At 55.3% G+C, this 68911-nt stretch overlaps 2 protein-coding genes across 3 annotated transcripts; one reads left to right on the top strand and one right to left on the bottom strand.

Annotated features, from left to right (window-relative positions):
- The first annotated feature begins 37183 nt into the window (after positions 1–37183).
- On the top strand, positions 37184–56218 carry EGFL7 (EGF like domain multiple 7). Of its 2 annotated transcripts, XR_012625840.1 has the most exons (11): positions 37184–37340; positions 42113–42181; positions 47619–47804; positions 49471–49593; positions 49801–49913; positions 51157–51252; positions 52597–52761; positions 53611–53675; positions 54022–54184; positions 55319–55497; positions 55955–56218. XR_012625840.1 is itself a non-coding variant. In XM_074846079.1 (10 exons), exons 3-10 carry the CDS (start codon positions 47725–47727, stop codon positions 55975–55977), a joined length of 828 nt encoding a protein of 275 aa, XP_074702180.1. In that variant the 5' UTR covers positions 37184–37340; positions 42113–42181; positions 47619–47724; the 3' UTR covers positions 55978–56218. The 2 variants fall into 2 exon arrangements, 1 of the variants encoding a protein (XP_074702180.1); XM_074846079.1 differs by lacking the exon at positions 55319–55497.
- Positions 56219–57129: 911 nt separating this feature from the next.
- Positions 57130–67334, bottom strand: AGPAT2 (1-acylglycerol-3-phosphate O-acyltransferase 2). The gene is made up of 6 exons (XM_074846080.1): positions 67044–67334; positions 62915–63048; positions 62199–62374; positions 61899–61994; positions 60177–60249; positions 57130–59282 (listed from the first exon to the last, which is right to left on the bottom strand). Exons 1-6 carry the CDS (start codon positions 67235–67237, stop codon positions 59131–59133), a joined length of 825 nt encoding a protein of 274 aa, XP_074702181.1. The 5' UTR covers positions 67238–67334; the 3' UTR covers positions 57130–59130.
- Positions 67335–68911: the final 1577 nt, after the last annotated feature.

Here is a 68911-nt window from a genome sequence, read left to right as displayed (position 1 = left end):
GCTTTTCCAGAGACCTGAGCTTGCTTTTAATATTTTTCCCTCTCCCAAGGGAGCAGGAGGGGCAGAGGGCCCTGCTGGGAACCTGTCCGGGAGCTCCTGCCTGTACCAAGTCCCCTGCACAGAGGCAGCATCTCTGGAGCACGCGGTGGCTCGTAGTCTGCAGGAGGGAGCCGGCTTATGCCCAGACATGTCCCACAACCTGCTAGGAGATGAGGGCTGCGCTCCCCACGCTGGTTTCTGTCTTCTTAGCGGTATAAAGGGAGTGCCAGTGGAAGGAGCTGAGTGCGATGTCCTAGAGCATCTCCAGAAGGGTCTGGTCCTCCCCAGTCGGCTGTGAGATGCTGTCCCCCAGGATTGAATCTCTCACCCAGCACTAGAGCTGCTGTAAATGCAGACAGCCAAAGCAAGAGGGGGGAGTGGGGCCACCCTGGGACCCTCTGATCCCCACGACATCATTACCCAGAGTGGAGCGGAAAGGTTATTTCACTGCCTGTTTAAGAAGAAACAAGTTGTCTTTGCTGCTTCTTTAACCAGAGCCCTCTCCCATGGCTGGTCCCCAGAGCCAGCTGCACCATGGCCGAGGAGGTGGCAGCTCCCTGCTCCCTGCAGGCACTCAACTTCGAGGGTTGCTGGACATGGAGATGGCAGCAACTCATGGGTGACTTGTGCTTCTGGTGACTTCCTTTCAGACTCGCTAGTTTTGAGGGTCCATCAAAAAGCTGGTGCTGAGTGGGGAAGGTGCCGGGGCTGGTGGGCCATGCATGGAGCTGTGCATGGCCTCAGCAGGAGCCAGCACCCAGCTGCGGGTGCACGGGTGAGAAGTTGGGGTGCAGCCCAGCCCCTGGCATGCTGCTGAGCACCCGTGGGCAGCACTGTGCTGAACACGTGTGTGCAAGCCCAGGCCTAGAAACCTGCCACGTGGGGGGATGGAGGAACCCAAAAATCCCAACTTCACCATAAAAATATCAATCATCTCTAAACATCCGTGCGATGCTGATCCTTCCCTCCCTGCCTGGTATTTTCTCACGCTCCGAAGCTGGCAGCAGGCGCTGGGAAGCAGTGTTGGAACTTGTCCTGCTGTCCCATCAAGGCCGTTTATCTCCACCATCGAGCCCTAGAGCTGGAAAAGCTGCAAGTAGGGGCAAGGCACGCTCCTGCTTGCCGCTTTCCATTGCGTCACTTCGACACGGGCTGAGCGAACGCCCGAGGGCCAGATCCCACACACACACCTTGCCTGGTCCTGCAAAGCCCAGCAGCGTCCTGGCAGCCCGGTGCTACCCCACTGATTGACAGGATGAAGGGACCCTGATGATACCCCTGAGCATCACTGGGGACCCTCCCTTGCCCTCTCTTCCCCACAGCCTGCAAGGAACCAGTGTGTAACCACTCTGTGTCTCTCCCAAAAGGCAGCATCTCCAGGGGTTGCACACCCAGGGTGACCCCAGATGTGACCCCTGCTGTCTGATGGGGATGGGGAAGCTGGTTGGGAACCACCTTTAGAGCAGAACATGGTCCAGGCCTGGCTGGATGCTCCTGCTGGGATGGTGGGGACAGGAGGGGACAGAGACACTGCCAGGGCATAGCTGCCTGGGTTGGGGATGATAAGGCACCTGCCCTTGGTGTGGACGGCACAGCCCCTAAAGTGGTGTGCTCAGTGTGGGATCCTGCTCGGAGCAAGCCTGGTTAATTAACGCAATTACGAGGCAGGCTGCTCCCTCACCCCTCCCTTGCCGGCTCCTCCATGAACCAATGAGTTTGAAAACCCGGCCAGCCTGCTCTGCACCCTCCTGCCGCCACAGCGTTCCCGGCCCCAGCCACTGAGGGCTTTGAACATGCAAACATCTGAGATTCGCCCTCCGAGCCCTGGTGAGCGCCGGCCTGCAGAGCCACGGCCCTTTGCCTCCCCGGGGCTCCTCGCCTGCCCCAGGGCTTGGCTAGTGTGGCGTGGTGTGGTGTGGCCGGCTGCGTGGCACAGCATGGCATGGCACGGTGTGGCACGGCACCACCCAGCCTCTGGTGTGGGAAGAGACCAGGCAGCCCTGGGGAGGGGGACGCCTTGGGCTGCCTCCCCCATCCCAGGCCAGACTGAGGCAGCGGGTGCCCAGAGCTGGTTCCCTGCCTGGGCCATGTTGCCACCAGAAGTTTGTGGAGATCACAGCGTGATGGTTGGCGCCACCAGCACCACAAGCCCCATGAATCTGGTCCTTGCCACCTCTAGCTATGCCCAAATCAAAGAAATGTGCCATCCCCCAGTCCTCAGGGAAGCTTGTGCCTCCATCCTGGGGGCTAGAGCCTGGTAGCTTCATGGCAGGAGGTGCCTGCCAGATGGATCCCCCTTTTCACGGAGAACCTGGCCCTGAGCACTGGCCAAGAGCACGCTCTTATCACCAGGGAAAGCTCTTATCAATATGTGATACTGCAGTGATTCCAGACGGAGCTGCACAGCCATGGGCCGTGGCGGGGGTGGCTGCCAGTGCCCCCCGGGAGGGCAGAGGTGCCATGAGCCCCATGGGCCTGCTGTGCCATGCTGCACGGGAGCTGGCATGGATGGAGCTGGGGATCCTCTGGGGCTCACGGCACAAAGCAGCACCAGGAGCAGCAGAGCCGAGACAGGAAACCAGCTTGGTTTCCTACGCACTTATCACTCAGAGGGTTTCTTGTGTGTGGGTGCTCTGCTGTCTAATAAGAAGGCTGAGCTCCTCGTGCAGTCTCTTCCTCTGAGGTGACACTAGCAGCGACACCAGAAAGGCCTCTCTGACCTCTTATTCTACCGCCTACGTGCATGAAACTTGCTGGCAGCAAACAGCTTTGAGATTGTCACTCCCAGGACAAGGAGGCTGGATTTAGCCACGTGCGCTCCTGCGCAGATGGAGCTGTGCTGGGCACGAGGCGGGGGCAGCTCGAGGGCTGGTGGCGTGGCCAAGGGGCCGTGCCGGCAAAGTGGGAGGGCAGGAGGAGGCTTGTTTGGCTTGTGCAAAACTCAGAGGGCCAGAGAAAGCTTCTCTTTGCAAAGCCAAACATTAAAACGTGTTCTTTTGGGACCAATAAAACCATTTTTGGTTTGATTTCAAGTTAAAAAACTAGCAAGTCCACATTTAAGGAGCATTGCAAGGTGAGAAGCTCTTGTTAAATGAAAAGCCACAGATGGCTTGTGTCGAAACTGTTAAAAGCAAACACTCAGAATATTTGTCTTTGGCCAGCTGAGTGCTTGTTTTTCTAACCGAAAAATAGTTTTATTTCAAAATCACCAGAATCCTCTTGCTCCCCTGGGCTTGGATGTCCCGGTGGGTTAGCTCTGGGGCGGGCTTTCCCACCCTTGGAAACCACTGACCCTTTTCAAAAAAAACCTCTAAGCGGTAAAAAAACATAGGCAAAGCTGCAAATGCTTGTTGACTACATTTATTTCCCGTTTTGGTCATTTCCCGGCTCACCCGGGTGGGAGTCTGTGTGAGCAGCATCCCATCTGCGCAGGGCAGATCGCAGGGCTCTGCTGCGGAGCGGTGGCCGGCGGGGCTGGCTCAGGGCTGCCCCGACCCAGCATCCACATGCCACGTTGGCCACCTCACCTTGGGGCTGCAGGATTTGGGGAGCTGGGATTTGATGGGCAGGAAGAAGGAAAAAAAACCACAAACCCAAACTGTGCCGTTTTGATGGCAAGAAACCAAATGTCCCTCTGCACCCTGACCTTCATTGTGTGGGGAAGGAGGGAGCTACTGAGAAAACGTGATAAGGATTGTCGGCAGCACCCGGGGTTGACACCGACACTGGGTTTGAGCCATGCATGCCAGTGTGTGCAGCGAGCTTGCCCGTGCTCAGCGGCAGGGGAGCGTTGAGTGCCAGGAGCCGCGGCAGCGGGCGGCTGGGGACAGCAGCGCCGGAGCCAGCAGGACTGCGGCAGGGAGAGGGGCTGGAGGAGAAAGATTCCCAATGGGCCGGTGCCCCAGAAGCAGACGTGGTGCCCAAAGAAAACAGACCTCGCTGGAGGAGTCAGGACCGGAGAACTGGGGGGGAAGATGCTGCTCTGGGGAGCTGCTCTGGGGGGAGTCGGCTCTTCCCTGTCCCCACACTGGGGGTGCCTGGGCAGGACAGGGTGGGAATCACCCCCCAGGGGCTTCCCTCACGTGGGACCCTGCCCCATCCCTGGTGCACAGGGTGCAGTGCTGGCTTGGGGGGGCAGGACCCACTCACAGGAGCAGGGAGCGGGGGGCTGGGGGTCCTTGTCCTCCTGAGGGCTGGGGGGGGATGACGTGCTGTGCCGCCGCCTGCTCCAGCATGACAAACGGTGCAATTAGGGCCGAGGCTTAACTGAGTGTGCTAATTTGACATCTGGTGATTTGATCGGGCTAAAGAAACTGTTTACATTCACCTTCCACTATGTTTGGTTTGCGATAGGAGCAGAACAGAAGGCGATGCTGCGGGTGTCCTGTTCTCAGCGGTTTTATGGGGGTTTCCTATGAGAAAAGCAGTGATAGGGCTGAGCCCTGGCAGCCGCCCATCCAGATCTTCTCTCCCTGATTTTTTCCCCCTATATTTAGCCTTTACCTCATCTCAAATAAAAAGAGTGATTTAAAACTCTTCGCAATAAAACAATTCAAACAGAAGTCAGTCCACAGCACTGTATAATGGGGGAGAGGGCTCGTGTTATTTGCTTAATTGCAGGCTTTTGTTTGTTGAGTACTTGTGGGTGAATTGTTTGCAAATAACAGGTGAGTTTATTCATGCTCAGAGCCCTGAGCCCTGAGATTAGAGCTGGGCTGGGAGATAGGAGGCTGGAGGGTGCTCAGGGCTGTGGGTGGCCTCTGGAAAGTCCCTGCTGTCTGGTGCTGGAGGGCTCAAGGGACCTGGGATTGGGGTGCTGGTCCCTCCTGGGGAGCTGACCACAGAGGGCTGCAGGGATGTGATGTTGTTTTGTTGGAGGTGGGTGCTTTGCGCAGTATGGTCTTAATCACGTGGAGTTTATCCTTTTATAAATTGCAGATAAGGATTAACTACTTTATGGAGTCACTGTGTAAAATGCAGTCCATTAATGGGAGTGAACAGAGGCTTTGGGAAAGCTGGATTCAGCACATCAACCTGGGCCACTGACTCCTGTATGTCCGCAGGAGATAACACCTCTCCTTAGGACTTCTTACCCCCTTTATGATACAGATAAGGGCATTTTGGGGTGTTGGGGGGAGAAATGGCTGGCAGGTGCTCTGCTGATGCAATGATGAGAGTAGGTGGATTCAAGCTTAGAGGTGTCAGATGTTCAGAGCTGGGATGGACGTGGGATCTGTGTGACCACAGCCATTTTTGAGCCATGATGCTGCTAGTGATGTTCCCGCACTGGGGCCTGGCTATCTCCCTGGCGTGTCCAGACTGATGGAAACGACAGCTGCCTTGTGTGCGTGGAGCAGGGAAGTGACACCAGGCAGGGGGATGTAGCCCCAGCCAGAAAAAACAATGTGCAGGAGGCAAACACGTCTGTGCAGCCACCCACCTCCTTCTCCAAGAGCTGCAGAGGGCAGAAGTCCAGGTGTTCAGATGGAAAAGTGTTCCCAAAGTTTCTCCAACAGGCAAAGAGATCCCAATGTTTGCAGTCTCCACACCAGAAAAGGGCGCAGCTAAAATTGTGACCGTGCTTCCAGTGCTGTGTCAGGACTCTGGAATGGAGATTGAGGCTGAAGTGATGAGGAGTACGTGAAAGGGCAGCAGTCACATCTCCACCTCCCGCCCTGTTCATTCAGTATCTGCCCAGACCCTGCCTGGTCAAGCCCACGTGAGCCCTGCAGCAGCGTCCGATGTGGGGCGAAGGGGTAAGAGGCAGCCGCCCGCCTGCCTTGTGCTGGGCGCAGGTGTTGAACCGGGATCAGAGGGGAGGCTGAGCCGGTGTGGCTGTGACTCAGGGCCAAGTCACGCAGCACCCACTTCACCCCGCCGGCTCTCTTCAATTGCCTCTTCGCCTAAGTCTGCGCTTGCACATTGTGCTGGGGGTGATACGGAGCCGGCACGGAGCCACGGGTGATCCCTAGCCATGATCTGGAGTGTGGGAAAAGCACAATCGCTGCAAACAATCAGAGGCAAAGCCGGCAGCAGCACGCAGCGAGGAATTCGGAGGCACATTCCAGCAGGGATGACAGAGGAGGGGCCGGGAGCTCGGCCGGGAGTGCAAAAAAAACATGCTCCGATTTGTTTTGGTTTTTCTCCCTCTCTGCAGAGCTGTCACGCCCTGCTTGGCTTTCGAGTAAAGCCACTGGGTGCTGCAGGAGGGTGGCATGGCAGGGAGCTGGGATGCAGCGAGCCCCGGCTGGGCACAGCGCTGCCCTGATGCCGGCGGGGACCTGCTGGCACCAGGGTCAAGGGCAACTTTGCATCCCACACCTCAGCCACACTCCCCGGGACCGGGATCTCGGCCACGGGGACTTGGCTTCACCGACCGTGTGTGGCCGTACTCTTCTGGCACAAATGCCGCCCGGACGGCGCCAAGAGCCACGGCCAGGAGCCACCCATGTGGCTCAGCACCCATCCACCAGCAGGTACGGCAGCGCTGGCGTGTTCTCCTCCTACCAAGGCTGCTGACTTTGGGCAAGCCCACCCTGTGCCTCAGTTTCTCCTTCAGTGCAATGAAAAAAAACATCTCTGCACCTTGGAGACCGATGAGGCTTTGCCTTGGAAGGGGTCAGCTCTGGGCACGGGGACGTGTCCGTGTGTACATCCCGTGTTCACTGCAGGCAGCGCAGGCAGGAGTGCTGGCACGCAGGGGACATGGTGGCTGCCAGCCCCGTGCCACCGCAGGCTTGGGGGAGCACAACCCCTGCAGGCACTGCTGAGGGGCTGCAGCACAGCCTGAGGCCTTGCAGCTCCCTCCCTCCCCTCCCCTCCCAGCAACTCCTCCCGGCTCTTCCTGACCCACTTTCTACATCACACAATTAAAGCAAAGCAAAATGGAGCAGGAGGAGGGGACGCTGGCACGGCCGCCGGCGGCTGCTGCACTGCACGACGTGGGGCAGGGGAGCGGGTGGTGCTGGGTGCTGCTCAGGCTCAGAGACTTGAGCTTGTAGGGTTTTCTCTTGCCCACAGCCCTTTGTGGGACACGTTCGGAGCTGTGGCTGCCCCAGCGAGCCCTGCACGCCAGTGGTCACTGACAGCCCCACTCATGTTGCCGGTGTCCACTCACCATTCTGGGGAGGGAAGGTGTGGGGCAGAGCTGGAGGGCGGAGAGGGGACAGGACTTTGGAGGGAGCTCTCGATCCCTCCAACTCACAAATTCACAGCCACTTCTGCTTCCTTAGTGCCTGTCTTCATCCCACCCCGCCAGCGTCTTCCTCCCTTGCACAGGTGCCGGTATGCAGAGGCTCCTTCAGAGACACAAGCCAAGGATAATTGCTAGAGTGTGCGGGGTGCCCTGTGCCACATTTCACTCATTGCTTCAGGCAGAGCAGCCATCCGGGAGCTAAAAGCATTCAATTGTTCACTGATGCTTTTCTTTGAAGCCCTCATTCATCCTCCAAGGTCTGTATTGATTGGGGACTCCAGGAAAGCATCTGCCCTTCTCTGCCTTCATCAATGACTTTCCCACATTAATCCACCTCTTCCCTTGATAACCACACTAATTACTCTCAGCTAAGTTGACTCTGGCAGGTCACTGGAGGCTGGGAAGAGCAACCTGCTCTGCGGCCTGGCTGTGCCTTAAAGCTGCAGATCTGTCCAGTAATGGACACCAGTGCTGGAGGGAACTGGTCATACTGGGAACATGAACACCACAGCATGGGCCTGACTATGGGGCAGCACAGGAATTCGGCGGGGTCCATACTGGGGAGCTCTGCTGCTGAGAGAGGTGTCTGCTTTCCATTTTTGAGGCTTGTCTACCTCCCAGGGAATCACTGATGGTTTTGCATGGATGGGGACCCTGGACCCTGCCCCGGTGGGGTGCACATCCACATTCCCCATCTGCATCCACCCAGGCTTGGGGGTTCAGCACTGTGAAGGGCTTTCCTCTGACGTGCTGCAGGGTGTTTTAGACCACCGTGGGAGGTTCACACCCTTCAACCTGTGGTGGTCGAGCCATGAAATGAGATCTTTTCAATTTCTTCACCTGGGTTTCCTTCAGGGGGAATGAGAGGGACGCAGTTCTCTGACCTCCTCTCTGCTCTCAGCCGTGGTCGGGCTGTGCTGTGGCTCAGGAGCAGCCCTGCACGAAGGAACCATACAGAGGGAAGCCTGGATGGGCTTTGAGGGGCTGATGGCCATGGGGCATGTGCCGAATGTCCTGCTGGAGGGCTTCCACGCTCACACCACTCCCAGGGGGGTGGGAGCTGTCTCGCTGTCGCTGCTGCATTGCAGTAGGCAGCTCCTGAAGGCTTCCAGAAGACATGGGAGGTGCAGAGGGAAATGCCTGGAGGAGATGATCCTGGTTAAGTGATGCGGAGCCTGCTTTCATCGGGAATTAATGCAGGAGGGAATGTCTTGACCTGTGAACCCAGAGCAGCAGAGGTCAGAAACGTGCTAAAGTGACCTGTTTAAGGTGGTGTGAAAGCCTAAGGACAGGAATTGGCTCAACAGCTGGTAAAATGGGAAGGAGACCTCAAGGGAGAGACAGGTTTAGCCCTGACTCAACTGGGATCAGCTTGGGAGCTGTGGGACAACCCCATACCACTCTTCAGGGTTATGTCACATACCCCACTGGCTTTCTGAGGCAGATTGACTTCACTTTCCACAACATTTTGCTTGTTTAAAATGTAGTGAATTAAAAAGTACATTAGTCTGGCAAGGGGAGGGAGGTGTTTTGTCCTGCCACGTGAGTCTGATCATGACCCAGAAGATACTGGCGTTCTGCTTTAGGGCTCCCCCAGGAAAATCCATCTTGTATCTTCCAACTCAAAGCCTGTCTTCCTGTCTCTCTCCAACTGAGTGTATTTTGCTTACAACTTTAATGTATATCACAGGCAACTCAGCGGCAGATGAGCATGGCTTGTGCTGGTTAGACAAATACCCTGGGATTTGGCTAATGAATTCATGCTTCTTCTTACATGGGAGCAAAAGTAGTCTTTCAGGCTGCAATAGACTCAGATTCGAGGGTAGAAAAGAGAGATGCAAAGTAAAGCTCACAGGAGAGAAGATGACTGTGTGCACACACGAGGAGTGTGCTGGATGCATCCTGAGGACAACATGGCTACTGCGGTCTTGACCACAAGGAATGGGCCCATCAGGTGAGGCTGCAGTGATCAGAAAAAGAAAAGCCTCCAAATTGACTAGGTGAGGTATATCACATCTTTATTTACTCATGGGTGACTGCAACATGGGCCCTCATTCCCCGTCCCTGCGTGCCATCTGCTGTCCTGGGTGATGGCGGTAACACCCCATACCTGGGTAAATACCCACGGGTGGGGTCTCACACTGGTGGATGAACGACTAATTAAGCAAATAACTCGACCACCAGGTCCCACGAACACCCCATTGACCCACTTCATCCCCTGCGTGGCTGCGGGGACCAGGGGACCCATGTCAGCTCAGCCTGCCCTGGCCCTTCCCAGTGAGGACAATGGCGGCTGATGAAGCCCCAGCCCAGCCACAATCGCCTCATTGTCTCCCTGGCAAGACTGTTGGCAAGAGCCCCTCATTCCTGGCTTTGTCCGGGCGGCTGCAGGGCTCGGGGGCGGCGGTAGGGTGAGCGCTCTCCTCCATGCCACCACCTGCCATGGTGCTGCCGCCCGTGTGCCTCCCGCCACGACCTCGCATGAAGGCCTCCTTCTCTGGCGCCGCTTGTGCACCCAAGTTGGGCTTGAGAATCAGGGGCCAGGCGGGCAGGATGGCCCCTCATCTCCTCCTCCTCCTCCTCCTCCTCCTCCTCCTCCTCCTCCTCGGGGTGGCTGCTGCAGAAGCAGTGTCCCGGCCTCATGCCGGCTGTTTTACCACAGGCTTCTTCCCCCATGGCGGGAGAGTGAGCTGGCTCTGCACGGCCTCCATGGCGGCCTCCACTGGCGTCTGTGGGGACACGGGGTGCCAGGGGGGCACAGGGGCTGCACTGGGCCCCTCCAGCAGCCCTGTGGGGCCGGGGGTCCCCCAGACCACCCTTTGAGGACAGGGGACCCCCAAGCTGGCCCCCGCCAGGCCCCGGCAGCCATTTCTGAGGTGGCGCCGCCATCTAGTGACATGTAGCCAGGCTGCCCCCGCTCCCCCGGCGGGTCCCCAGGGCGGGTGGAGGCTCCGTCCCTGCCCTTGTCCCTGTCCCCACCATCCCCAGCTCCTCAGGGGGCAGAGCCAGAGCCGTGTGCGGGAGCAGGAGTGGGGTCCCCTCCATGCCAAGTGCCTTGTGGGGTCAGGCAGTGCAGAAACACTGAAGTGCAAAATAGTGTTGGTTTATTTATCTTATTTTTTTAAAAGCTCATTTCCTCACAGGACTTGTGAGGGAAACCCGCCCCTCTCTGAGGGCCCGGCTGCAGAAACCAGTTGCAGGGCCATTGCTCTCCCCGGGGTCAGCCCAGGTGTCTCCAGACCCCCCAACAGCTCCTGAGGCTGTGTGGGAGCCCCATGCATGGGGACCTGTCTGGGTGCCCTGAATATAGCCCGTGAGTGCAACAGAATAATCCCAGAGGAAAATGCCACCCTACAGACACCCAAAGTGAGGGGCTCGGCCCTGCCCTTGTGCCCAGCCTGCCCAGAGCCACCGGCAGTGACAACCAAACCTCTCCTGGCCCCAGCCTTGGCAGCCTAAAGCCCTCCCACCCCATGCTGCTCCTTCACCACATTCAGGCCCATCATTATATCTTTAACCCCCCCATAACGTCCTCTTTCTGCCTCCAAAAGCTGAACAAAGGCGCTGGCCGTCCCGCTGGCTGCAGGAGGGGGTGCGGGCTGGGCCGTCTCTTGTCCCCCCTCCATTTTCCTCCTGCTGGCTGACGAGAAAAATGATTCAGCCGTGCCCACCGCATGTGAAAAGCCCCCGCCTGCCTTGTGTTTTATGAAGGAAAATCTCCTTGGGAGAGCAGCCAAACGTTCCCAGCCTCCTGCTGGGTGTTTCAGACGGGCGCGCTGGAGGATGCGAGGGCACGGCGGTCCTGTGGGTTTGGGGGGAGAGCGGGGGGACGGGGACGGGAGCTGCTGGGCTCTGCGAAAGCCGCCAGATTGCACTGGAGGATGAGATCAGGAGGTCACCGCCTTGCTTGGGTGACCAGAGCTGGTTCTGTCTCTGCTGCCTCAAGGGAAGGACTTTCACTGTCGGGCTGGGGATGCTGAGCTCTGTGTCCATCCCTCAATAAAGGAAGTGGAAAGACGGGGTCTGGCTGTGTCTGTGGTGATCTGGGCATTGGCTGGGCCACTGTGAGCCAGGCAGGGTCCAACGTAGCCGCCATCAGATGGACTCCACAGTGCTCTGTGCTGGGTGCAGCCCCGAGGAGGCTGGCTCTGCTGGTCCCTCTCCTGTCTGGGTTTTCTCCTTTAATATCCTCATTCTTTTCCTCCCCTTTTCCTTTCTTTTCTCCTGGTCTTCTCCCCCCACACCCACTCCAGCACCTCTCCCGGACCACACAGCCCCATGCATTAGAGACCTTTCAGACCCAGCGATTATTTCAAAGGCAGCCAGGAGGCCCCCAGGGCTCCAGCCCACCAAATCAAACTCAAATTTGCATCTTATATGCAAACATAATGTATCTGGACGTAGGGGCTCTGCTAGCACACAAAGCAAATAAACAGAAACACATGGCTGAGCCTGGAAGAGCAATAACCTCAGCTGCAGCTGAGAGCTGGGGTTTGTGGAAGGCTCTTCACCAGCAGCACCCAAAGTGAATTAATCACACTCAACTGCTGCTCCAACGGGCACTGCCAGGCTGTGAGGTAACATGCTTGTGTCTGCAGCAGAGCTGCACTTGAGGGCTCAAGGGGAGAAATGGGGGGAAAACGGATGTTTCTACTCTGTAGCTAAACTGAAAACCACAAGGACAGTCACACAGGCTCAGATTCAAAGAGAGAGTCTCTGCCATGTTCCCTTTTCTGGTTCATTCTGCAAATGTTGTGTTCCACATGAAATTAAAACCTTCCTTACTTTCTTGGGGGGCATTTAATATATTTTAAAAGCTTTTTTGCTTTCTTCTTAGGCTGGGACCAATTTCTCAGGGAAAATGCCTCTTCCCAAAAGCACGCTTCATATCTGAAAATGATGAAACAAAACATTTAGCAGCTCCAGAATTAAACTTTTTATTGGCAAGCCCTCGTACAAAGTATTTCAGTGTTTTTATTGCATCCATCCTCCTTCCCCTTTCTCTGTGAAGCCGCTGCCTCAAATTGACCCATGCAAGCAGACAGCTTCACTCATTTTCAAACTTTGAATCTCTTAAACTTGTAAAACCAAAGAAACCTCTGCTCTTAAACCGTTCCGCTCCTGCTAGCGTGGCTCTCCCACTCCACCTTCCTGTCGCCTGGAGATGCTGCTCCTCTGCTTTATACATTTTCTCCTCTACAGTTTCCTGAAATGTATTTCTGAGGTTTAAAACAGTGTCGAAAAAAGCCTCTGGACCCTCAGTACTCTCCCTGCTGCCTTTTGCAGCCCAGATGCTATGGTGTGTGACCCCGAGGACGGGACCCAGCCGTGCAGCGGTGGCAGGGACTGAGCAGCCCCGCAGTAGCTCAGGACATTCCCCAGAGAGCCGTCTCCTGCCTGCACTGTCCGGAGCGGCAATGGGGTACACTGATTTTTCTGCACAAAAGCACACCCCGTCTCCAGACTTTTTGCCCCTCTGAAGAGGACAGGGTGAAGGAGGGAAAACCTCCTCCCAGCAGCTATCTCCTTTCCTCCCTGCTGCCTCTCGCTCTGAGAGCAGTGGCGTGTGAAGGGCAGCTGCCAGCCCTATGCTCCCTCACCCCAGGGTTTTCCTGCTGGAAAGTGCTGGTGTCACCTTGGTGGATGGTATCGAGAGCTGAGACGGGTGCTGTTCTGTCAGGGAGATCCTCGATGCAAACCGCCTAACAAGTGCACGAGCAGCCACGGTGGGGTGTGCTTTTCCTTCCTAAGTGCGCTGGGAGAGAGCAGTACGGGCAGACACAGGCAGCATGTACAGGCAGCTCCCACTCCGCCCAAGGAACTGCACGTGTGTCGTTCCTTCCTGACTCTTGGTCTTGCTTCTTCCTCCTCATCGCATCATGGTCTATATTTAGTCCCAGACGCCTCAAACCCTTTTGCATGACTCCCGCAGAGCGCCTGGCAGGTTCAGGGCTGGGATTTCTTATGGTAATTCTTTGGGCTGGGAACACCCCGTCTAGTATTAATAACAAATAATGAGAGCAGTTCCTAGAGCACAAGATAATTATCCCTACCATGCTGGGGGCTTCGTTAAAGGTCTGTCTCCACATGAACAAGCAGGCTTTAGCTGGCGCAGCTGCTGAGAATGATCCAAGGAAAACCTCCCACGGACACCGGAGGAGGGCAGGAGGAGGCAGGGGGATTGGGGCCCCACCAAGGCGCTTGCCGTCTCCTCTGATCAGCCTGTGTGTCCCAGCTTTGTGTCTGAGCTCCTGCGTGGCCCTGGGGACATGGCTGGCCTGGTGTGACAGGCTCTCTGCTGGCATGTAGTGCCTCCCTGTGCATGGCTTATCGAGGGCTTGGGCTGCAATCACTGCCCCGTTGTCCCGTGGCTCTGGGGGTACCCGGCCCCTCTGCCCAGCCCCTCCATTCCAGGGATACCTTTTGGAAATTGTGTTTTCCCACACCACTCATTCACACCAGGGACAGAAAAAAAGGGAGATAAGGGCTTGCATGGGACAGCTCCCTTTCCCCTCCACATCAAAGCCCCGCGTTTATCACCAGGTCCCGGCTGGGTGCGGGGCTGCTCACCGGCTCCTTTTAGACAGGAAGGGGTCAAGGTCTGTCTCTCTTGGTGACTTGGCTGAGGTCTGTGGTTTAACCATGGAGCAGCACTGCCTGCAGCCCCGTCTTAACTGCTCTGCCCCTACGTTTCCTTGAGTGACTGACCCTCACCAGACAGACAGCTGGGGACCTGCTGCTGGGGTCCCATTGCCCTGTCAGAGTGAGGAGGGAACTGTGGGTCCAGGCAAGATTGTGGTTGTAAGCGAAGCTCTTTCATCCTCATTGTAAAATGGGCTTGTGGGAGGACCTGGGAGCCTCCAGCTCCAGTGGCCCCTCCAGCAGCAGGGAGATGGATGTGATCGGTGTAGAGAGGAGGCACCAGGGAAGGGTTCAGAGCATTTAGGAGGAGGATGAAGCACAGCAGGGGGTTAAAAGTCAACCTCTTTCCCCCTCCCAGCTCCTCGGGGGCAGAGGGAGCTTTCCGAGGTTATCAGCTGGGGTCAGCTTCTGGGAGGAAGGCGATGAGAGGCTGGGGGGCCTGGGGCGCCAGGGTGGCTGTGCCCGCCGGGCGCTGGGGCTCGGCCCCACTCCGCGAGAGCCATCCCTCTGACCTGGCTGCTGCTCGCAACGATGCACCTTGGGGTGCAGTTACTGGGATAGACATCCTACGCTGCTCCCTGACAGCTGCCTGGGAAAGGGCACACACAAGTTCGTGGATATAGAAATACTGAGCAGGGAACCAAACCTGCCAGCTGGAAGAAGCAGGACAGCAAAGAAAACGCAGGGTGCTCCGTGCAGTTTGTGTTGTCAGTGGGCTCTGAGCATGGTGGGTGGGGGTCTGGCCCCATTGTCCATGATGTGGTACAAATGCTGTCGAGGCACAGCTCGCCCCTTGAGTTCTTTGCATCCTGCCCAAGTTTTTGCATTATAACCAATCAGCCCAGCTCTGGGGGAAGCTCTTTGGAGCCCTCTTGGCTTGGTGGGTGTGAGATGAGGCCCAGACTCTGCTGAAGTTGCCCTGTTTTGATGTTGTTAATGTGACAAGTTGAATTAATTAAGTGCGTTTGGAGAAGGCTCTGGCGTTCCTCCCTTTTCAAGGCCTTTTACTTCAAAGGAAGGCAAACAACGAGAGCATCTCTCTCCCTGAAGTGCCTCAGCGTATCATGTCAAGGCAGCCATTCTCTGCTGACCTCAGGCCTGGGACATGTCCTACCCTCCCACAGCCAGAGAGAAACAGCCACAGCGGAGCCACAAGCTCTCCCATCAGTGGGGGGGGGCTGGCTCAGGCCCCACACAGCTCACAACACAGGAAAGATGCTCTAGGATTTTCAGGAGCATCAAAACAGTTTCTATGCAGATGACAACCAAATCTGAGGTCTAGCCCACAACAGTCATGTCGGAAACATGCCTGGAGCCTGTCTGCTTCCTGCGTGGGTGCTCCTCATCGCCACCGGACCTGCTGACCCCCAGCTCTGCCCCAGCACAGCCAGCGAAACGCAGCCCCGTGCCAGCGAACAGCTTGACTCACTTTCTCTGAAGAGCTCAACCCCGCTGGCTGTGACACCCAAGTCTGGACGCTTCAGGAGAACAAAGCAGCTTTTTTTAAAGCCCCCAAGAGGCTGAGGAGGTTTTTTCACACTCCTAATGGCTTTGGCCTCATAATGTTTTGGAGGGTTTGGTAGCAAAATGAGGCTGCTACAGGGCTCCCTTTGCATCTGTTTCCTTTGCCTGTATATCTTTCAGAGCCTCTTGCCCCAGTTTGCTGATTTTGTGACGATGTCCTTCAAAGTTCCTCCAGAGAGGATGGCAGCTGCGACAGGAGGACAGGAGCGCTCACCTGCATTGGCAAAGAGCAAAAGCGTTTCAAAGCTGGGGGAAGTGCTACTCTTTACATCAAAATAGCACCTGGGAGCGATGCCCCATGGCCGTGGAGACAGCCCTGCCCCAGGAAGCCTCCAGGCTTCACAGGCAAAGGCAGATCATGGCTCCCCTGGACAGAGCGAGCCATGCAGCAGGGACGAGTGCCCTTGCTGCCCTTCACACAGCCTCTTGCACATCAGGGCTGATGTGTTACCAACTCACTGCACTCCTTGATTTCCCAGGATGGACAAGAATGGGCTTATGCCTGACATTCAACAGCAGCAGCAGTTGATGTGTGTTGGCAGCTCACTTAAAACTGCATAAAGGCAGAGGTAGTTATTGGTGGAGGCTCCCTGGGCTGTGATGCAGAATCCTTTCACCGGGGTCTGCATGCTGGCAGTGTTGCATGGAAGATTTGATATTAAAGGTACAGAAAAGTAAAAAGCAAAAGTAGGAACAGGGAGCACATAGCTCTCCCCTCCCTTCTCCCGGGAGTTCCGCCTTTATCTAGCCCCACTCCCGTTTCCTTCTGGGATAAACCAGGAATGGGTGGATTTGGTTTCCTTCACTTTGCAATTGATGTGGCCCACCCAGACCAGTGCTGCCACTGTGGGCAGATGGGGAAGAGCCTCCAAATCTTCTGTCCAGGGTGTTTTGAAAATCAGCTGCACTCCAGGGCCGCGGCTGCCATGCCGGCACGGGAATGCTGTGGAAAATTCACTTACCAGGGCCTCTTCTTCTAAAGAAAAGTGGAGGCACCAGGGGTCCAATTACAATGTATTTAACATTTCTGAGCTCAGTGGGGCCTCGCTCTCTCACAACTTCATGCAATCAGCCTGAAGCTGCAATGTCAAACTGGCTCAAGGATTAAGTGTGTTGTAACTGGAGCCGTGAGCCTGGCGCGCTGGGAAGGGCTGTGATTGCAAAGTGGGAGCAGGGGTGAGCTCTGCCGACCTGTGCTTTGCAAAGCGCTCAGCCATGTGCGGTCAGGGGATGGCTTCAGAGGACTGGCCAGAGCATTTGTGTGACAGCGTGTCCTCACATCTACTTTGTGGGAGCTGAGCTCTTTTGAGAGCTTTTGATGATGTCTCTGAAGGACAGTCTAGTGCTGCCGGGTGGTCTGGCCAGGCACTGTTGGGTGCAAAGGAGATCTGCGCTTGCACAGCCACCCTTCAGCCCCCAAATAAATGGTTGCCACAGTTCCCCTTTGCAAGAACGGCCACAAGCATTGGGTCTGCTTGATGCTGTCTGAAGACTGGTACCCACTGCCCTGCTCACGTTTTCTTGCTTTCTGGCTTATCCTCATTGCAGTGTGGGGCGTTTCCTGTTGTGAAATTGGCTGGGGGAGACCTGGGTTTGAATTGTCTGTGGAGGGTTTTCTGACTCTTGACACTCCCATAATAGATGGAAAATGAAACAAAACCAGTGCTGAAATGGCATGTCAACCCAAGAAAAAGAGAGTGAAACATCCATCATTTTGGGTTGATCAACGTGTACTTTACACTTTGAAATCTTGAGAAGTTGCAAAAGCATCATTTCCTAGCAGGGACAGGAGGTGGTGCCTCTCTGAAGGAGATGAAAGGCAGTAAGTAACCTGCCCTGGCTGGGATGTTTCCTTAAACACGTGTGTCCTTGAAGGTCTGCACAGCCTGGCAGGAGTTTGGGGAGAGCTGCTTTCTTCTGCTGTCACAGAAATCTCACCTTCCTCTGCTCGACATCTTGGCAAGCCAAGTCTCCTTGCCTGTGCAAGGAATATGTGTTAGAAAGGGAGTTTGGAGCCAGTAGTGGAGAAAACCCTTCCACACATGCAGGGAAAGCAGCAAGGCCCGAGCTTTGGTTGACCTCGCTCCGTCTGCTAGAGCTGAGCAGGAGATCGAGCTGCAACCATGGGGAGGTGCAAGTGAGAAGACAACCCTGTTGTCTTGCTCTGTGAGGGAAAAAAAAAGGGTTTGAATCAAAGGTTCAGCTTTGCTTTCCCGTGCTGGGCTTTGCTTTGTTCTGTGGCTCTGCTTTCCCCCCTTGGCTATCAGATCCTCTCCCCAGAGGAAGCTGGCAGCCGTGCCTGCTCTGGAGGCATCGCGTGGCTATTGTGTCTGCACAGATGGACAAACAAACAGGCTGGGGGCTCAGGGCACGCAGGGCAGCCCGCTAACCCAGCCCTGCGCGCCCTGGGCTGGGGGGGCGGTTTGTCTCATCCTTTATAGCACGGTCCCTGGGGTCAAGGACGGCGGGGAACCGTGATCCGTTGTAGCAGGAAAACAGGAAACGGTGCTGGTGGCAGGAATTTGTTTCATTTAGGGTTTCACGTCCCGGGGAGGTGTGGGGCCAAGGCTTGTTGCATCACACTGCTGGAGGCCGGGTCTCAAGCAGCCACACGCCGGGCAGCTTTTGTCCTCCATCATTAACTCAAGTGTCTTTGCGGGGAGTCCTCGCACCCCAAGTGGAACTGGGTGCCACAGGGTCTGCCATCGCCCCTGACATACTTGTGTCCAACTCCGCTGCGGTCGGGGCACTGTGGATGCCTCTGGGGAATGGGTAAGGATGTGTCGAAGCAGAGAGCAATGCCCGTTGCATATGCTGCTCCTCCAGCTCCAATATAAACCTGTCCTGCTGATGCTGACTCCAGGGTGGGTGTGTGAGGTGGGCCCTTGCCCCATGAGGTGCCCCCCATCCACCTGGGGGGCCCTGGGTGTCCCAGCCCATCCCAGGGATGAAGGGCTGCAAACCAGACCTTTGATGGTCCAGACACCCCGCGCAGTGCAGACCGGCTCCCTGCATTGTGTGCCGAAGGAGAAGGGACCAGGGGATCATTCATGTGGCCATTGGCCACAGTGCCACGATGGGGAGCAGCACGTGGCTGGTTCCAGTGGGATGCCCTGTGTTATCTGTGCTCAAACATCTGTGCCGCACCGTTACACCAGTGTTTACTCTGCAAAGACACGCCGCAGCAGCTGCAGGGTTTGCTCCAGGATGCCTTCCTGCACCGTGGGCACTTGAAATCCCCGCTGCAGCGGTGGGAAGTGCCAGGGCTGGATTTCTGGTTCCTGGCTCTGAATCTGTGGATGCATCAGCCTGTCCTGTGGCTGCTTGGGTCCCGGCAAGCCGCATCTGGGGGAGCAGTGCCCGCCCAGAGAACTGCCTGGGCCTCTGTAGCCCTTCAGACCCAAGCACTGGCCCTGTGGCTCACACAGCGGGGCTGTGGCATCACCAGGGCTGTCGGGCAGCCACCGCCCCAAGGCCCGGAAAGCCCTGCCTTCGCCTGTTGATAATCCGCCAAACTGCCAAGTGGTCCTTGTATAAACCGTATTTGTGTTCCTGGGGAAACAATGCTGCTCGCATTGTTTAGGGCTGAAATAGTGTCCTGGAGAGCCTCAGAGCCCCAGGAAAGCTCTGACTTTCTATAAATATAGAGAGGCAGCTAGGAGAGGGGAATGGCGCTTGTGCCAGTTGGTAGAAGGAAGGTTTCTGCCCATCTCCAGGTTGTGTCACACGTGCTTGTGGTTCTGGGTCATCTTGACCACAGGAAGCCGTGGCCAAGGTGCCGATTTAGCATCCTTTGCCCGCGACCGGACCTGGGCAAACCAAGAAAGGGCTTCGCCTGCCCGGGAAATCTTTGTGGGGCTCCTGGTTGCGACCTGCACCCCTCCCCGTGCGCACACACCCGCGGGCACACGCGCCCCGCTCCTGGCCCCGCTCGCACCGGCTCCCGTTTCCTCCCCAAGGCAGCCGCAGCAGGCGGGATTAGTGATTTATTAATGAAGCGGAGCGACTGTGCCGCTGGGGCGTGCCAGGCGGAAATGTCTGCTCGGAGAGATTGGATAACCCTCTGGCCTGTTTCCCTTCGCAGCCTTCAAACGGCCGCAGCTCCCAGAAGCACCATATCCTTTTCCTCTTGCTGCCGGCTCCCTCCCTCCCTGGGGCAGGCTGGCCGCCACCGAAGGCAGAGGGGGGATGCAGGGACATCCTCACTCAGCCCAAAGGGGCAAAACCCCGTGGTGGGAGCTGCTCACGGAGAGGACAGATCCATGAGCTGAGTCTGGAACTGATGTGCAGGATGCTGTGAGCCCTCTCTCCTGCACCCATGGGGTGTCCCATGTCTGCCCACAGGTCATCTGGACTTGGGTTACTTTAGGGGATGTGGGGAACAGCTTTGGTCTCAGCTGGGCTGGGTGGCAGCTAATTCAGGCTCACAGGTAGGGTTTCAAAAAGAAAGATGCAAACTGCAGCATTTTTGATAGAGTTTCTTGGGGTAATAATTTAATTTAGTGTGTCCTGTGCAGTGTGCTTTGGGCCCATAAGCATTTGCACAAACATCTCAAAGCCAGCCAAAATCAAACCATACAGGCAGCTTTTGAAGCCTTCCAACCTGGGAGACCTGAGATTTGCTTTGCACCCACAAACCTCAAACCTCAGACTCTGCACAAGGTATTCAGAAGACAATTGAATGTTCTTTGAAGCCCTTTTCTGAGTGTATGGCCTCGGCCCATACAGGGGAGGGCCGGACCTGTGCTCTCTTGAGTTTATGTCTGATCAGTGACACCAGTTACAGGATCATCTTTTGTTATTTGGTTGCCACAAGATCCATAACAGGTTTAGTCTAATATTTGGTGATAGTAGAGATTGCCATTCCAGTTGTTCAAGGAATAAAGCTGTGTTTAACTCTGTGTTTAACTCTAAAAGTAAACAACCACAGAAGAACTAGCTCGGTGAGCAATCGCTCTTGGGCTGAAATCTTGCCTGGGAGAACTCCAGCCAGGAGCAAATATTTATGACTGAACTGTAAATGCCTGCGAGGAAGGCTTTTATAATGGGAACTTCTGGCTGTCCATGCCATGCCAGCGCGCACTCTGCTCCGACGCTGGGTGGGCTCTGGGCTATGTACACCAGGACCTGTCTGCAAGGTGTTTGGGCCTCCACTTTATGATAAACATTAAAAAAAGTCTTGTTCCAACAAAGATCCATCACCTGGCGTTTCCAGACTTGGAGAGCCAGTGGCCAGCAGCAATGCAACGTGTCCCCAGCTGTAACCCCGGGCCACAGAGCGTGGAAGGGATGTCTGTGCACCCGCACACACGCACGTGGCCCGTGTGGCCCGTGGCAGCTACACTGCAGCTTGCGGCCGGCTCCTGCCCACCTCTGTCAGCACAAACTGCTTCCAGGAAACGAGCTGGGAGAGGAAACAACCACTAATGAAGAATTCCTTGGTGAAAAATGTGTTTCTACAACAGTTAGATTATTTTGTCCTTGAGAGGCAGGGGAGGGAGATAATAAAACAGCCTCGTTGCATTCCAGACTTGGCTCTGGGGACGCTGATGCTGTGCTATCCAAGGGCCCTGTCTGGGGGTGCCCCATCGCCCCCTTGTTCCTATCAAGCCCCTCCTTTGCCCCACGCTGCTGTGGGAGCAAAAGCGTCTGCTGCGGGGCTGCTCCTCTGCAGCTGTGTGCTGCTCCTGCGTCTGCCCTGCCTGCTCCTGGCTTTGGGGACCGGGGCTCCCCATGATGGAGAACGCCCAGCAAGGTCATCTTGCCCCAGTCCTTGGCTCGTGGCAAATGCAGCACTGGCTCCACGGCCAACAGTGGCCCTGGGGCCTTGGGCAGAGCTGAGTGACCAGCTGGTTGTTATCCTGCATCGAGGAGGCAAGGTCATTGACTTAGGTCTTTACTGAACAGAAACAGAGGTGGTCGTAGGGGAAGCTGCATCCGAAGAGCCAAACCCAGAGTCCTTTTTTGAGAAGGATCCTGGGGAAAAATATAGCCTAACTGAAGGGGTGGAAGTGCTCCCTCCTTTCAGATCAGAAGGGTCCCTCTGGGGTTTATGCAGGGGATGCATGTCCCCTGCCAGGAACGGCAGTGCCTGGGGTTACCCCGGGATGGCTCAGCCCACACCAGGCCAGGGACAGGCAGGTAGCAGGGACTGTCGCAACCATGAAACGCCCTGTGAGCACCCCCGGCCATGGGCTGGGGCGTTTGCTGAGGCTGGCAGGGACCAGTGCTGTCCCAGGAGCTGAAGGACAGTAGCCAGCACTGGGGCTGCTTGCTGGGGCTCTGGGGCTGCCCCGGGTTCCTGAGTGACCTTTTCTTCATGAGCCCCTGACTGCCTTTCATCTCCTGCACTCAGGAGTGGCTCAGGCCAGGAAACTGGGGAACGCGGCAGCCCATTTCCACCATGTCAGGATGCCTCGTGTGTCCTCCTCAGGCTCCCACAGCAGCTCCCAGCCCGGGGCTGCCGGCTGCTCCACACACCAAGGTGCCCGGGGCACCCACGTCCCCGCTGAGCCGGCAGCACGCTGCGGGCAGCACGACCGCTCGGTGCTTCGTGGGCGGACAGCAGCAACGACATTCCTTCGGAGATGGGACGTTTCTGCTCAGGAAGGCCTGAAAAAAGCCAGGGACAAAGGGGGGAAGTGATGGCGGCTGTGTCTGGAGTTATCTTGCCGCTGCACTTGTGGGGGCCGCTGAGTGACAGCGCTTTTCTGTTTCGGTCCTGAGAGTCAGGAAACACTCATCTCCGCTGGCTCCCTTCCTGCCCTGCCTCGCCCCGCGCTGCGGTTCGGTGGGCCCTGGGCAGCGGGACGGGGCCCGGCTGCCTCTCCCGGTGGTGCCTGGTGTCGGTGGGCACTGCTGAAGAAGCCCTGTGGGTCCCTGTGCCAGCACATCCTAAATCTCCTGAGCTAAAGTCCAGAAGCCAGTTGGGCTTCTCATATGCAGAGCAGCTCATCAGCCAGGGTGACAATGGAACATAAACGCCTTTTACCCAAACTGGCTTGCTCCAGTAGGTGAGAAATCAGTCAAACATCTCCAGTTGGCTTGAAAAGCCCCAAACCAGCTGCTTTCTACCATTTCCTCACTCTTGGTTCATTTAAATTAGATCGTTTCTCTGACTTGGCTTCTCAGCAGACCCTGAGTGAGGAAAGCCAGTAGCGGCACCGCTGGCAGCTCGCTGGCTCCCGGCCTCCCACGCCGTGGGGCAGCAGTGAGGATAGGAAAAGTCAGGACATTGTGCGTGGTCCCTCGGCTGCAGGCACATGAGCCTGGGACAGGGGACGAACCAGCATGGCCATGTCGCCAAGCTGCGGGAAGACAGCACATCACAGGGCTGCGGGAGAGAAAGGCAGCCCCGCTCCGGCAGCCGAACTGGCCCTGGAGGGATCCAGGGACGACTGGGCAGGGAGGGGATCCCCCCAGCACAGCCTTAGTACAGGGTCCAGGACCATTGTATCATCCTCCCTGAAATGGGAAGTGAAAGAGTAGCAGTAAAAGGATGTTTAGCTTAACCCTCTCTGCTTTGGAGTATCCTGTGCTGAAATGTTGCTTTACAGCTTCTTTCAGAGCCCTCTCCACTCTGGATGCCAGTGATGCACCTGGGACTTCAACAGAAACACAGGAATCTGTTTTCTCTCCCTTTAGGAGTGGAAGAGTCTCAATAATATTTTCAGTTGGAAAGACTGTTTTTTCCACCATGAAAAAAGTGTTTTATTTTTGCTGATAATACTTAGAAATTTTTGAGCCAAAACCAGCCCCAGAGGTGTTGGCTGGACTGAGCTATGGCTTCTCCTGCTCTCCTGCTGCCTGTTTCAGCAAAGCATGATCTGCCTGGCCTGGTGTGGCAGGGCCATCGGTGCCGGTGGTGGGATGGGAATGAGGATTTTTCCTGTCCATGAACTTATAGCCAGTGCATAAACCCCAGGTCCTGCCGCGGAGACCTGAAGGAAGGAGTTTATACAGTATAGCAAAACGCAATGGGAAACAGGGTTATCACTGGAGTGGGTTTCAACACTTGCCCAGGCTGTCCTGATGTTTAAGGTACATTTCAGTGTCTTTCAAACATGTTTTTTTTATAGCTCATTGTCAGCCAGGTTCTTCGCCAGCGCTGCCCTAGCCCAGAGCTCCCACACAGCCCCGGTGTAGTTTCAGCCCCTCTTTGATTACTTGTACAACCCTGTTTGGTTTTACTTGCTTTGCTGTTGCAAACAGCAGGTTTGACAAGGCACCATTTGCAGCAGCTTCTCCAACACGTGGGATTGATAAGGAGCAGCAGCGATAGCCTGAGCCTTGCGAGAGCTGAGCTGCCAACGCTGAGCGAAGGGGAAGGGCGGCAATTAAGAAGGCAGCGGGAAAGCAAGTGATTTCTGCCACCGCTGCTCCGTGTCTTGGCTCAGCGTGAAATTGCAGCGGCTACAGAGGTTGGGGAGCCCTGGGAAGCTGTGGCAGCATGTCCCCAGGCTGGGGAGGGCAGGGTGTGCTACACTGCCAGGATCTGCTCTTCCTGGAGTGATTTTTAGGGGTCTCTCTGGGGCAAGTTCAACCAGAGGGACTGTAGCCAGGCCCTACTTCCAGGTAGTGAAAATACTATTTCAAGAGAATCCGGTTTCCTTTTCAGACTTTCTTAAATTATTTGAACACAGACGTTTCCACAGTGACTTATAGACTCAGAAATGTGAGCATTGTGTTTTCAGTGCCATTATGAACTTCACAGGGGTGCCACATTTCAGATCTGAAATGGAGACGGAGTGCACAGCCCACCACAAACCCCACCACGTCCGGAGATGGGGTTCAACCTCCTCCACTGCTCCCACGTCCCTGACAGGGCCACCTCGCTCTGAGCCGGCATCAGCTCCCTGTGATGGAAATGTTGCAGAAACTGGCTGCAAACCTGCCACAGTCTCTGGGCTGAGCAGTTCTACACTAATAACAAATTTTTCTAGGGCCAAGTTCCTAAAGTCCCGCAAAAACAGGGCTTTGTCATGGAAATGCTGAGATGACATTAATGGCAGTGTCCTGAACGCAACTCTAATTAAAGAGAGGAAGGAGAACTGAAGCAGGATGTCCTGTTTGGCTGCCCAGGATGGAAAGCTTGTCACAAATAAAGTGCATTCTCGTACTTTGTCTCCGTCCCTCTGCACCAGGCTTTCCCAGATTCTGCAAACATTCATTTTCTTATCTCTTCTGGATTCTTGTTTCTTTTCTTTTGAAATAGCTCCTCACAAGAATGTTTTTTCTCTGCTGTATTCCCCACCGAGCTCTCAAACGCACCAATCAAACACATGTCATCTCCTCGAACACAAAGTGAATGTGCTTTTTATTTCTTGAACAAAATCACTCTGGGCACAATAGCTGGTTGGCTCTGTGCAAAGAAACTTTCCTATTAACATCGCAGAATAAGCTCTGGCAAGCGAGCAGGGACAGGCAAATCAAAGCTGGGAGCAAGATGGCAAATGCTTCCTTTTGAAAACAGACTTTCCACTGAATTAGCCCAGGGTATGTCACAACCAATCTCCGAGCTGCTTCCTATGATAGCAGAAAAATAAATCAAAATCAAAACAAAGCAAAAAAAAAAAAAAGGAATTCAGAATAACAGACAAATAATTTAGTTCACTGTGTGCCACAGGAATCCTGATCCAACTGATTTTTGTGCTAATATAGAACCTACTGAGTGTTGGCAGCTTTCTACCTGGGACCAGTCTCAGTAAAGCTCAGATTTAAGGCTGATACTTGAGCTCAATGCACTGTCCCAGCAGCGCTCTCCTGCAAATCCTGGATGCAAAATCTGGTATGTTCATGGAAAAAGATGCAGGATGCAAACTGAAGTGTTCATTTGTGCAGCGGGAGGAACTGGGCACGTGACAATGTCCTGTTCCAATGACTTGATTTCTCTGCTACCAACTGGCTGATCTAGATGTTACTGCTCCCGCTGTGACATTGGCCGCTGTGCCTTTGCCGACCTGGTCGTTTGCTCGAAGCACAGACCCTCTCTGGGCCGCTGCCAGGGAGGCAGCAGCTTCAGAGCTGCTGTGCAGTGTGGATTTCTATGAATAAAGCAGCTGAAGGCTCCCTGCAGTGCGCTGGGCTGGCAGAGCCTCCGGCAGCCTTGCTGAGTCCCGCGTCCTTTCGTTGCTCGATGAAAGTGCCCTTTCGCTGCTCAATGAAAGTTGGGTCCTTCCCAACATTTCTGCTAGACAAGTTGTCTCCTCTCTGTTGGGGCGCTTGGGTAACATTTGTGTGCCCAGAGTGGGGTAAAAATCCTGACATTTGTGCACAGCCCTGCTTGGGACTGACTTCTGCTGCTTTCTGATGGGCAAAGCAAGGATTGGAGAGGGAATGAGCTTACTCCAACCCCACGGGGGACCTTGAAGACCTACGCGTGATGTGGAGCTCAGGGCTCCTCTCACTGCACCTCCAGCTCTGCCACTATCCCTGGCCTTGCACAAGCACTCACAACCCTGTCATGATCGTCCCCACGGGGTACAGCCTGCCTGGTCTCACCATGGTAGCACTTGTCCTCCCAGACTGGTCTAGAGTCCCAAATCCATGACTCTGCTAAACCCATCTTTCCTGTGAGAGGAACAAAACTCCTCCTGGTACCCAGCCTTACACATCCAACTCCGCCGACACCAGCTCCCTGCTCTTCAAACAACCCGCTGCTGGCTTTTACACTGCAAACCAGCAGTGCCTCTGTGTCATCAGCCTGACGGTTACGCAGCACTTTCTCTTGGGCGATGGGGGTTGCCCCACCGGGGAAAGCCAGTGGGTACAAGCGGGGTGAACTGGGATTTCTGTTGTCCTTTCCGTGACCGTGCCCTGGGGGTGCTCTCTGGGCTCTCCTGGACTTTGCGCCTTTCCCTTGTCCCTCTGCAGCCCTCCTCTCCCTGCTCGGAGGGTGCATTCCTGCGGAGCTGTGTACACATCCCCCGCACTGCTGGCACCGCTCCGGGAGCCTGTCCCCGACATGCCATCGTGATTGTGAGCTGCTGCCGTCACAGCGACTAGGGGAAAGTTTAGGCCTCCTCATTCCTGTAGGTTAATGAATTACCTTTATGCACCAAGGTGCTGGCTGGGAGTACAAGGGGAACAGAAATAAGAATAGAAAACCATGGGGCTGACAAATTCCTATGCCTGTGGTGCACTGTAATCCTCGCCTGCTCCATGCACCACTCACACCACTCTTCTGCTGACATCCCGGGCTGGACACGGGGATGGACTTGCCCAGCTTGGCTCCCTGGATGTCAACAGACCCATAAGTAGGACCTGAAGTTTAACTCAGGCTTCATCTGGGGGAGCTTGGTCCAGAACTTTTGGTGGTAAAAGATAAAAATGCGTGTTGGAACTGGCAGCAGCAGTGAAGGCAAGGGAGCAGACCTGCTGCAGAGAGCTGGAGGGTGACACCATTTCCTCATGCAGTGACTCATTGCAGCCACGGCGCTTCCAGATGCATCTTTGCCTAGCGCCAGGCTCCGCAGATGGATGACCTTAGCTGAGATGATGCCCGACCCACTCAGAAGCGACTGTGTTTGTCCCTCTGGCTCTCTATCGGCTCCGGTTTTGTCCCTCTGAGTGCTGGCGGGGGCATCCCTCCAGCTGCACGCATTGAGGCTGGACAACTTTGGAGAAGAAAAGTGGAAGCCTGCCAAGATGTATTTGGAGAAGCACAGCTTTAGTATTGAGAGGTGATTTCATCCGAGCTCAGCTGCAAGGTGGCCGTGATGTGCTGTCAGGGGGCTCCATGCCTGGGTTGCTTTGCCCCGGGGTAAGTTACCAGAGCCAGGTGAGCCATTGGGCAAGGCAGGCTGGCTCCAGCCAAAATCAGTGAGGCTGCCTGCCTGGATAAAAGCAGGATAGAGGCAACAAGAGAGCACAAAATAATCTATTTAACCATTAGGCCACATTCATCCTTCCTGCAGTGATCGCAGAGGAGCTCCCCCCGGGAGAAATTTGGCCCGTTTTGTCTAATTAGTTTTTCTCTTGCTGACACTTGCTGACATTTGCTGCTGACATTGCCCAGCCGCAGCTTCACGTTCTGAGCAAATATTTTGCTTGGATGGGAGAAAAACATCTCCGAGAAGCTTGTGTGAGTATGTGGGAACCCAAACTGGAGCTGGATCTCCTGTGCTCCCTCAGGACCCTGTTTATTACCTGCAGCCCTGGAGGAAAGCAGGCCTGGGAAAGTGATGCTCTCGCTGCAGCACGCATGACGCAAGCTGTTAGTCTGAGCTCTGGTTTTAGGGCAGAAACCCCTCATGCAGGTTTGTGCTGGGGGTTCGGCACAGGTCTGACTGATGCTGTGAAAAGCGAAGAGGGAGGGAAGGGCGATGAGCCCCTCGGCTGTAGCAGGTTATAAGCTAATGCTCTTTACCCAGAATCGCTCTGGCAAAGAGCTGGGTACCACAGGGAGGTCCCAGACTGCGGCACTCGCCTCAGCTGGCTCGGGGGCTGGTTGCCTCAAATGTCCTAAAGTGCTTGGTGCCCTTGGAGATAGGATGCTTAAGCATCATATCAATGTCTCAACCCATGTATTCTCCAGTTCTGGAGCTTCCTTGGGAATCTGGCTTGAAGGGGGTGAGAAAGAAATACAGAAGAAAATGTGGATATTCAGGGCTCACTAAAATGGAGACTAGTGGCAAGGACTAAAATCATTAAGACTCATAGACGAGACCACACAGTTAATGTTTTGACACACAGTCAGGCCCCTGAGGCCTCAGTTCACATCCTCTTCCCAGCGAAGCTGGGAGAGGGTTTTGTAGTTGACTGAAAAAGGACCAAAAATGGTGGGGCCAGTGTGAGGTCTTGACCACATAACAGGTTGAGTTGATGCCCTGCCTGCTTGTACAAACAACTATAAATGGGACTTTTGGGGAGAAAGGCAAGGGGATCCACTAAATCCCATCCACCATATCTCATCTGACCCACTAGACTGGCAGCACTGGGGAGGGACAAAGAGAAAAATGGTAAATATTTTGCAAAAAAACCCCAGGGACTGTCCCTCCTAGCCAGGAGCTGTTGACAGGTTTCGGTGACGCCCTTCACGTAGGATAACTAAGAGGGGAGCACGCGGTGCAGGGTTGGCAGTCGGGCCCCGCTGCTGAAGGATGGTGCAATGGCTGCGGGAGCCCTTTGTCAGGAAAAAGCCTTTATGACTATATTTGTGCAGGCAGCTCTAAATGCTCAGACCTTTATTCTTTCAGGCTTTTAAACTAAAGGTCATTTTTTTCTTCCCTTCCAGAAAAAAAAAAAGAAAAAAAAAAGTGAATTCCTCTTGACGCAGATCCCCTTCCCCTCTGGATGGGAGTTCAATTGTTCTTGCAAGCAAGCTCCAAATCTGCCCCTCGCATTCACTTCCTTTTTCCTGCCAAAAAGGAAACAGAGATTTCTGACTGTGTGAACTAGTCCTTTATTTAAGGATACAAGAAAATAGCTAAATGCTAATTCAGTGTAGCGCTATGCACTTTAGCATGCTGCACGGCAAAACAAAAGAAGGAGAAACATATCCCCGCCCTTCCAGTTGAATTGTAAACTGCACACTGATTTGAGTATAATGGGTATTTATGAAAGTTATACTAAAACATTTACTGAAGTCCAGTGCAAACCAAAAACCTTCAGTCAGGAAGTTTTTAGCTACCAAAAATAATCACCAGGCCCTGGCTAATATTTTTAACGATCATGCGCTCTTGGGAATTTCCTCTTCCCTGTGTGGAGATAAGTGATTAAACAAAATAAAGGCAGTGGCCGTTTTGATACACTGCGACGTGTCAGAGAAGAGACATATAAACAGTTCTTTTTTTGCATCTTTTTCCTAAATCTTGACTTCTGCATTCACTGTCTGACTTTTAGGCTGCATTCAACTTCTCTATTATGTTGCTGAAATCCAGTGAAGTCAGCAGAAAAGCCATGAAAGTTTCCTGGGTAGGACTTTTAAGCCAAGGTAATAGATCCACTAATGGGGAGACAGTTATCTATTACATGACTTATTAATTTTATAAAAAAGACATTGAGCTCTATTCAGCTGCATGTTACTTGGCTTAATCATTTCTCTAGAATGCCATTAGTGTAACGTCCTGTCCATTCTTCAGGTTTCCTCCATGGAGACCTCCTCTGGACTTGATCCCACACAGTGAGATCAGAACGAACAGGCCCTTTGAGTGCATTTTTGAATACACCAAGTATTCTTGACATAGAAAACTTTTAATCAGTTGCGAGTGTTTTGTTCTGCAACTGGGCAGTTTAAAAATTTTAATTATTATTTTCTGTAATGACCACTAAGAGTTGCTGGGAAAGGGAGTATCAGCTGCAAGCAGGGAGGGGGAGGGCTCTTAGCTCTCAGGACTTTAGTGGAGCATGGAGCAGCCCAGAAGAAGTTGCCTCCCCAGGATCTAACACCATTTTGTGCTGTACAAATAGCTTTGTTGTGGTGAGAAGGAAATGTTTCCCCTTTTGGTGCCTTCACCCAGAAGCCAGCGTTGTGTGAGCAGGCATGAAGGTGCTGCTCAAGACTCTGGCTTTAGGCACCAGAAGGTTCATGCCTCTGCACCACCTGAACCGTATGACTGCTCTGGTGTGGTGCATGGCTCTTTTGTCAGACCCTGCAAAGGGATGGCTTTTATTCCTTATCCTCTACTTTCATGATATGCCTTTTCCTCATGGTGTTGCATAAGAAATAAATGGTCACTGAAGGTCTTCCAAACCAGGTCCTTCTATGGGAGGGCAGAGCACAAAGAGAAGAGCTGCACTCCTGGATGGTGATAAATCATCCCGGAGAAATCCAGCTCATCCTTTTCAAATATGCACGTGTGTCAGGGAATTTAAAGTACGTGGCTTGTTGCAATAAGATACAGTTCTCACTGACTCATTAAAACAAACATTAATCTTGATTATCTCTCAAGATGTTCATGTATAACCAAAGCAATCCATTAAACTTTGAAGCAGGGAGAGGACGTTTTCTTTTTGCATCCTCAGGATGAAGGCAGGTCTGTGGTGGTCCTTACTCACTTGATCATTTGGTGTCACTTTGTGGGGAGAATTCAAAATGCATATTTTAAATCTTTGCTGAAAGAAAAGTTCTGCATTTAGGATTTGAGCTCTGTTGTCAAAGGATAGTAAAAATAAAAGGATGACTGTAAATGTATCCATCTGGAGAGATGCTGCTGGTGCAAGAAAGGGGCAGCTGGTTTAACTGAGTAAAATTTTGGCAGTGGAAAATGTTTTCCGATCTTTCTGTGCTGGTGGGATCAGGGACATGCAGAGACCACATCTCCCTGTAGCTCGGGGAATCGAGGGGGAACATGTAGGTTTCCCAGCCCAGTAAGGAGACGAGGCACTCAGGTCCCTATTTGGTCTGAGATAATTCTTCTCCGTAGGGACCTACAATGAGAGAGGCCCTTGCAGCCCAGTCCTACAAGCTGAGGAAACGTGTTTTGTCCTTGCATGGACAAGGAGACACTGAAACCCCTGCAGTGTAGATCTAATCCACCCTGTGTGTCTTTCCATTGCACATGGGTTTCAAAAAGATACGGTCTTGCTCAAATATTTTCTGAATGCCTGATACCTTTCTGCAGCAAGGGGAGGTATCTGTGAGCGATACAAAGCTGCTCCGGCAGGACAACACTGAAACCTTATCTCACACCAAAGGGCAGATAAAGGAGCCCTTTACCAAGCTGGCTTAGCAAAAGGGAGGCTCTGGGCTTTTTCCCATCTCTGTCCTCGATGTTATCACAACAGCAGCAGCAAGCCATGGCCACATCCCCGACCCTGGGTACACCGGGGTCCCAGCGGTACCCCAGACCGCACTGCTGCAGAGCAGGGGAGTTTGTCCCCCAGCCCAGGGTTTGCTGCCTGTGTGAAAGACACCAACTTGCACGATATTTAGTCTCCCTCACTTTCTTCCCCTCTCTTATCAGGCTTTCCTTGCACTCTTTGTCAAGAGCAAGAGTGAGAGGGGAGGCTGGGCCCACGGGGTCGCTCAGATGAAGCACACCGAGGGCTGGCATGCTGCTCAGCCCACCTGCGCAGGAGCTGCCCACCGCCGGTCTTACAGGAACATATTTTTCATGGAAAATAACACACAAGCTCTCTTGGTAACTAGTACACAGTCCTTGGCAGCTCTGTGTGTGGGAGTGCTTCAGTAGTGTCTCAGGGCGGCTCTGATTCAGGAAAGCACGGATGTACGAGGTGCTTTACGGTAAGGTCTGGCCAATCTTTTGATGCCAGTCTTAATTTTGCTGGAGTTGATTTATGGGCCTGGACAAGCTGACCTTGATGACAGAAGCTCGCTGGCGCTGAGGTTCCCCTGTGCCTCTGACACAGCACAGGAGCATGTGCAGGGCTCTAAGCATGCACTCAGGTGTTGCCCACAATAGAAGCACTTCTCTGGCCAGGGGCTGTGTCCAGAGCCCCAGGCCAGTTGCTCACGCACGTAGCCTTTGCTTCGGCTTATTTCCATGTTAGAAACGTCCTGGAAGAACCCACCAATCTTCCGTAGGAAGCACTACTTGAAGTCACCATTATAGAGGTCAACCTCCAGCTTTCTGTCACCACAACCCCAACTCCTTGTGCAACGTGATGTTGAATATCTAATTAACAAATTGGTAGCAATTAGCCTTTTGTGTTAATGAGCAGCTACTAGTACCAATGGGAGGGAGAAGAGGGTGTCAGGACACCTTGAAAAATGTCTTTATTGCAAAAGTGGAGACATTCACGAGGAAGGAGAGACCTGCCCAAAGAGGAGGTCTTTGCCCGAAGTGGGCCCAAGCTGACTTCTCCTGGGGAAGAGACCCAGCCGCTCTCCGGTGGCATCTGCAGCCTCCGGTCCTGGTGGTGTCAGCGGCAGATCCAGCCATCCCTGGATGACGTTGCATGGTGCTTCCCAAGTGTTGCAAATCAGGAGTCTTTCTGACCTCCCTGTCAGAGATAAAATACGCATTTACTGTGAGATTAAAAAATCTGGAGACACAAAAAGCCTTGGACAAGCTGAAACAACAAGGGAAGATTTTGAAGAGGCAGCTATCCCAAAGCATCTTTTCTGTACCTCTCTTTGTGATCTTTTTTTTTAAATGAAAAGGATAATAATCAAAGAGCTGAGGGAACAAATATTCCCCAAACAGCTCTGTCAGAGGAGCCTTCCCCAGTGCTGTGCAGGGGGGTCCTGCTGGACACAGAGCTGCAGTGACCCAAAAACCCCTCTGCCAGCAGAAGCCTATCGGCCATCTCAGCTTGTCACCCTGAATCATGCCCCCATCCCAAACCAGCCGTCATGTGCCCTGGCTCACAGCCTCCCCAGATGCTTCACTGGTGAGGTTTTGTTTTAACAATAATGCTTTTTTTTTAACCCTTAGGGAAATTTGAGTGAGAAAAATATTATTTCAACTAATCATTCAAAATTTGGGGCTTTAAGGTTCAAAACTCAATTTCTGAACTTGGAGACTTTGATAGTTGCAGAGGAACTTTTTTCCTGAGTTCTAATTTCTTTGAAATCTGCAACATTCTTTGCAAAATGTGGATAAAATTCCTTTTCATAGAAGATTTTCACCAGGAAAAGACAGATCTGTTTCCCAGCCAGGCTGCGGTTGCCTGCCAGACTCCCGAGGTTCTCCCTGCACAGCAAGAAGCACTAACGAAGAATACAATCTCTGAACTTGATTAATTACGTCTGCACTGCGCGGGTATTCCCACGGCACCCTCAAAACTTCTTGGTCCTGCCCCGGCACGCAGGAGGCACACCATAATCTCCGGGCTGGACTCTGCCCAGCACTGTCGCCTGTTGTTTTCACCAGCATCTTCACCTCAAGGATGGGCTGGAGAGCGGCCAAGTAGGGTTTAGAGGTGCCACTTCTCCCCAGGAGCTCATGACGTCTGGGCATGCAAGACCTGGTGCCTCACAAGAAATATCAGCGAGGGGATGAGTTGGCTGGGGTGCAGCTCATCCAGGGGATGGTGGGGTGCACAGGGCATGTAAGAAAGGCTCCCAGTGCTGAAACCTGGCTACTGGGAGTCTTGCCCTGGTACTGGTGGCTCTGAGCACCCTGGCAATGGCATGGGCATGCTGCAGAGCAGCGCCAGGACCTGGCTCCGGGTCCCCACAGGTGCCCTGTACATCCCATGTGCAGCATCTTCAGCGGCTGGAGACATCAAGAGGTTGTTAAAGCATGAGGATGGCAACCTGGGTTCAGCAGAGAATGGGCAGTGAAAGGTTTTGCTTTTCCTCCCCTGCTCCCCGAAGCTGTTCAGGTTTGAAATACCATTTCCTCTTATACTTTGAGGCTCAAGCAAGCATCTGCTGCTTCTGCTGAGAAATTAAACCCCATGAAAAGTTCACAACACCTAAAATTAAGAGTTAAATTTATGTAGGTTTCGTGCAGGAATCTAAAATCAGTTCGTGGATGTTAGTCGAGCAAGCAGCACAACATCCCTGTGATGGGACTGGTGCTTTTATTATCCACTGATGAGAAAGCAGGCAAGGGAGGGTAAAATAGTTTTTCCATGGAGAATACAGGAAGTGGGTGGAAACAAGGACCCGGGTGGCCTGGATCCCATGCCCCCACCCGATGGCCAGAGACCATTCCCAGATGCAGTGTGCTCCCCAAGAAGCAGTCATCACTCAAGGATTTGGAGCGGCTTGAGCCTGGAAGCATTTAGCACAGTGCTCCTAAATCTGACCAAGGCCTGGGCCAGCTCTGTGGGGGTGCAGCAGCGCTTTGCGCTGGCTGAGGCTTCGAGCCGTCCCTCTGCAAACAGCCTGCACACCCCTGCCAGACACTCTGGGCTGAACTCAGCTCACTGCACTGGCAAAACCTGCCCAAACTGAAGGTGGCATTTTTGCTATCTCATTTTGATTGCTGCTTGGTGATTGACTTTATTATTTCAAGTATCAAATGTTGCTACAGGACAGCATTTTTCCTAATACTCGCTTGTATGTTGATTAAACCCTGACTGACCGCAGCATCGCAGTGAACAGCAGCACGCTAGCAGAGAGCAGCTCAAAAAGGCCAATAAAACAAACCAGGCAGAACTTCATTTCTCAGGAACAGCTGAGATAAGAGGGAAAAGACACACATAAGACAAAAGTTCCTTCCACAAAACCATGGAGGAAAACCAATCATAAAACAAACACTGCCTCAAACTTAAAGGGATCAGCGCGGGCAAGTTGTATTCAACAGCAGTCACATCAGCTGACAGGAGAGAGGCATGCAACACTAATTGGCTAGTGCTAATGAGAGCTAAAGCCCCCTTCATCCCCCTACTCAACTCACGCCTGGCAGGCCCTGAATGTGACAGAGCCAGGGCAGAGCGGGCTGCCCGGCCTTTGGAAAAGCATGTGTCCCAGCTAGGGGCTGCCTGACCATCTGGGTGCTCTGCTTTTGGTGGGTCCCACTGCCACCCGCCACTGTGGGCTACTGAAATTGTCACCTTGTGACAGGCTGGGGAGGCTGCCAGCAGGCGTGTGCCGGAGGGCACCTCAGCAGGAGGTTTGGGGTTGATGGGGAGGTGCAGGCAGAGGCAGGGCTGTGGACACGGTCAAGCACAGCCGGGTGTGAGGCATCAACACCCTGTGGCTCCCTCCCTCCTTCCCTCCCTCTCGCACACCGTAACTGAGCCTTGGCTGGCACCCAGGTTTTCCCCAACATCAACTTCCATGGGAGGGTAGCGGCGGCTCTGCAAGATGAAGCGTCATGATTTCAAATTTAAAAATACCCATTCCTATGGCCCCTGCTGACCGCTTCCCGCTCCAGCAGCTTCTACTAAAGATACTGAAGACTGGGTAAACAGGAAGTGTTTTCCACACATCCCATTTCACTGCCAGAGCAGTCCCGCTCCGTGCTCAGCTCCATGTGCTCGTGGAGGTGTGGGTGACAATATCCCAGCCATGCACCACGACCTGTGTCCGTCCCGGGGCAGAGGACATGGGAGAGATGTCATAGGGCCAAGCAGTGTTTGCTGCAACTGGTAAAATTTGGGTCTAGAGTTTTTCTCAAAGTTCATGAGCTTCAGTTTTTGAGGAGGATGCTAGGAGCCTTTGTGACAGCTCTGTATGTTGTAGGATTGAGCCTGTGTGTCTGCGGATGGTGGAGAAAGCTGTCAGCTCTGGACCTGAATTTCCAGTGTCCAATCTCTCTGAAAGGAGCGTTCAGCGCTGCCTCTTGCAGGCAGCATGTGCCATCCACACAAGCCCTGTAACTTTCCATAGGGAGCTGCTGCTTAAACCTCAGCCCCAAGCCCAAAATGGATGGAGATAGACCCTCCCTACAGGTTAATGTAGCACGCACACACAAACACACACAGCGTTTCATGTGCAGCTGAGCACAAACACACGCTCGTGTCTATAAGTGACTCCCCTGGACGGATGCGCTCCCATGGAGTCCCTCAGCTGGCAACGCTCGCAGCAAGCAGCACGCAGTATAAAGTCACCTATTGCTGGAGAGAATGATGGGCGGCAGAAAACAGCCTTTAAAAAAACATCTGCCAAGGAAAACAAGTGGGGTCTTTCTTTAGCCATGCATTTATATAAATAAACACAGGAATATTTTTCAACTCCCAAGCGACTTGCCCAGAGTAATATTTTGCTGAATAAGGGTGGGAGTAAATCCTCTGCTCACCGTAAGCCTGCGCACAAGCGCTTTGTGCTGCTCGGAGCGGGAGGACCCAGGCGTGTGCGGCGCGAGCTGGGGACGTGGCTCTGCTCCAGGGGAGCCCCAGACAACACGTGTCCCCCGACCCGCGCCGAGTGCTCTGCCCGGGACAGGAGGAAAACGCGTGGGCTGCCGTGGGGGTCTTGCTGCCCGCAGCAGCAGGCACAATGAGCTGGCAGCCATGGGGCCGCTCGCTTGGTGGCTTGGTTGCATCCTCTGAGAGAATCAAGAGCTAATTAACACCTTCACAGCCCTTGTGTTCCAAAATGCCTCCTTTCCTGGCACAGTCTGGATCAAAGTTTCAAATTCCAATTAAAAAGTGTACTATTCCTCCTTTGGCTACACAGAACCAAGGTCACGCAGACATTAAATTTGAAATCGCAATCAGCTTTGCACCAGAACGGCCTTGAAAAATCACAGAGCTGGGGCAGTTGTTTCCACACCTCTCTCCACTGCCTGGCGCTGAAGATGCCATCTTTGCTGGGTGGTGTCCTGCAGGTTTAGTGGCCCAAAGTGCATATATCTCACTCTTTCCCAACACAGGGACAGTGTGACAGGGGTGACAAGCCATCCAACAAACTGACTGCCCACTGCGTTTTAGCCCAAATTTCAGGGAGTCGCAGAACGTGCTCCACTGGTGCCTAACGCCAACATGGCCCCCTCTTGAGAAGATGGCCGTCAGCCCCGCCATGCTTGGCACAGACTGTGAGGGAGGCCCTAGTGCTGCGGGGATCTCCGCTGGCCCCCCATCTGCCCTCTCCAAGGGGGAATGAGAGGTGGCTGTGGTGGGGGCTACTGAAATGTGCCCCATGCCAGTGAGGTGGGAGGGTGGGGGGCAGCAGCCATCTTAGGCCTAGTGTGAGGCGCAGGCGGGGAGCCCAGGGCAGGCAGCCCTCTCCCTCCCTGTGTCCCCGGGGACACGTGGCTGCCTGCTCTCCATTTTGGCACCCAGTGGCCGTCCCCGATGGGCACAGCGTGGGGGTGCCGCCCCGCAGCCCTTCTCCCCCTCTGGGTGCGGGGCCAGCCGTGTTTGTTCTCCTCTCGGCGCCCGTTATCAGCGCACAACACACACAGGAAGTCCTGTCTGGGATTGTCCATCCCCGGCCTGATTTATACAGGAAGAAAAGCATAAAAAGCCGCCCTTCCACCTCAGCAGCCACCTCCTGCTTGTGTGCGGCCGGGCGGCCGGCCATGCCGGGGGTGCGAGGTGGGTGCCCAGGCCCGCCGGAGCCGGGGCGGTCAGGCAGGGATGGCCGCCGGGAGCCATCGGGGAGCACGGCGGCGCAGCGAGGGACGGTGGGGCACCGCAGGTACCATACGAGCCGCGGCCATCACCGCAGCGGGGATGGGGTGGATGGGATGGGATGGGATGGGATGGGATGGGATGGGATGGGATGGGATGGGATGGGATGGGATGGGGAGCTGGCGTGGGGACAGAGGGAGTGTGTCCTCACCAGGCCAGACCCTGCAGGATCCAGGTGGGTTTTTGCCCCTGCTCAGGTAGAGGTGATGGTGGGAGCCTCGGGGGCTGGTTGAACACACGGCACTGGCAAAGGGCTGCTGGAGAAATCGGGTTTTCAAAATGTCCTTCGGCTGCTCGCAGCGAGGCTGGCTCTGCTGTCAGCCACGCACGTGCCGAGCTGAGGAGTGTCTCCAGCGCTGGTTTGCTCAGAGCAGAGCCCAACCTGCAGCACTATTATTTTTAATTCACCCCACTGGCACTCAGGCTGTTTTCCAGGAGCGGAGATCTCAGAGGGTAAATATTACCTCCTGTGCATGTAGAGGAAAGCTACAAACACTTGCACAGATACCTGCGAGATAGCTGGAAATTCTTAGCAAATGTCTTTTCTTTCCATAAGTCATTCACTTTTTCCATCTGCCTGCTCTCTGAACACCTCTGATACAACGCCACGTTGTTCATCCTTCTGTCTGCGCTCCCCTCGTCCGCTCTCACTCCCCTCTGCTGCTCACCCTCGGTGCGGTGGGAGCCCGAGCCATGATCTCAGATTGCACCACGGCAGAGTTTGGCCCCTGGACGCATCCAGGACGACATGGGGCTGGACAGGGCTGCGGGCAGGGACCGTCCCTCCTCTCCCACAGACCTGAGGCTTGTCCTGGCTAACGGCCGAGCCTGGAGCGTGCCGGTGTGTGTGTGCCAGGAGCTCAGCAAAGCCTCTCAAATTTATAACTGGAGCTGGGTGATTTGCATGCTGTTTTCAGCTACCTGCAGACCTGTGGGTCCCGTCATCCTTATTTGTGGCATCACACAGCGTGGGCAGGAGGCTTACAGTGAAGCACCTGGGATACTTTGGGATAAAAGGCTGGCTGTGGGTAGGAGCAGCTGGGATACCCAGTGGGAATATGGAGCCAGACCACACCAGTGAATGGCTTTTGGTAGAAATAACCTGGCATACTTTTGCCCAGGGTCTAACATTCACAGAATCAATTCACTGGGCAGAGAATCAAATATAGGAAGAAATAACAATTCTTTGTCAGTGATAAAATTAATTTAAAAGTGGATTGGGAAGCTCTGCTACCGCTTGGGAAGCTGTGCAAGACAGAAGCCCAGGTGCAGCGGCCTCCTCGAAAATCCACTGCTCCTCTGGGTAGTAGCAGAAAACACCGAGTCTGCACTGACAGATTTTGAATGTTATTCCCTGTGATCCAGCATTCATTCTGCTGATTGAGTTAGTCCCCCTCTATGCTGTTAAACTACCAGCTCTGCACAAGTTTCCCTAGAGGTAAGGAAGACAAATTGAATCTGGGCTGTGGGCTCATTTGAGCCGTTTCCCAGACTCTACTGCTGCAGATGGGGCTGGCTCTGGGGAGAGAGATTTACAAACTGCAACAAATTAGAGTAAACGAACCTGACTCAGTCACACCAGCAGCAGAAGGGCATGGCAAAACACAAGGGAAGATTTAACTTGAGGTTTCAAACCAGACAGAGAAAGAAAAGGGTCTCTGTAAACAGAAGAGGATGATCAGAAATGCTATTTCACTCTCTGTCCTCTCTCCCAAAGTGAACGTTTGGATTCTCATCCTGCCTATAGCCTGGGAGGTGACTGCAGACAGGAGCTCCACTTAGTGCAGGTTTCTGGAGCTGGAGGCTTTCTCCTGTTAGAGAAGGATAATCAGAGCAAGAAAAAGTCTTGTGCTCTCTCCTGAGCTGCTCACTGGGACAGCCGCGATGAAGGCACCGAGCCGGGCATGCAATTCCCAGCTATTCCCACCACACTTCCCATGTGCTCCTCGGGGAGTGATTCACTGGGAAAACACAGAGGGGAACGGTGGGGTGGGGGACCATTCCCCACTGACTAATGCCACTTTTTGCCAGGGAAATTTCACAGAAAGCCGCGAAATTCAGTTTATTCCTGGGTGAGATGAATCATTTCCCAGCTTTTATGCAGCAGCCATTACTGCCTCCTCTAAATGTAAATAAGAACTTCTCTGTGTGCACATAAGAGAAAATAAACCTGGCTACAGGATGTTGCCCTGTTCATGCATTGGTTTTTGCACAGCTATAGCTAGTCTGCTGTATGTCTCTATGGTCGCCTTAAGTTATAACATACCGGTCCCAGGACACATAATGCTTGTGAAGTTCTTACTCAGGCAGAAAAAAATAATTTTGTGGGAATCAGATCTCGGTCATAATGTGCATAACACTGGGCAACTGGTGACGACAGACCGAGAGCTATGGGCCAAGTACTTTTCTTGGTCTGACCTGCTTTGATCCCACTGACATCAATGGACTCCTCTAGATTTCCACAGAGATAACTGGTCTGCAGCTGACGCAACCGAGAACAATATGGGACATAATAGAATAGTGGGAGGTCGTTTTCCTCTGCAGAACAGGGGCTGCTCCAAAGCCTAAACTTCAATATAAAGTTTACAACAAACAGTCTTATGAAGAGCCTGAACAGAAGCATTTGTCCTAAAACAGGAAAAGCCATTCCCCCTTTTTTCAGAAGTACCAAAAATTCCTATTGCTTTAGCAAGTGCTTCCAGTTCTGTGCCAAGACCCCTGCGGAGGTCAGCGAGAGCCCATTGTACACAGCAGGTATGGGGTCAGCCGTGGCTTGTAGGAGCTGAAAAGTTTTGCATCTGTGTGTGTGTCACTCTTCTGTCTCCCCATCCATCCATCTTCGTCTGCCACTTGAGCACCTCTGGTCCCCATCTGGGGAAGCGCTGGTGTGCTTGGGCATGTCCCGTTTATTGTGATGGGCTGTAAGCACTCCTCTCTTAACCGGGAGTTCCTGATGTGGGACCTTAGTGCTGATCTCCTATTCATTCTCCTCTGTTAATCATTCCTTTGTCATGCCTACAGAGCCAGAGCAAAGTTGAGTCCCCCCATCCCAACCCCAGACACCCTCACAGCCCCCGAGCTCACCTAACCGCAGAGGGGACCGGCTGGAAGCCCAGCCCACCCCTCCAGCTCTCAATCCACCGCGGATGCTCTCAGGGTGATGTCGGATCTGGAGCGGGTGCGATGTGCTTGGCAGGTCTGCGGGATGGGCTCTAGGAAACGGGGATGTGGGTGAAAATCTCACCTTCACAGCCAGCCCGGTGCTCAGCCTGAGACCCGCTCCGGGCCAGCACTCAGCGTGCCTTGTAGCTCACACTGGTGGTAAAACCAGCGGGAGACAAGGAGATTTTGACATTGTTAAATCTAAGAGGGAGGTTGGGCAGAAACATTTCTCTCTTGGCCTGGAGACAAGCATTAATATTAGATGTCGTGGGAGTACACTTCTAGCGTGCAAGGGAGAGAGCTTTGGAGGAAACATGTAAAACACCGGTCCAGGGAGGACTTCAAATTCAGACAGACTTGCAGTCAGGAGCCAAAATCCCTTACTGCCTTTGTCAGAAGCCCATCACACCGATATTAACAGAGCCAACAGATCCGATCTTCCCGCACTCTGAACTGGCATAACTCCTCTGCTTTCAAGGGAACTTTGCCAGGCAGTGTCCTGGGGGATTTCCTCCCAGCATAATGAATATTAACATATAAGATGCTGAGCCCTCCCTAAAAGTGGAGGATTAAATGCTCTTTTAATGGACTATATGCAGTTCTTAAGCAGCTGACATGGGCACTTGCTTGAGCAAAGATTTGCCCCAGAAAATGGAACTGAAAAGCAAATATTTTGCAATTCAGATACTGGCAGAATTTTAAAATGCTGCAGCTCACTTAGGGAATAATTGCCTAATGGCTGAGAAGACTCTAACGGAGACCCTGAAAGGTGACGTGCTTAGTCCTGCACCACGTGGTGTTGTCCCACAAGGAGCTGAGAGATGAGTGCTGTGAGAGATGCTGGGTGTCAGTGAGTCCATCCCCCATCTCACCACCAAATTTACACGTGGGATCCTGGGAACTCATGCAAAGGTTGTCTGGGCAGTTAGGGATCTTTGTCCTTAAATGTGTGTGTGTATGTACTGAAGATGATAAAATATGGGATGGGATCACAAATCAGTTTAAGGGGACTTGGATACACCCAGGAAAGTGTCAACAGGAATGGGGCACTCTGATCTCTTGGGGTCTTGGAAAATCCCAGCCTTGGGCACTGAGGAAGCTGTGGGAGGGGATAGCTCGGTGTTCAGCAAAGCCCAGGCACTGCGTGAGGTAGAACCAGGGCTTCTGTCCTGCTCAGCCCTTGCTCGTACTCCTGCCTGCTCAGCCCCAAAGGGCCCAAAGGCACCGTGGGTCTGCCTGGCCTTTCCCATGGGGGTCACAGCCAGGTGACCTACACTGCAAGCTCGTGTGAGCGAGGGGAGGATCAGGACGCATAGGATGCTCCTAAAACACCCGCTGTGCAGGGAAGGGATGGGCCTCCCCATGCCCTGCCACCGGTTTGGCAGTGTCCGTGCCTCTTCGGCACACCAGCAAGCCTTTGCGGTGTGAGCTCAGTGCCAATGCCAGGGACAGGTACGCTGTGGCCACGATCCTGCTTTCATCCTCCATCTCACTCCACAAGGACCTTTGGGAGCATCCTGGGAACCCACACAAGGTCCGTCGTGGGCAAGGGCAGGTCACTGATCTCTGCCTGCATGACAAGGGGAGTGTAACACTGAGCTTTCTCTGTTCTGACAGTAAGAAACCAAGATGCTCCGTAAAGAAAGGATCCCTGCCTGGGACAAATGATGGAGCACCAAGGATAAGGTGAGCATCTCGGCTGCGAAATGAGATCCTGTGCTTTCAGTATGATCAGATGGAGAAGCTTTCCATTGGCTTCCAAAGGCATTTTGCAATCATTAGACAAGTTGACTATCAGGCTCTGTTCATCTCCCCCATACACCAGAAAAAACAATAACACTCTTTGCATAATAAGATAATTACCGTCCCTTCCAGGCTCTTGGGAAAAGTTGCCTGTGCTTCATGCTTATGAGATTAAGTGAGCTGAAATCATTCCCCAGAGGTAGGCTGGATCCAGACAGAGTGAGCAAACCTGTTTGTGCCGTGCGAGATGCTGTGTAACGCGGAGCTGCACTTCTACCGGCACCAGCAAGCCTTTCCCTTGGCTACTGGGAGCGATCCCGTCTCCCACACCTCCGTCCTCCCCGGCAGTGGAGCTCCAGCTTCACCAGCACATCCCTGAGCTGATTCCCCTCTGCTCCGCTCCCTTCCCTGGGGAGAATCTCACCAAAGCAGTTTATGCTCCTTTTACCCGGGTCCATCTGAGAGCCCCACGCCAGCACCTCTAGCACCCAGCAGCTTCCCCGGAGGGTGCAGCGCGACCCGAGGCTGCTCCAGCCTCAGCGTATCCATGAGGAAATACAGGGGATGGGCCAGTGATCTCAGTTGCTCTTTTGCGGCCATTATTGTTTAACTGGTGAATATTTCCTTTAAATGACTACATGCTTTCAAAAAAATTGCAAAGCTTAATGGGAACAAATATTCCCAGGGGGTTGTATCCTGCCATTGATTTGCACATCAGACCCCTGCGATCTTTAAGGTTGGTTCTGCGCACAGGCAGGCACCTAAGTTATTTGAAAAACAATAAGCCTCTGTGCTCTAATTTCCCAGAGAAAAATGTAGACAAAACAAGTGGCAGTTTGGCACAAACCAAACTGCAGAATTTGCTTTAATAACCGGGTGTTTAACGGGAGAAGCCTGTAGGCAGCTGGGGCTCGGCCTGCCTGATCTGTCCCTGGGCAGGTGTTGGCAAAGCTGCGCCCGCGTGGGTCCGGGTGTTGAATTTGGGCGTCTCTCCGGGTCGATCCTCGCATCGCTCCACAGCTAGCAGGGCGTCCAAGGAATCCTTTCAGCATCCTTTAGGGCTCGCTGGAAACCAGCCTCCCCGTCCTGGCAGTTCATCGCCTGCTTCTGGAGGACTTTGCTGTTGTAATGAGCTCAGGGGAATTAAGAATATAATTATATGTCTTATAATTGTATGTCCTCCTGGGGAGTGCAGAACTAGCTACAATATTTTTTAGCAAAGAGAAATAAATTTGCCCTGGCCACTGCACTGGTGACAGACCATTTCACCTGGGAGTCTGAACACTCCTGGGTGAGGGGCCGGGGGCTCTGCTGGGATCTCTCCCTCTCGCCATTAATCCCCTGCCCACCTGGGTGAGCTGGTCTTGGCAGGGGGGACAGAAATCCTGTGTCTTGTAGCATGGAGCGCACAGAAACGGGCTGGCAGGGCTGCGGGGCTCAGCCTGCTGCGGGCAGGTTGGTGCCAGGGTAGGGATCCCCCCCAACCCCATCCTCGTCGGGGTCAGCGTGGTGCTGACAACATACAGCATCAGCGTGTCCCCCCACCCTGGGCTGGGCTTCTGCTCTGTCTCTGCGTGTCCCCCCCAGGACCAGACTTCTCCTGGAGGGGTCCTGCCCTGCCTCTGCCCGTCCCCTCAGGACTGGGCTTACCTGGGGGGACCTAGCTCGTCCCTCCATGTCCCCCCCAGGACCAGGCTTCTCTGGGGGTGTCCTGCCATGTCTCTGCACATCCCCTCAGATCCTGGCTTCCCTGGGGGTCCTGCCCTGTCCCTCCATGTCCCCCCACCAGGACCAGACTTCCCTAGGGGGGTCCTGCCGTGTCCCTGCATGTCCCTTCAGGTACTGGCTTCCCTGGGGGGACCCAGCCTGTCTCTGCATGTCCCCCCCCCAGGACCAGGCTTCTCCGGGGTGTCCTGCCCTGTCCTTGCACGTCCCCCGGGGAGCCCGGTCACCTCGGCGGGGGCAGGTGGCGGCTGGCGGGGGCCGGCGGGGCGGGGGCAGGCGGAGGCTCCCCGGGCCCCGGCGCTTCCCCCCGACCGGGAGGCTCCGCTTTCCTCCCCGCCGGGAGCTCATTGGGCCGGGGCGGAGGGACCGGCTCGGGCCGGGGGAGGAAATGCGCGGGGGGCCGCGGCGCGGTGGCGACTCCGCGGCTCCGGCACCGCCGCCGCCACCGGTGAGTCCCGGCGGGCGCAGCCCGGGACGGGGAGGGGAGGGGGGGTCGGCACGCCCCGGGGGGGGTCCGCGGCTGCATCCTCCAGCGGGGAGAGACGGGGAGAGACGGGCGGGGGGGGGGAGCGTTTCGCGGAACGGGACTCGCTGCCGCAGCGGGAGCTCCCGGGGGTCCCGGGGCGGGGAGAGGGGCGGGGGGGGGGGCGATTGGTGTCCCTGGGGTGGCGGTGGCAGGGCTGCGGGCAGGGCTCTGTCTGCCCCGGCGGGGGGGGGGGTGTGTGCAAGCGCCCGGGGGAGCGGGGCTCGGCCTGCTGCGGGCCGGGGTGAGCATCCCTGCGCCGGGCAGCGGGGTCCCCGTGTCCCCCACGGTCCCCGTGTCCCTGTGCCCACCCCCGCGGTGTCCCCCTCCCTGCGCCCACCCCCGCGGTCCCCGCGTCCCCATGCCCAGCTCCATCGCGCCCGCATCCCTGTGCCCGTGCTCCGCCGTGCCTGCAGCCCAGCCTGCGCAGAGAGCAGCCGCAGGCGTTTGTCAGGGGAAAATCCATCTCCCCGCTGCTGCTGCTGCCCCTCTCCGGGAGGGGTTGGCTCTCAGGGCACAACGCGCAGTTGGGAGCAGCGGTTTCACCTGCAGAACTAGGCCAGAGCTGTTTCAAAGTGCATCTCTCTCCTTCCCGTGAGGATAGCTGCATCCTCTCTTGCACCACGTTGCAGACAGACCCCAATTCCTACCGCTGCCATCAGCCGGAGTTTTCGCCTTGGCTTCATGGGCAGAGCTGGACAAAGCACTGCTCACCTGCACGGTGGGTTGTATTTTCCCGCTGGCTGCTGCGGCGGGTTAGGCAAGAGCAGACTTAGGAAATGCTTCTGACCCCCCCGACTCAGAGGAGCACGTGCCCAGGCGAGGAGACAGTGCTGCCCCTGAAACAGCAGAAGCTCAGATGCACCCACATAGTTTCACTTACCAGACCATGGGGCTTCACCTCTTCATTTGAGAGGCTAGAAAGGCACTGTCAAAAAAACCCTCTATTTTTTTTCTTAAGCATGAAAAGATTTTCCTTCAGTTATGTGCTTAAAAAGAGGAGTATTAGAATAGGTAGTGCCAACAGGTTGGAGGATCATCAGCAGCTTTGAAGAGGCTGATTTTCATAAACTCCCAAAAAAGACAAGTATAGACTATCCTATTTTCCACTTTTGCAACTTTTTTTGGTATGAAGCAACCATAATTTTATGGCCCAGAGGGATACTCTGACCACTTGAGGTAGGGCAATGCTGCTCCATTTCAAAGCGAAAAAACAAACCATCTATATTTTAGGCTTGTACCCTGCATTTCTTGCCTTCCCCACAGGGAAAGCTCCCACAGCAGTCACGGGAATCCTGTGGGAGGATGGAGATGGTTGGCAGCGTTTGACTTACAGACTTCTGGAGGAGCACTGCTAGTCTGGGGATCTGTGATTGTGAGGAAAGTATGTGTCCCAGTATAGCCCTGGGAAAAGCCGGCTGGCTGAGCAGTGGCGAGTTAGTATGTCTCTGTACACCAGGGTCCCTGGGATGTCTCCAGGAGGACTGGGGAGAAAGAAGGTTTCTTCACGATTTTTTAAAAATTTTCCAGCAGGTCAACCAAGATTTGATTTCCTGATGGTGGAGATACCATATATTAATCTTTAGAAGATGAAATTTATTGCTATATTTGGTGGAGAATGGAGGACTACAGGCTTTATATCACCAAAATCCTCCTTACCTCCTCAAAGCTGGGCTTGCCCGGAGGTTCAGATGGGCCTGGGCATCTGCAGTTCCCTGCTGGGCTGCGGCTCGGTGGGAAGAACTCGTACCGCTGTGGGAGCAGGGTGGGCACATTGCTGTCCCCGGACCCTCAGCTTCTGCAGTACCGCTGCATTCAGGGACTGAGTGAGGGCCTGATTACATTTTATAGCAATAAAGTTGATTTGCTGTGACAAAAAAAAACCCTATTGCCCAGCCAGGCAGGGCTGGGTGCCCTGCTCATGGACCCAGATGAGTCCCTGGCTGGGTGAGGAGGGGAAGGGGCTGCTCGGCCGGCTGGCCACCCTGCTCAGCACTGGAAATATGCACAAAACATTTGATATTAAGGGGCAGGAAGGCACCAGGCTGTTTTATCTCCAAATGTAGGTCTGCATCTCTCCATGCCTCAGTTTCTTCACCTGCACAAAGGAAAAGATGACACTGAGTGCCTTGGAGAAGGGCTTTGAGACCTGCAGGGTCAACAGACTTGGCATGGTTATCCCTAACAACTTGGCTCAGAGTTAGGAATTGTCCCGAAGGAGTTTGGGGATGAACCTGCAACTCTTCAGTCCAGTCCTACCCCACATCACCTGGGGATTTTAGTATATTAGCAGTTTCAGAAGGGTGCTTCATTTCATGTTGCCTCTCCACAAAGCCGCTCCTTTCTCAAGGCTTAATCAGAAAGACTGATTCTGTCTTTAATTCACATACATTTAAGGTGGGTTTCTTTAGTCCTTCCTCCTTTAACTGCTGCCATCCGGAGGCCAACTGTTTTGTTTAAAGTAGATATTGTTTAATTTAGATATTGTTACTGACCTCCTTCAGCCTTGTTTCATATTTGTCCTCTGCTAGAAAATCAAAGCCTCTTTATTCACGACTGTGTTAGCCCTGACTCTGCAGACGGTACATATGGCCCTTACAGCACTTTTCTCTGGCAAAAATTTGTATTTTAAAGAGAAGAAGATCAGATTTCAGTGTGTTATGTGGTGGGAAAATGCAGCTTTACAATGCTGTATGGATTAAGAAATTACAGGCCATTGTTTTGCCCTCGCTGCCTGGAATTGGCAGCATATTTCAGAGCCACACAGGTCCCTTCCCTACCACTTGGCCCCCGGTGCCACAAGAGCATCTCCTGCGTGCTGGGCCGGGCGTAAATCGCTGCCACACTGGTGACTCGAGTGGGGCAAAGCGGGTTTGTGCGGGAGGAGCGTCCACCCTGTGAGGGGTTCACAGGTCCCTCGTGTCCCCTGTGCTTTGGCACGTCCCCCTGCTCTGCTGCCAGCCAGTGTGCTCCTGCCCCAGCCCCTTGTGCTGCCCTCGGAGGGTCTGTGCACACCCGGCGCCGTCCCTCCGACCCCGGGAGTGGGGGCTGACCCCATCCCCATGGCTCTGTCCGGTGTCACCAGCTGGGGACAGACACCCCACGTTCACACCGCTCTTCTCTCGGTCGCAGGGTTCCCCGCTGAAGGACAAGACATGCGGTAGGAGCCAGCACTTCCCACCAAAGAGTGAGACTCGGTCGTGCTGCACAGCCCGGGGCACCGCGGGAGGGACAGGACATGTGCCGCATCGGCTGCTTCATCTCAGGACTCCTCTTCATCCTCAGCGTGACCAGCACGGACGGCTTTGCCCGGGCAGGGTAAGCCCCGTTTTTGTCTGCATCTCCCGGGTGTGCCTGTCTGCATGTCACGGTGAGGCGCATCCTCATCCTCTCTGGGGGATGAAGGACCCTGTTCAGCGGCACGTGCATGGGAAGCTCACCAGGCTGGCGAGGAGGTGGGAAAAGGCTCTGCTGAGTCCTCCCGGGGCAGCCAAGGTTTGGCAGCCCTTTACTGGTGTTTGTTTTTTCACTGAAGCGAAAAAACCTCTCAGAGAAAATGCCCTGGCTCCGTGTAGCTCCATGCAGGGGATACAAAGACACTCTGGCCTTTTTGTCCAGGAGAGTCAAAAGCTAATCAGGCCCTGAGCTGTTCATGAATTATTATCGTCTCCTTCAAGTACATCCTTGCACAAAAATATCGAGCCCTGCAAACAAGCCATCAAAGGTGGACGCAGCCTCCTGGCTCTGGCAGGATGCACCGTCCAGGGGCTGCAGGCGTGGGAAGCCCCAGCGGGTTGTTGCCTGCTGTACCCTGTGCTCCCGGGGATGCGGCAGCTGCCCCGGAGCAGCAGCTCCAGCGATTCCCCTTCCCTTTCTGGGAAATGGGTCTGACATGTGCCCTGGATCCCAGCACAGCCTGGGCAGGCACAGCCCAGCTCCCAACAGGTCAGAGGAAGCGCAGAGCTTGGTGCCCCAGTTTCTTCCCCAGCCAAAAGGAGCTTGAGCTCAACACCCACCCCCCCAGATACAGCTCACATCTTCTACAAAGTTTGTTTTTACATTGAAATACTCTCCTGTAGTGTTGAACCTTCTGCATTCTGGGTCGTGACTGAAACCACAGGCTGAATTCCTTGCTCGCACGCACAGGCTGCAGCTATAGCTTTATTCTAAATTTTGCAAAGCAAACAATTGCCATTTAAAAATTGCATGTTCTATAGCATTAATCAGCGAGGCTGAGAGGAGTTTTCTGGAGTTAATGGAAGCCATCTGATGTCCATGCTAATTCCCAGGCTTTTTATTCTAGTTTCTAATTGGGCTGGGAGGCTGAGACAAGTAGACGAGTTCCTCAGTGGGACTGACCTGCTTGGGCTGGAAAATGTTGAAAGAAAGAATTTTTAACCAAGACCACTTTGGCTGTTAACCTTGGGAAAGTTTTTGACTGGATCACAGTTATCTCTTAGGAAGACTGGAGGGCAACTTTCATCTGGCCTCTACTCTTTTGCGGTGAGCCTGACCCTTCCTGTGAAATCATTAATTTTTTGGTGACCACAGGGGCATCCGCTTCAGGAGTGCAAAAGTCTCAGACAGGAAAAATCCACCTGGAAAGTGAGTGATTTTAGGGGAAGGGAAGTGATGAATGGAAGGAGAACTGCTTTGAGTTAAAACCCCTTAAATCTGGGCCCCAACTGCTCCCCAGGGATGGAGGGACTGTGCCGGGGTGAGTGTACGAGGAGGCGCAGGGGCTGAGGAGGAAGAGTATGTGCAGCCAGCAGTGCTCAAGCTTTGTGTCGCTGCCCTGAAACAGCTTGAAGTAGCCTCCCGGGTCACTTGGCCAATTAGCTGCTGCCGTTTAAATAGCCCTCTGTAGAGAGGGACTGTCAGGCCACGTCCTGGGCTGGTGTAAATCAGTGGAGCCCCTTTGCCCCGAAGGGAGAAGCGGCGCGTTGGTTTTTAGCCGGTGTCTGACCTGCTCCCCTCTGCTCAGCCGCAGAGTCTGTGCCACGGCGCCGCAGAACCGGGTGGCCACTTACACCGAGTCCCACGTCCAGCCCGTCTACCAGCCCTACCTCACCACCTGCCAGGGCCACCGCCTCTGCAGCACCTACAGGTGAGGGCAGCTGCCTGCACCACCCACCCGGGCCCTCACAGGGAGCCAGATCCATCCCAGTGAGGACTGGGGGGGTCCTGCTTCCATCCATGGGGAAGAGGCTCCCAGCCCCTGGGCACGGGGTGCCAGTGTGGGGGGTCTGACCCTGGGCTGGGGGTTTGGGGTGGATTCTCCATCACCCAGCTCAGCCCCATCCTTGTGTTGCAGGACCATCTACAGAGTTGCCTACCGGCAGGCGTACAGGCAGCTGCCCCAGCCCGTGGCCTCGTGCTGCCCCGGCTGGAGCAGAGCTAACAGCCACGCGCTCAGCTGTGACAGAGGTAAGAGGCTGCTGAGCCACCTCAGTGCCAGCACTCAGAATCATCTAGGTTGGAAAAGACCTTGAAGCTCTTCTCACCCTCCCCCCAGACCCTGTGGGCCGCGGAGCTCAGGTCCCTGGATGAGGCCGTGGCAGCCAGCTCTCATTTATCGGCACTCTGCCTCTCAGGCAGATTCTCCCTGTAGGAAAGCATTTAAATTTTTGGCGTCACAACTAAATGTGGTTCAATTTCTGATTAATTCCCAGCCTTTCTTTGCTGCCTCGCAGGCCTTTTTCCTTTGGGATCGCTTATTAACTTTATAGTTACCAGAGGATAAATAAAACGAGTAAGTCCTTTCCATATAAATCAGCAGTAATGGAAGAGAAATGCTTTCAGGAGGCAGTCGTGATGTACAGCACGAAACAAATGCAAAACACATCAGCAACGAGCCCGTCCCCAGATGAGCTCAGAGCACAGCACCAGGGGCTCCCCAGGGCCCGCTGCTGCCCACCGGCCCCCCTCCTTCCCGGCCAGGCTGGCTGCCGGCACCTTGGCCTCTTCCCAGGCTGCAAAACCAAGGTCCTGTTCATCCCACACCCACCCCGTGCCCCGCTGCACCCCGATCAGTTCAACGCCACCACGCTGGGGCTGGTGCAGAGCATCCCGGCTCCGGGCTGGTGTGTGTTTTGCTGTGTGTGTGTGTGTCTTATGAGGAGCAGCTGAGGGAACTGGGGGGGTTTAGTCTGGAGAAGAGGAGGCTGAGGGGAGACCTCATCACCCTCTACAACTCCCTGAAAGGAGGGTGCAGAGAGGGGGGATGAGTCTCTTGAACCAAGGAACAAGCGCCAGGACAAGAGGGAATGGCCTCAAGCTGCGCCAGGGCAGGGTCAGACTGGCTCTTAGGAAGGATTTCTTTGCAGAAGGGGTTGTTGGGCGTTGGAATGGGCTGCCCAGGGCAGGGGGGGAGTCCCCATCCCTAGAGGGGTTGAAGAGTCGGGTTGACCCAGTGCTGAGGGATCTGGTGGAGTTGAGAATGGTCAGTGTGAGGTTCATGGTTGGACTGGAGGAGCTTCAAGGGCTTTTCCAACCCAGATGATTCTGTGATATGATTCTGTCTTCTCCAACCTAGATGATTCTGTGATTCTCTGTGTGTGTGTGTGTGTGTGTGCGCATGATGTGTGTACACGCACCCACGGTAGCAGGGGAGGGTGCTCAGGACCCCCAGAGCTGCCCGATGACGCTGTGCTGGTGTTTTGTCTCGCAGCTCTCTGCTGGGTGCCGTGCCAGAACGGCGGGAGCTGCGCCTTCCCCGGCAGATGTGCCTGCCCGCCCGGCTGGATGGGGCGAGCCTGCCAGACAGGTACCAGCCACGCTGCTCCCCTCCGGGCTGCCTGTATCGCGCCTGCCCTGCCAGGAGAGCGGCCACGGGGCTCCGGGGCTCTGCCCACAGACTGACCCCGTGGTGGGGGACAGTGACCAGCACTGTGGCTCCTCACCAGGCCTTGGCACACACCTCAGAGAGGAACCCGTGTGTTACCCCTCCACACGCACACACACACGTGTCACTCCAGAGCAGCGATGCCTGATGGTCTGGCCAGGAAAGGCCACAAAACTCAGCTCCCAGAGGAGCTCTGACATCCCTTTGGCTGCCTCAGTGCTCCCAGCCCTCATGTGCAGGCCCTGGCATCCACATTTTCTCTCTCTGCTGCTCCGTGCTGGCTCGGCGTGAGCAGAGGCTGTGACTGGGCAGCCAGCAAAAGGCTTTCTGCAGAGCAGAGCTTGTGGGGTCGGTCTGGGACTGTGTATTTGTAATGACCCATCTCCCAGGCTTTGTAAACTCTCGCTGTAAACTAAGACGCCCATTTACTGCAGAGACTAAACCTGTAAAACGAAAATATCCGGGGGTGGAGGGGAAGCCTGGCGATCTCCCGGCACCGAGCTCCTCTCCAGCATGAGAGCGGCCTGACGGTCCTCGCCAGAGCATGGGGAAATCAGGCAGCTGGTGCACACCAGCACGGTGCAACCCCCTGCCATGGCGTTTCCCGGTTTTCCACCCTCCCGTGAGGCAGAGGAGGAGCGTGTGGCATTGACCCACGCTGGGCCAGGCAGGGCTGAGCCCATCGCTGACAGCTCCGGCTCCAGCACAGGGGGGGAAAGGATTTTCCCACTGCCTAAAACAGATTCGCCTGGGCGTGGGAAGCGGTTCAGCTCATTTTGCTTTGTGGGAACAGCTTTAATAACTCCCCCGTGTGAGGAGAGGTTACTGGGTTTTGTACACACTTGAAAGGCTGATAGCTCCTCGCCACGGCTGGCTGGAACCAAAACCCCGGCCATAAATCCAGGATGAGAGCCAAGCGCTGCCTGCACCCGCCTGGCCAGAGCTGGGACGTTTCTGACCGCAGCTTTTGTTTCTGGCTTTTTTGTGGGGGGAGCAGGCAGAGGGGAGGAGACCAGCTCCCCCACGGGGTTAGCCCAGGTTTACTGCAGCTGGGTGCAAGAGGAAAGGCTGCGCCAGGCGCTCACACCCTGCAGTGCCGACAGCCCCCAGCGCCGTGCCCAGCTCAGCCTGGGGTGCGTGGCCTGGGCCCTTGCTGGGGTCCCACTGGGCCTAAGCCCGCGCGTGGCTGAGCCACTGGTGCCCCTTGGCCCCGGTAAGCACCTCCTCGCCCCTCCTGCCCTCACTGAGCCCTCCCTGTGCTTTCAGACGTGGACGAATGTACCGGCCAGAGCCATGGATGCGGTCAGCTCTGCATCAACACGGCCGGGAGCTACCGCTGCGCCTGCCGGGACGGCTTCAGCCTCGCTGCCGACGACAAGACGTGCCAGCCCCCGGTGCCAGTGCCCGAGCCGGAAACCTTCAGCCAAGCAGGTAACCTGTCCCCCCGCCACTGCAGGACAGCCCCAGCTGCTCAGGGCCTTTGCTGAAAGCTGGGATTAACACTCAGCATCGCAGGGTGGCTGGAGCAGGAGGAGGGACAACAGCCAGAACCCCTCAGCTTTATTCTCAGTGACTCAGGAGTCCCTCTACCACCCACCCAACCTCCCCTGCGCACAAATCCAGTCGCTGCTCCATCTGCAAAGATGACAGAGCCTGGTTGCGGCATGCGGGGTCTGGGATGTGGCTGTTCTCTCCATCGTCATCGTCCTTCCCGCAGGGCAAGTCCGGAGCCACAAGGAGCGGCGGGCGCTGCTGGTGACGGCCCATTATTACTTTTGGTACGCGCTGTGACACTTCAAACTCGTACCGTGAGTAATAATGCGCTGTGGCCAGCACAGGCATCATGCAGCAAACGCCTGGGAGAGCAGGACACCGTCCACATGTGCCCCACAAGCCACCTGCCTTTATCCCCCATCCAGGGCCCTCAGCAGGGACGATCCTTTGTGCCCACCATGGGACAGGGCAGAGCCAGGTGCTAACTGATCTGACAACACAGGAAAGGCCAGGCTTTGCCAGACATCTTATCCTTTAAGCATCACCCCACTGCCTGAAAAATTCCCCTGCTTTGTTGCAGGTACTCCAGCAGCAAGGAGAGGCTTGTGTGCGTTAGCAGCAGGACTAGATGCAGCAGGCGTTGGATCCGATTGATGCTCTGGGGGCTGGTCCCAGCAGGGCAGACCCCGGGGACTCACTTGGAGGGGAGCAGAAAGCAGCAGAGCTTGGCCCTCTCCACCTTCCACTTCCCTTCAGGCAATGGGCTTCTTTTGGTCACTTTTTCAGGTCCTCCCAGTGAAATGAAGGAAGAAATGAAAGACCTGAAGAGCAGAGTGGAAGCGCTGGAGCAGGTGAGTTTTCAGCACCCAGCTCTGCCCTGCCCCGTCCTGCCCCCCCCTGCCCTGTTGCAGCTCAGGGCCGCGCTCAGCCAGCTCCTACCCGGGGGCCGATGGCAGCCAGAGTTTCCCTCCGCCCCGGCTGTATTTTTAACATCACGCTGGCCTCACGCCGCAGCGATCCCAGCTGTGCTCCACGCTGCCGGCAGCGCCCACGCAGCAGCTCTTTTGGCCCAGCAGCCCTTTGAATGCACCCAAATTTACCCCGCTGGGGTGCAGCCCAGCAGGCAGCGTGTTGCGTCGCACCGGGTGGTCCTCCTGGCTGCGGGGGACACGCTCAGGGCTCTCCTTCTCCCTGCAGAAACTCCAGTTGGTGCTGGCCCCCTTCCACAACCTCATGCCATCCGCGCCGGAGGACGTTGGCGCAGACCCCATCAGCCGGCTGTCCCACTCCCTCCAGCAACTGGACAGAATCGACTCCCTCAGCGAGCAGATCTCATTCCTTGAGGAGCGGCTGGAGACGTGTAAGTGCCGGGAAAAAGCGGGGTTGGAGTATTTCACTCCACCCACGCTGGCCACGGCAAGCAGATGCGGGCCAGCGAGATCAGTAACACACATGCCCCTATTAATCTGTATTTCCCTCCAGCTCAGCAGCCTGTAATTAATAGAAGATGAACACAAACAGCCCATTAGCTTCATTTCAAAGCTGTTTCTATGGCTGCGCCATCTGACTGCCCTTGTAGCAGCCAAAAATCCTGAGACTGGCACAAGGAAAGGGGGCTCTGGGGAAGAAGCAGAGGGAGCCCACTCTGAGCAGTGGGTCACGTCTCGCCATCGGCACCCTCACCGTCAGTGTTCCGTTCCTGTGCCGGTATAACTGACTCCTCAGAAGAGAAACCCCAGCTCTTAGGAAATTAACAGTCCAAAAAGTCAATCAGGGAAGTTGAGGGAGCGTGCAGAAGTTGGCAGATTTACGAGCCTGGGAAGTTGTAGGTATTTCTTTTTTGAAGTCTGGTCCAAGCAGCAGACCAGAGAGCGTCTCCTGAGTAGCAAAGTCTGAACAAGAGACACGGGGGAGAGCGAAACGGCTGAAGGCGGGGGGTCTGCAGCACCCCAGAGCAGGGCACCCCTCGGGTCCCCGCAGCACTGCAGCTTGAGGCAGGGTAGAGCACAAACCATATGAACACTTTATTTGGAGAGGCAGCTCTTTGCAGCTCGTTTTCCCATTAAATAATTCCAGTCAAAGACGCCCAGCTCCAGAGCTGGTGTGCAGCAGCAGCCTGGTGCTCACGGCAGAGGGGTGAAGGTGCTCGGAAAGATTGAAGGGGAAACTGTTTGAGGGCATATCCCGTCCCAGTTCACTGCTTGCAGTAATGGCTTAGATATAAAAGACTTCAAAGAACTTGTTTGAAGACTAAGTAGCTGCAAATAGACACTTAAAAAACATCTCAGAAAGGGGTAATGATCAGAACCACTGAGTGTTCCAGCAGAACGAGTTTCCTGGTATTGCCCTGTACGTATTATTAGTGACAGCACTGAGGAATGTGAGCAGTATCACAAGGTAACATGGATTTATTCCAGGGGATGACTCCAAAATCCTCAAATTAACTTCTGCCAAGCCCGTTCCAGCAAGCAAAACTTGTTTTTGTCCCTCTCAGGGTCTTGAAGGTCCCTGGAGGACACAAGACTCTCCTTTCACGCTCCAGCAAGCGCGGGGGCTTGCAGGGCATCCCAGAGAGTGAAGTAACCGTCCATTTTCTGTGCTTTGCAAAGCATTTCACAACTGAATGCAAAGATACAGCTGCACCCTCCAATTATCTGCCCAGTGGGGATGCACGTAAGGACTAAAAACCTTCTCTCTTCTTTAAACTGCCAGTGAAGGCACAAGGTCGGATCTCTTTAGGCCAGAACCATTTTAGCCCCCCTAAGTCCGACTCACCCCCCCACGTCAGCCCAGGTTGTCACCGCTCAGGGTGGGGGGGGGCGCAGGCTCCCACCTGCGTGGGGCTGTGTCACCACTGCCCCGTCCCCAGCCCAGGGAGCTCCCCAGGCGCTGGGGCCCTCGGGGACCAGCAGCGCCTGCTCCTGCTCCCTGTCACACAGAGCCAGCACCACGCTGGGCTCCCAAACGCGGCGGGACAGAGCCAGCCTGGGGGTGGGGCTGGCAAAGGGAAAGCGGGGGTGACATTCACAGAGGTTGAGGTCAACCATATCCTTCTTGGGGAAAGAGACAAACCAAACCCAGGCTAACAACGTTGCTGGATTTTTATTTTTTTTTTCCCCCATTTTCCCAGGTTCCTGCAGGAATGAACTCTAGCCGAGTGCATCAGCAGCTTTTGTCTCATCCTCCAGCCCCAGGCTGGGGACGAAGCCGCAGCACCGACAGGAAGGCAGAGGGTAGCAGGAGAAGGCTGGTTTCCTATCAGCACCTCCATCATTTTCTCTTCCAAGTCACCTTATCAAAGGTCACGCAGTTATTTCCAAACTGGACTCTCAGCCCTCAGCATCTCACCCCCTTCCTTGCTGGAGAGGCAGAAAATAAAATACCTTACCTCACACCGTTAGTGCCTGGCTGTGCCAGGGAGACCGGCTGTACACGAAGCCGCGCGGTGCCGAGCTTTGCCTGCTTTTCACTGAGCATTACCCTGGGACATCATCCCCCCAGGAGCTGGGGGCACGGGGCGGTCGTGCTGCCCGCCCAGGGGAGCACAGACCTGGCCTAGGCAGGACAGCTGCCCCCCCTGCCAAAAACCTGGGGACAAATCCCACGTTTTGGAGAACCACAGCAGTAACAAGGCTTCTCCACGGGCCTGAAGGTGCAGAGGGTCTGGTTTGACTGGAGTTAGAAAACCTTTCCCTGCGACGCTCCCACCGTCAGCACAGAGCAGGCAGGGACAAACCTCTGCCCCTGGGTTGTGCCAAGGAGGGAGGGACAGTCCCCTGTGTTGAGGACTGAGGCCTGGTGAGTGCGGGTGCTTACAGGGGCACGGCCACCAGCTGCTGCTTTAGCCAGTCCCTGCCGGACGTGGCAGCCACACGCTCCTACCTCCCCCCAGCACTGTTTTGCTCAGGCCCAAGGACAGGTAGAGCTGAGCAGAGGTGGCCAACCTGGTACAACACTTCCCTACTTGCCTCCAGCTGAGAGCTGAAGGGGTTGTACTGAAATAAAACCTCCTGCTGCATCAGGATTGGCCCGGAGGGTGCTTGCACCGAGGCCCTGCTTTAACACAGGCACCACCTTCCTCCTCCCCTGCCGGAGGCCCCTGCGGGTGTTTGTCCCCCTAGTTCAGGCCAGGCTGTGGCTCAGGGGGAGGCTGGGGGGGGCAGCAGCACAGCCCTTCTGCCGGGGGGGGGGGGGCACAGTGTGGGGACAGGGACCTGCCCTTGCCCCTGGGTCACCAAACCCACCCCCTGCAAGAGCTGAGGGCTCAGCACCCTTCTTCCTCCCGCAGCAAAGCTCCCACACAAGACCAGGAGTCTCCTTTATTTAAATAACCAAAGGTGTACTTTTTTCTTTTTTTTTTTTTTTAAAGCACATTACATTATTCTCACCCCAATGAAAAGTGAACAGCAGAAAACCGCACCCTGAGGCACCACTCCCTCCTCCCAGGGACGGACGGGTGCTGCAGGAGTCGCTCGGTGGACGTGGTTGTGTCCCCCCCCCCCACCCCAGGAGCTCTCCCAGGAGCCTCCTGGGTTCAACCTCCACGACAGCCCTTTATCTGCTGCTCTTACAAAGTGCTGGTTCCGTTCCCATCCTCCCACCCCGACCCGTCCCACAGCGGGTCTGACCCCTGAGTCTGTACTAAGGCCCCTCTGATAAAGCCCCCTGGCCCCCGCCAAGGCACCAGCTCAGCCCGAGGGTCCCCAGCTCCCTCGGGGACTCCCTGCCTTTCCCTGTTGAGGCTTGAACCCCCAAATGCCTCACAACTGCAATTCCACCAGCGCAGCCCCAGCTGGGCTGCAAAAACTGGTTGCATTGGTTGCCCAAGTAGCCCACCTCAAGGTTAAACATCGTGGACCACAAACAGGAGGGCTAAAGCCTCCCTGACCCCGAGTGAGAGGGGAAGGTTCCCTGGAACCACGGCCCTGATCCAACCCTGCTCTTCCCAGAAGGCACCAACACTTCTGCAGCTCCCAGCCCTGGATCCAGGAGCTCTGTTGACCCATCACCTCAAAGCACAGGGGAAACCCCTTTATCTGAACGGGGAAAAGAGCCCATTTGCCCCCAAAAGGAGAGCTGAAGCCTTCCGAGCCCCCTTACAGCTGCAGCTCACCCACACTGTGGCTCTGTAGGAGTTTTACAAGCCTTGCAGAGCAGCAGCAAAGACACACGGGAGAGGCACCATCTCTTGGCCAGTGCTGACCATGACAAGTGGCAAAAGGAGCAACAGTGGGGCCCTTTGCATCGCAACTGAACCACCACCACAGCAGGGAGCTGGGGGCACTTTCCCCAACACCAAAGCAGCCCCGAGCCTGCCCTGGTATCCAGAGGTGGGCCACAAACAAGTCACACGCAAGGACAGGTTTGCCCAGTGTCCTGTTTTTAAAAATCAAGCTGGTGGCTCTGAGCAGTAGAAACAAGGGTGGGGTGTCATTCAGAAGATGACTAACCTGGCAAGGCTGGGCAGCATTCAGCTAAACTCGGCCCAGACCATACATGCTGGCTTGGTCAGACTGCAGCTTCCCTCTCCACCGCTGCACCCCACCCCGAGCAAGGGCCCCCGTTCAGACAAGGCAATCGAGCCCGAAGAAACACCGTAAGGCCCCACACATTCCCCTCCGCAGCCCAGCTGAGGTTATTGGCCCCAAGTGCCTCCTTCAGAAGTGAAAGGCTTGGCTCAGGAGTGCCTGGGCAAGATAAAACCCCAGCACAAGGTGCTGCTGCCACCCAAGGACGGCTCTCAAGGAGACAGGTCCTGCCCCTGGGACCACCGTGCCGCAGGGCAGCGCTCCGGGAGGACACCGCGCTCCCAGCACTGCCAAAGAGCCAGAGTCTGGATTTTCACCCGATTCTCAGCCCCGTTTGAGCAGCATCAAGGTTGTGCAGATACAAACTGCTGCCTGGTGCTTTCCATCAGGGGCAGCATAGGGCCAGGCCGGCACAAACACAGGTGCAGGGGCACTGACGTGAGGCAGAGCCCTGCCTCCAGCCAGGTTTTCATTGTCACCCCACGTCAGCTGCCTGAGCTGGGGGAACTCACCTCTCTGGTCATTGAGCCCTTTGGTAGCACAAGTTTGATGCCTGAGAAATTCAGAAAAAGGAGACGTTTCATTGCGAGATAATGAACCCACAGGAGAAATCCACTCAATGGGGAACCTCAGCGCTGGCTCGACACCCTGTGTGTGTGCCAGTCCGTGGTGATCCCAGAGTTAGAAGTCGCTGCAGAGGAAGAGAAGTTCCTTGGGTATTTGGCAACAGATGGGTCCCTTCTGCCACCGCCACACGGTGACGCCACTGGAGAAGCATCTAGGATGAGTCCTTGGCCTCACTTGGACGGCCTGACAGCCTGAAAAGGGTCTCCCTCATGGTGCGGAAACATCTGTCAGTGAGGTCAGAGACATCGTCTGATGTCAAGCCTTTGGTCTCTATTGGAGGCAGAACCTCAACCTTGATTTTGCCTGGGAACAAGAGAAGAGCTTGTGAGAAACCCACACGCCCCAGGAGTGCTGTTCTCAGCCCCCCCAGCCCCCCTGCCCTGGCCAGCCCCCAGCACAGCTCTCATCCCCTCACAGGGCTTCAGGAGGGAATGCAGGCGGAGGCCGCACCGGTCTCAGGGGTAAGGGCTGCTCTGGGATTCAACCCTGCCCTCGAGCAGCCGTGCCACGCAGAGCACTTCCCTTCTGCCCCAAACTGACACACCAGCCAGAACTTGCCCCTTTCTAAGGCTAGTGGCCACTCTGCCCACACTCGCTGGCCAAAAGAGTCGGGGGAGCCCAGGGCCACGGACCTGCTCAGCTCCAGGGCCCTGCCAGGCACAGCCTGACCGGGTGCTCCCTCCATCTGCCTCCCTCCAGCCCTCCTACCTTTGGGGGGCTCCAGCCATGTGGGCAGGGAGCACGGCAAGCACGGCTTTTGCCCAAAAATGAGAGTTACTGCTCCAAGCTGACTGCAAGCCAACTTTCTGCCCAGCACTTGCACTGACAGACTCCAGAGCTTTGATACAACCAGCTTCCTCGGTTTGCTCACAGAGGGGTCCCTGCTTTGAACGCTGGCTCCTTCCCCCAAGCCCTCACCAAAAGACTTGGGTTGTGAGAGTTATGAGAGGGAGAGGTGGTGTCCAATTTTTAATGACAACATCCCTCACCGTATTTAATTACACTCTTTTCTGAGTTAACCCAGCCCAGGCTCTGATGCCAAGTGCTTTCAACTGATTCCACACATCTCCCAGAGGGACGACTCCTGTTTACCCCAGCTCCGCTTCCCTCTCACACGCTTGTGAACCAGATCCCCACATGGCTATAGCATCAGCCCTGTCTCCAAGCGACTGTAAAGACCCTCAGGCTCTTTGATACCTGATGTAAATAGATTCTTCTTTGGGTTATAGAAGGTAGTGAAGGAGGAATAAACCACAGGGATCACTGGGACCTTGGGGAAGAAGAAAAAGAGGAGTTACTTGCACTGCAGCAACTCAGGGCAGGCCAGAGGTAATCAGCAAACCCCACGCAGCAGAGCTGACCTGGCCCAGCTCTCACTCAGGGCACTCACGAGGCAAGACCTGCTTCCAAAGGCTGGGAGAGTCAGGAGTTAAATGGGATCAAAACCACTCCCCAGCAACTCAAGGCACAGGGACACTCAAGTTACATTTCAGCTGCAGGTCAGCACTGGCTCTCAGGGCTTCTCGTCCCAAGCCAGGCTTCAAAACTGAGGTATTTTGTGACCTGCAAACATCTGGAGGGTGCCTGTTTTGACAGGTCCTGCCGTGCTGTACAGGCACATGTTTGGGGGAGGCCGGCTGGTGTGCCTTCAGTGTCTAAGAAAAGGAGTCACCAGTTGCAAACAATTGCTCCCAGGGAAGCTTCAGACAGGCAGAGACACAGCCAGGAGGGCAGGCAGAGAGTCATTATCTCAGTGCTAATAACACAGACAGGATCTACAGTCAGTGACTCAGGGAGAGTATTAGCAGAGGTGGGTACCATTTCCACTCTCTTTTCCTTCTAGCAGCTGCCAGCCCCTGCCTGGATTGCATCACGCCAGCAGGAATGAGGATGGTACAACCCAGGCTACACCCTGGGCTTGGCCAGTTGAACCCAGCAAGAGATCTGGCATTTACTCCCTTCCCAGGATCCCTGCTGTAACACCTCTTCTAGGGAAAGCAGTTTTCCCTTAGGTCTCGAGTCATCCCAGTCCCAAGATTCGAGGCCAAGCACGCATGGGAAGGCAAAGTACCCATCTCCTTCCTCCCAGCCACCTCTCTGGCACCTAGTCGCCAGCACCCGGGAGCCGAGCAGGGTGGTCCAGCTTCCAGCAGCCGCCAGGACACGGGGAGCAGAGCCAGGCCTGCAGTGCCGCTGGCACACCGCCCCAGAGCCCTGCCCGGGCAGGCACCACCGCTCCCTCAGCGGCACTGACAGCTCTAGCTGTCCAAAGCCAAGGAGCTGTTTGTCTGCTCCACCACTAACTCATGGATCTTGTCATTTTGGAGAGAAAAGGCATTTAAGACATACCAAGAAATACCATATGGCTGTCTGGGAGGGAGCAGCTATTTCCACACAGACCAAGCCCAGATGTTGCTCTAAAGCCCTGGCACTGACAATCCTCAATCAACACTACACTATTGCAACCTAGGGGATTGAGAATTGCATCAACAGCTTCGGGATGCCCCAGGCAAGCTCACAAAGCATAGCCCCCGCTGGGCTCCCTGCCAGAAGCAAGCTCTGTGCTACAGACACTACACCGCCACGCTGCCAGGCAGCTGCCTGCAAAGCCCAAGTGCTGCCTGTCCCCCATGCTCTGCCCTCCAGATGGGACACGGGGACACAGTGCTGGGGGGACCAGGAGAGGGGACAAGGCAGCTTCTCCACCTGTCCACAGGGGTCAAGTCACTCCCACAGGGGACGGAAAAGGCCCTTGACTCCTGCACTGATCACACTTAAGGAGGGTTTAGCCGAGGAGCTCAGCTGTGGCCTGGGAGCAGAGCTCACCTGAGAGCAAATAAACCGCATCGCTGCATGACCTGTCTGCAGTGTCACTGCAAAAGCATTCAGGGTCCCCGTGGAGGAGCAAAGCGCTGTTACCTGTGCCTGGACGGCGAGGTGAAATGCTCCTTTCTTGAACGGCAGCAAATCCCCAGTGCAGTTCCTCGTACCCTCTGGGTACACCCACACCTTCACCTGCACACAGGGAGATAAGGTTCTGCTCCAGCAATCCACCTGCAGTGCCCCCTTCCTGCTGGCCCAGCTACCAGCCAGCCCCACCAAGAGCTGCTGGGGGCTGTAACTGCAGGTGAGCCAACACCAGGAGTTCCACATGCCCCCATGTCACCCCAGGATGCCCAGCCACACACCAACCCCACCAAACACCGCAGTCACACTCACATTTTCAGTTGTCATAGTCTTGGCCACCTCTGCCATCACCATCTTGGCACTGGTGGTGCTCTTCCTGTTGATGAAGATGACACCGCCGAGGTAGATGATGAGCCCCACGGAGCCGGTGTACATCAGCTCCTTCTTGCCCACCTGGACACAGTCGTCGGGCAGGACCTCCATCAGCCCTAACACGATGGCAGAGGGTGAGACCCAGCAGCCACCCCCCTCTGCCTGCACTTGGAGGGGACAAGAGGGACTATCTGAGGTGTGGAGGGGAGCACGAGGGACAGACCAGTGCCTTGTTTCTTTGCTGGCTCCTGCTGCCATCAAGAGAGCAGATAGAGACTCGGCACACAGCAGAACGACAGGGGCAGGGTGGCTGCAGGTCATAGCAAGACTCCTCAAGAGGCAGCTCACTCCTTGGCCCCAGGGCACGCAGCAGGGCCACCCTGCACACTGAGACGTGTGCTAGGTCAGCCAGGCTATCAGCCAGGCAGGGAGGTAACAGGGAGCCGAGAAGCACCTGAAGCTGAGCAGTATCTGGGGTGCTGCACGGGGGTGTGACAGCTTGGAGTGAGGGGAGAGCCTTCCTGTAGCCAGCATTGATAGAAAAAGCTGGAGCAGCTGGCTCGGGGGGCTGCTTGGCCAGGAGATGCGAGCAGGATTTCTCTGACGGCGAGCAAGAGAACTGCTCCCTCCCTTTCTCTCTCCCACCAGCTCCTCACCCATCATGTCGAGGATGCTCTGGTGGTTGGACACAATGATAGCAGGGCCCTCCACCTTGAAGTTCTCCAGTCCCTTCACCTCAAACCTCAAGCCAAAGAAATACTTGAAGGTCTTGACCACAGTTTTGATGATCCTGCAGAAGAAAAGAGCGGTCAGAGAGCAGCAGGGCAGGAAGGTGACAGGGTCTGCCATACCCAGGGTGGGTGGAAGGAGACAAGAGCAGCTCTGTGACAGAGTCCAGTCTCATCTTCCCTGGAGCTTCCAGTCTCATTTGCCTTGTGGTGCACGCAGGTGTCTGTCCTGCATGGTCCCACGTGCTCACAGCACTTCAGTTACATGCTAAGCCCTGTGCACTCCCAGGGTGGGAATTTTACTGGAAGCCCAGAAGCAGCTGATTGTAACTTTGAGGCTGGTACAGCCAGACTTGATGGTCCGTGCTTCCTTCAAGCTGACAGCATCAGCTCCCTACAAGCTCTTTGGAAGAGGCAAGTCCAGCCGAGCGCACCTGCAAACAGAACTGGAATCCCTCCAAAGTCCAGGAGGGAGAGATGCTCGTTTCAACTGTGGATCAAGGACAGCTCCTCCTCCTGCCAGTCCCATCCACTTAGTGCTGTTTGTTTCCCCCTATGCCATGGCTGTAGTCTGCTCCGATACTACCAATGTTTTCCTCCTGCCATCAGCAGAGCCCCATAAATTGTTCAAACAGTTCTCCTAGGAGCTGCCGCTCCCCAGCACATGGGTGTTAGCCTGCACACCCGTCACACAAGGAAGGCACTGCCAATTCTGCTCCTTGCAGTGCTGGAAGATGCCGCTTAACAACACAAACAAACACAGGGTGTCGTTACCCCAGGGGAGTCCAAGAACAGAGGAGAAACAGTGAGAAACACTTCCCTGTACAACACAAGGATGCAAGCAGCAAACAGGATGCTCCGACACAGCTTGGCAGAGGCTGGGTGCCCCCGGCAAACCCATCTTCAAGCAAATAGCTGTTGCCTGTCAGTTCACTTCCCAGCAGATCTACAGGTCTGTCCACAAAGCTCCCAGCTTTCTTCCCCGGTGCCTGAGGGCTGGGGGCCCAGCTGGCCTGAGACACCAGCAGCTCCACTCAGCCTGCCAAAGCATCGAGCAGGTTGAGGTGCCCTCGCTGAGCACACCCAGCCCAGGCTCGCCGGCTGAGACCCTGCCAGCCCATGGGAGCAGGGCCCGTCTACACCACCCCCAGACAGGTGGGAGCTGGGGACCCTCCAACTCGGCCAAAGGACACAGCCAGAAGCTGGCAGCACGCAGGGGCTATTTTGAGCTGGGGAGCAGCCATTTGCCAGGACAGGAGGCAGAGGAGATTGCGCACGAATGAAGCTCCCAGAAGCAGCCACCAGCTCTGCTCTGCTCTCCCCCAGAGCGGACTCAGGAGCTGACCTGCCCTTCAGCAAGCACCTGGATGCCATTCCTCAGGGCCCACCTTCTCCCTGACAGACAGGGGATGGAGATTTCCTCCCTGCAGGAGAAGACCGAGGGACAGTGTCAGCTTCTCCCCCACCACAGGGTGCAGCAGGAGAGCTGTTGCAGCACCACCAGCGTGGGAAGCATCCCTGTCACCCAGGGTGGGAGGTGAGCAGCTGGCCAGCAGCTCCCAGCATCTGCTCTCCAAAAGTATTCCCACTCCTGCCATCAGCTCTTCAACCTCGCACCTCTGTCAAGGCGACTCTCCCCAGCTTGCTCCTACCCACAGTGGGGTTCATATCTCCATGGGGTGCCCCACCATGCCAACCACCCAGGCGCTGGCTTTCACACTGGAGTTCAGGCCAGGCTGACGCCCGCAGGTGACACAGCTGAGCGACACCACTGCTATCAGTCCCCGTCATTTGAACCCGCTGCAAAGCTTAAAGCCGTGCTCAGGGAAAGGACACAGGGAGGTGCACAGCCTGCAGAGCTCCCGGGCACCACGGGCCTGCACTGAGGTTACGGGAGTGCAGTCCAGGTAAAGATACGAGGGGGCAGGTGAGGAGAGGCAGGGTGACATGAATTGGTGAGGTCACGGTGGATGCCATGCCACCAGACTAACCTAAATCCCACATCTCCTCCCTTCTGACTGCCAACCAAAAAAGAGGTCACTGCTCTGGAAGTCACACTGCTCAGGAGCTGCTGGGAGAGGCTGGTTACACATTACTCAAGAGCAACCACTCAACTTCCTCCTGCCAGTAAGGAGCCAGCGTTTCCTTGCACAAGATGTGGCCTGAGCCACTGAAAGAGGGAAAGGGGCAGAGCTCAGAGCAGGAGAAGAACCATCGGGTGACCAGCAGCCCTGCTGAGCTGGCCACGTCATCCACGGGGTTAAGCAGATGGGTCCTACTCCCCTCCAACCCTGCAAGCAACTTCTCTGCTGGTATGAATGATCCTGACTTGGTGCAGTCACAGCTGGAGAGAGCTGTAAATTTAACGGACTTATTGCCAGATGCAAGGAGAGAGTAGAAAAGCAAGAGGGAATGTGCCTTTTCATGCATCTGTAACAGCCCAAGTCTGAAAGCCAGCAGCCCCCAGCTTCATGTGCTCTGCTCCACAGCCTGTGCCAGAGGCCTTTTTAGGATCCTCTGATTTTCAAGAATTAATGAGCTGTGCTTACCAGATTGGAAGCTCTTGCAAGAGGTTCTGCCGCTAGATAAACAGCTCTATCTCTATCAGACACAGAGGGCAACCTCTTCCAAGTCACACCAGCTTGGCACTGGAACCAGGAGCACAGTGAGGACGGGGTGTTCTGCGCCGGGCAGTGACACTGTTATCACTGTCTGTCCACCAGCACGTGCTCCGCTCCAACCCCCTTCCCCGAGCCAGAATAAGCAGACTGGGATGTTGTAGAAAGAGAGAGCTCGGTGGATCACCTCAGCCACAGACCTCCCAGGGGCTGGGATACATGACCAGGATCATCAGCCAGTGCCAGTACATGGAAACGATGAGCTTAAATTACAGGAAAAGGGCGGTTCTGGCCAAAATTCAGCTCCGAGTTTCAACATGAGGAGTTGTCCAGTGCGAGGAATTTTTGTTCCCAAAGAGTTCCTTCAAGTTTACAGGAGATTTACAAGTTTTAGGGGTGGAGAAGAAAAACAAACAAACAAACACCCAGAGTGTTTCTGTAACTGACATCATAAATTCTCCCAGCTGCAAAGCTGGTTTGTGCATTGGAAAGCTGCTCCTGAGCGAGCCAAGGCAACCAAAGCTGGAGACAGGGCTAGGCTGGAGATCCCCCCACAGACTGCTGTTTCCAGCACCTGGGGCCACAGCACCAGAGTGGATGGCAGACGATGGACTCAGGCAGGCAGGGCAGAGCCCGCAAGGCAGCGTGTCGGTGCCCTGCGCCCGCTCACTCTGCCCTGAGCCCTGCCTGCAAGAACAAAGCAAAGTCCAGCTCCACCAGCTGAGACGCTGCCCAACCTTTGATCCAAAAGGATGGATTAAGAGGGCTCCCCTTTCCCCCACACCCATGCAACTTGGCCTGGACACGGATGGTTAGAGTAGGTAAAAAGCTGTCTACAGGACAGCAAAGCAAAGAGCCCCAGTTCTCCTTTGCTGCCAGCAGAAGTGCCAGTTCTGCCCTTAAAAATGTGCCTTCGCCACCGCCCCCAGCATCCTGTCAGAGGACACAGGCAGCAAGGCCTGACAGCAACAACCATGCTCCGGGCAGCTGCATGGCCGCTGCGCTCCTTGCGCCAGGCCGAGGGCAGAATATTAAACACCATCTGCCAGCACACAGCCCTGCTTCTGGAGGGGGGGAAAACCCCCAAACTCACACTGCTGCCGTGTAGCTTTCCCCCAAACCTGCGCAGCCCCTGAAGCGTGGCCACTCGCCGCCACCCTCACACCTTCCACCCCCTCTGCAGGGCACCCATCCCCACACAGGGCTCTCTGAAGGGGAGGGCACAGCCATGGGGCACAGCAGCCCCTCATCACACCCCCCCCCGCCACGAGGCCACCCTGCTGCCACCACAGTGGCCACCCGAGGGTCTGCTGCCACAGAGCTGAGGTAAAGGAGGCCACCATCACCCCCCCACACAAGCTGGGACTGAAACCGATCCCCCCAGTTTGTGTTTCACCCGCCCGCGCCTTGGCTCTGCCATTACACCCCCCCTCACTCACCTCATGTTCTTGACGGTGCGGCCGCCGTTGACGAGGAGGCAGACGGGCGCCGTCAGCGCCGAGCTGACGACGCAGAGCAGGCAGTAGAAGCTGATGCGCAGCGCGAAGTTGACGGCGGGGCTGAGCTCCATCAGGACGGGGAGCAGCAGCAGCAGCAGCACCGCCGCGCCCCACAGCAGCCACCCCAGCTCCATGCCGCCGCCTCAGACCGCGCAGCCCGGCCGACACAACCCCGCTGTTGCTGTTACTGTTACTGCTCCCGCCGCCGCCGCCGCCTCCTCCTCCTCCTCCTCCACCGCCGAGCCGAGCAGCGTGGGCAGCCCCCGCCTTATGTGGGCGGTGCGCAGGGCCCGGCCCGGCCCGGCCCGCCTCGCCCGCCGCCGCCCCGCCGCTCCCCTCAGGCAGGGCGGGAAAGTCCCCTCAGGGCGCGGCGGGAGCGTCCCCTCACAGCGGGGTCCCCTCACGGTGTATGTGGGGGTTTTTGGTCCCTCGTGGCGTGGTGAGGCGGGCTTTAAGTCCCCTCATGGAGCCCTGTGGGGTCTTTGGGTCCCTCATAGGGCCGTGGGGGGGGGGTTCCACTCCCTTCATGGTGCCATGTAAGGTCTTTGGGTCCCTCATGGTGCTATGTGGGGGTTTGGGGACCCTCGCAGTGTGGTGTGGGGGCTTCGGGTCTGTTCATGATGCTATGTGGGGGCTTTTGGTCCCTCATGGCATGGTGAGGAGGGCTTTTGGTTGCCTCATGGAACTCTGTGGGGGACCCCATAGTGCCATATGGGGTTTCTGGGGGTCCCTCACGGTGCCATGTGGGGTCTTCGGATCCCTCATGGTGCCATGTGGGGTCTTTAGATCCCTCATAGTGCCATATGGGGTTTCTGGGGGTCCCTCATGGTGCCATGTGGGGTCTTCAGATCCCTCATAGAGCCATATGGGGTCTTTGGGTGCCCTTGTGGCATGATATGGGGGTTTTGGGTGCCCTCTTGGCATTATGTGGGGTCTTTAGGTCCCTCCTGATGTGGTGTGGGGTCTTTGGTTCTGTCACGAAAATTCACAACTGACTGAGCCCAGCAGGGGTCAGCTGCGAATTTTTGTGACAGACCCCCCCTTACCACGTCTCCCTGCTCCTCATCTCGCCCATGTTCTCCGCTGGTGCTTGATGCTGGTTTTCCACCGGCACAAATGTGCTGAGTGGGATGGAGCTTTCCCCACTGGCACTGGGGTTAGGTCAGGATCAGGCCCAACAGCTTTGTGGGCGCAAAGCTGGCAAGAGAGATGAAAGCACGTCTGTTGGAACTGACACAAACTGTTTCACTGGCCTCAGCAGGTTTTGCAACACTTTTTATAGCAAAAACCCAGTCCCACGGGTGGCGGTGACTTCACCAGGGTAAGATGTAACCCTGGTCCTGAGCATCCTCTTGGCATCCGCAGCTTTGCAGCCCCTGAAAAACTCAAGGAAAAGTGACTGTCGCTTTCCAAATAACCGTTGTTAACAAAACATCTCTCCCTAGACTCAACAACAGAGGTAGCGGGCTGTTCACAAATGGGCTGTCACCAAAACGGAGAGGGGTTAGCTGCATTTTCATCGCCCCTCAGCAGCTTTAACGCCTGAAGCAGGAGACAAGCTCCTTCTCTCTGCCAGAGAGCTCAACGCTGGTGCTCCCTACAGCTGCCAGGCAATGACATCTCAGAGCTGGTCTCATGATTCCTGCTAATGCCACAAAGAACCCTTATTGTATTAGCATCTCAACACAGCATTAGATTAATCCCTCCGGCCTGCGTCGTACAGGCTGTTCAGAGAGCCTTGCTCCAGCGCCGTGCCAGCCAGCATATGCCTGGGAAGTCACCGAGACCTTTTCAGCTGAACATACGCT

Source organism: Strix aluco, chromosome 20, assembly GCF_031877795.1.
Source record: "Strix aluco isolate bStrAlu1 chromosome 20, bStrAlu1.hap1, whole genome shotgun sequence".
In the NCBI taxonomy this organism is placed as follows: Eukaryota; Metazoa; Chordata; class Aves; order Strigiformes; family Strigidae; genus Strix; species Strix aluco.
Note: the sequence above shows the minus strand (reverse complement) of the source record. Positions and strands in the feature narration are given on the sequence as shown.

What these genes read in the sequence shown, in the direction of transcription:
- EGFL7 (XM_074846079.1), top strand. Translation starts at nt 47,725, where the DNA reads ATGTGCCGCATCGGCTGCTTCATCTCAGGACTCCTCTTCATCCTCAGC. An exon ending in GACGGCTTTGCCCGGGCAGG is followed by an intron (nt 47,805 to 49,470) that starts GTAAGCCCCGTT and finishes CCCTCTGCTCAG; the next exon opens with CCGCAGAGTCTGTGCCACGG. An exon ending in GGGGCGAGCCTGCCAGACAG is followed by an intron (nt 51,253 to 52,596) that starts GTACCAGCCACG and finishes CTGTGCTTTCAG; the next exon opens with ACGTGGACGAATGTACCGGC.
- AGPAT2 (XM_074846080.1), bottom strand. Translation starts at nt 67,237, where the DNA reads ATGGAGCTGGGGTGGCTGCTGTGGGGCGCGGCGGTGCTGCTGCTGCTG. An exon ending in CGCACCGTCAAGAACATGAG is followed by an intron (nt 63,049 to 67,043) that starts GTGAGTGAGGGG and finishes TTTCTTCTGCAG; the next exon opens with GATCATCAAAACTGTGGTCA. An exon ending in ACCTCGCCGTCCAGGCACAG is followed by an intron (nt 60,250 to 61,898) that starts GTAACAGCGCTT and finishes TTCTTCCCCAAG; the next exon opens with GTCCCAGTGATCCCTGTGGT.